At 42.2% G+C, this 72089-nt stretch overlaps 1 protein-coding gene and 1 pseudogene across 4 annotated transcripts; one reads left to right on the top strand and one right to left on the bottom strand.

Annotated features, from left to right (window-relative positions):
* Window positions 1–14394: 14394 nt before the first annotated feature.
* On the top strand, window positions 14395–47695 carry IL33 (interleukin 33). Of its 3 annotated transcripts, none has more exons than XM_080912889.1 (8): window positions 14395–14435; window positions 36823–36930; window positions 39449–39574; window positions 40143–40226; window positions 41548–41673; window positions 42204–42254; window positions 43565–43662; window positions 45108–47695. In XM_080912889.1, exons 2-8 carry the CDS (start codon window positions 36834–36836, stop codon window positions 45297–45299), a joined length of 774 nt encoding a protein of 257 aa, XP_080769015.1. In that variant the 5' UTR covers window positions 14395–14435; window positions 36823–36833; the 3' UTR covers window positions 45300–47695. The 3 variants fall into 3 exon arrangements, with proteins under 3 accessions (XP_080769015.1, XP_080769014.1, XP_080769016.1); XM_080912888.1 differs by having other exon boundaries at window positions 40143–40256; XM_080912890.1 differs by lacking the exon at window positions 40143–40226.
* Window positions 47696–60184: 12489 nt separating this feature from the next.
* On the bottom strand, window positions 60185–62367 carry LOC308417510 (selenoprotein H-like; annotated as a pseudogene). The gene is made up of 2 exons: window positions 62360–62367; window positions 60185–60677 (listed from the first exon to the last, which is right to left on the bottom strand). The product of its transcript is annotated as a selenoprotein H-like (transcript).
* Window positions 62368–72089: the final 9722 nt, after the last annotated feature.

Here is a 72089-nt window from a genome sequence, read left to right as displayed (position 1 = left end):
CTCTTAATTAAATCTGACTATAAACTTAGGGACTGTGAAGAGCCAAAAGACATTTTTGCATGTCTGCCATGTACAGTAATTTGACCCCAGCGCGAGAAGCGATGAGACAGCTCAGCCTGACAGGAGTTCGAATGCTTTTCAGGAGAAATACTTTGGGATGCAAAACATAAGCTTTGTCCCAACTAATCAAAATATATAAGAAGAACTCTCTGTTCCAGGAATGTAACATTTGTCAGAGAAATGAACAGTGCTGCTTTTATTTAGACACAGGATCCTCCTCAAGTCTTTGAAGAAAATTGACTTGTCAGAGGACTTTATAAACAGATTTTTTTTACTTTGTACATGTGTTTGTGTGCATGCATATACACCTGTACAGAAGTGCATGCATGTGTGTGTACCTGAAAGTGCAGGCTGAGGTTGGTGTCTAGAGTCTTCCTTAATTGTTCTGCCTGAATCTTTCAGAAAGTCTCTCAGTCCAACCCAGAGATTAATATGGCTAGTCTTGCTAGTCACCCTGTCCCAAGAATATGCTTTCTGAGGCTGGAATCACAAGGTAGCCCTCACCTCCAACTGCCACTTATGTATGCCTAGGGATCTCAACTGTAGACATCTTTGCCTGCCTGTCAATTTACCCAGTAAGCCTGGCACAAAGAAAACCAAAATGCACAAAGGAAAAGAATAAAAAGAAAAAGGAGGAAGGAAGAGGAAGATGAAGAAGAAGAAGAAGAAGAAGGCAGGAAAAAGTACAGTCAGTCATCTGAATTAACAATGCTCAAACTAACTTTCTACTGCAAGTATCAAATACTAATAATATGATATACCTGAAAAAATTTTAAGTTAAAGCACCCAGAAAGGTGGCTTCCCTTCTCCTCCTTTTACATCACCACATCCCTGTTGTCTAAAGTGCTCTTCTGAAACAAAAATCTTTCAGGAACTATGAATAGATCTCGCAACCTTTCTTCCATTTCCTCTGTGTACAGCAGGCAGCAGCATCCCACACAAAGGCATGAGATTTGGAGTCAGGGTGACTCCGACTCAAATATGAATGTTAGCATCAGCTAGAAGTATCACTTTGGGCTGACTATTTAACTTTGCTGACCCTTGACTGTGGTATCTTTGCATTAAGAATTCTCCTGGGATTTTGGTGCAAGCTAAATGATATAATATGTATAAAACCCCGAATGAATAGATGCATGATAAATGGTGTTTATGAAGGTATTTAATGTGGAGATAAGATCAGTCCATCAAAATGCAGCAAAAAGCATTCCCTCAGAGAGAGAGAAAATAGGTGTGGACAGAACAAGAAAATGCCAGCACTTTTAATTCCCTAATAAGGGAAGCTGTGGGAGTTCAGAAGGCCACTTGGGATGCTGAAGTTTGCAGAGTGTAACGCACTATATCCATCAATGGATGCACTGTTTGAGCTTATTTCGAGACTTGCTCTGGAGACGAGCTTGGCCCCCACTTCAGACTTAAGCATGTTTGTCTTAGAGTGTCTTCCAAAAGCCCTTCTCCAGGGAGGGGCTGGTCACACAGCACTGTTTAAAGGAAAAAAGAAAACAAGCCCAAGAGTAAAAATACTATGGCCTAAGAACAAGAAGAGACATAATCTTTTGAGTTACTGCACTGTGTACTTAAATGGGCAAACCATTCCAAGGCACCTTCTCCAATCAAAAGCTCGACTAGAGTTAATGCCATGAAAGAAAACTACCTGTGCTGCTCATGGGTAATTGAAAGTCTCACGCAGAAAAAGGCTTCCTGCCCAGGACACTCCGTGTCCATCAGAAGCAAAGTCTGCCTGCATCATTACCCAGGCAGTTCAAATCTGCCGCTAACTCCTTTATTCTTTAACATAAATATATATGCTTGCTGTATACTTAATAAACTCATCAATTACAAACACCACCAAAAGCATGACTATAATAGATCATTCTCCATGGGGAACACAGAACATGGCTAGAAATCACCTGTTTCAAGAGTTCAAAGTTCATCAAAACTCTGTTCCCATTCAAATGAAACTTGAACTCCTTTTCAGGGATCCTCTCCAAAATTCCAAGTTTTATCAACTCTCTGGCTCAATGTATAAACAAAAACCTGTTTGTTTGGGTTTTGTTTGTTTGTTTGTTTGTTTTGTGTTTTTTTGGTTTTTTTTGTTTATTTTTTGTTTTTTTGCTTGGGTTTTTTTTTTTTTTTTTTTTTTTGGTTTTTTTGTCTTTTTGTTTTTTTAAGCTGCCATGACAAATTACCTGACAAGGGCACCTTGGAGAAGTATCGGTTTATTTAGGCATACAGTAGCAGAAATTTAGTCCACTATCACTGTGTCTATGGCCCTGGTGGATAGGTGAGGATTCTTGTATAGGCAGAGGAGCAGCTGAAAATGAAACCTGGAGCAGGGCAGGGATATGAGCCTCAAGGCCAACTTGGTCACACCTGCCACTGTCCATCCCTGAGTCCCAGAGTCCTACCGCTTCCATAAACAATGCCACCAGTTAGTTAGCAAGCATTCAGACACATGAGCCAGTGGTTGGCAGTTCACATTCAAACTGAAATGACTGGTCTGGGGCTTAGAAGAGCTGTTCAAAGGAAAGGAGGTTCCCAGATGTTATATCTAAGATGACTCAACCATGCTCCGGGCAACCAGCTGTTGGGGAAGACGGGCCTACACCATGAAATTATTATCCTAGACGAGCTGCTTCTGGACCTGTGTGGGCCATGGCCCTCACAGGAGCTGCATATCAGATAGTTACTTTGCAACTTATAAAAGTAGCAAAATCACGGTTATGAAGTAACCATGACTGGAGTCACTTTGAATCTTTCAGAATCCGCAGATGGAAACAACCTCCCTGGAGCAGGGACACTTGGCAGTCTCAGTGCCATTACCCTCAGGTTCCTGGAGCCCGCTGTTTCTCAAACTGGTCTCTATAGGTTCTCAGTATTAACATGAGTCACCCAATGCCATTCCAATAAATATCCCTTTTCTTCTGAAGTCAGGAGAGTGCTCCAAGCCACTCATTGCTGGAACACTGAATTGCTACACAGTTTACACAAAAAGAGGATTATAAAGCCAAGTGGGTCAATGATGCTACTTCCTGGGGTGGGGGGGGGGTCCTGAAGGCTCTGCCAACTACTTTCCTAGACTCCTGTGTAGTTGCAGCTCAACTTTCGTCAAGGACTGGTGTTGGGGAAAAGACAAGGAGAATAGAAGAAGAGAGAGGCTGTGGGTAGAGCTGGAGGTGGAGAGGACCATGGACTTCAAAGTTTTCACAGCCTCAGGAAGTGCACAGACTTTCAGCATCCTGGAAGACAGTGGGCACACTGTTTACTGGCAGCAGCAGTCACAAAAGGTGACCGGACAGTCTTGTGTTGAAACTCAGCTCCAATATCTACTTATGTATTGGACAAGAAAAATAAGTCTCGGTTTCCTTCATAGGGACATTAAGTAGATGAGATGACATAAAGCTGTGTGAGTAATGACATATGAAAAGTGCGTTCAGTAGGCATTCTGGGCATTTTAGCTTTCTGCAGCACCCTCACTTGGCAAGTGCCAGAGTATGGTTTGGATTTATGAACAAAGATGCCTGAGATTTTTGTCTCAGTCAATCTTGTCCTAAGATACAATAAAAATATGAACAGACAACAACAGCGGGGTCACAGCAGAAATAAAGTCTAGAAATCCTAATTTTCAGAAGAGAAATGTGATCCAAAACTAACCTCTCACTTTGGGATAACCTGAGTCAAATGTGAGTAAGGAGTCCTACTCAGAAAAGCCACGGCCCCGTGCAAGAGGGCAATACACGCAGTTTTAGAAGAAAGCTCTTACTGCAGATATTTTCACATCTGGGTTATTTTTTTATCTATTTGTTATAAAATGTCATATTTCCCAAGATTTTATATGAGTCATAGCAGATGTTTGGAGAGAAAACATATCACAGCATCTCCTGTGCCCTTTCGGAGCACAGACACTAAAGAGAAGCATTTGGAGTCAAAAAGAAATAACTGGAGATGGCTGAGAGGCCTGTATAAAGCCTTTGCACAAAAGGATGCTGATTTTGGACTGCTGCATCCTATATCACCAGTTAAGGAAAACACCTTCAAGGAGCCTCACCTCTGGCCATCTAAGTTTTAATGAGAAAGCACAGGATCTCTTCCTAAGTTACCCATGATTCTGTAAGGTCTCCTGTACTTTAGAGAAAGCTCTCTCCTCGTAAGGTATGGTCTCTTATATTCTGAGCTGGTGTGATCTTGCTTCTTGCCCCTAAGAAAAGTCTCAGGAAAAAGTCTGATTGGTGTGAGCCAGTGCATCTGGCTAGTGAGAAAGACATCCAAGGAGAATACGTGAACCTTTGATTACAGCCCCTTATTTTCAATGTAGCTATTGATATAAAAGTACTTGTTTTCACATTTTTCCTTCAGCACATTTCATCATAACTTGAGTAGCCATAACTGCAAATTACCAGAAAGGCCCCACTTTTGACAAGTGAGCACAAAACTAAGAATGTTTGCTGTCCTATCTGACCTAGCAAAAGATAGAGCTTAGCATAGAAAGCTCTCCTCTCCTCTCCTCTCCTCATTTCTTCTTTCTCCACCCCTTTCTCTGCTCCTATCAGCTCCCCTTTCGTGGATTTAAAGAACAAACTGAGTGTCTCTACCTCCAGGTGAGGCAATACATTGTGGCTGGGCAGAAATTGCCTATTTCTCTTACATATCTGTATTGTTCTTGAGAGAACACAATTTACAGGTTGGGACAGCGCAGGTCTGCCAATACAGAATGGGCTAGTTCTTGGTAATTCCTGTTTACAGAGGTCTTTCAGATGGCCAGAAGGCTGAAGACTGCTCTCTCACGTGTTGTTAATGGAGGCTGCGCAGGTAGACAGTTGTCTCTACAACCTGTCTCAGTTCTGAAAGCCACGTTGGGCTTCTTATATTTCCAGATAATATTGGTCATTCTCAGATTTCTGACAGGGTTGAAGACTAATTATAGTCTCAGGCTGTTTAACTTTGAGAGGACATATTTAATTAGATGGTTCTCAGATGGTATACAAACTAACCAGGACATAACATAGATTTTAAGCCCTTCTTAAACTGGAATATATATAGCACGTTCTATTTAATTGACAAAAATGTTGGACTGGCTATTAGGTTCTTGTGTTCTTTATAATTACAAAATGGTAATAGCTCAGCTTATATTTGAGAGAAAAGTTCCTTTTTTTTAGTTAGACAGAAAGGGTGAAGTGTAGGCAGGCAGCTGTCTTTATGCTGGTAAAGGCAGGCACAAGATAAAATGAGACCTGTCATTAGATGAGAAAAAAGGGTAGGTAGGAACAGAGTTTTAGAAAGGAGGAGAGAGAGAGAGAGAGAGAGAGAGAGAAAGAGAGAGAGAGAGAGAGAAGAAGAAGAAGAAGAAGAAGAAGGAGGAGGAGGAGGAGGAGGAGGAGGAGGAGGAGGAGGGAGGGAGGGAGGGAGAGAGAGAGAGAGAGAGAGAGAGAGAGAGAGAGAGAGGGAGAGAGGGAGGGAGGGAGAGAGGGAGAGAGGGAGGGAGAGAGGGAGGGAGAGAGGGAGGGAGAGAGGGAGGGAGAGAGGGAGGGAGAGAGGGAGGGAGGGAGAGGGAGAGAGGGAGGAAGGCAAGATGGAGGACGAAGATGAACCATCTCCCCATGGCTCTGCATAACTACAGGTTGTTATGAATATTCTATAAGGGTATATAAATATTTGTATAGGATGATTTGTCTTGTCTAGGATGTATAGGATTTCTCTTGTATAGGGTGATTATATCATATCATTTGGCTCTGAGTTTATGGTATGGATGTTTTGTGTTGTGTAAAATTTACTAAGAAAATCTGAGATTAAAACTGTTGCTAAATTACAAGTTTCTAGAATTTTGAACTTGTCGGGCTGGCTGGCGTGTGGGTAGAGTTCTTTGTTGTCCATCTGCCAGGAGAGCGTGTCCACGGCTTATGGATGGCAAAGGGGGCTGTTGCTGGGACCAGAGAGCCGGGTCTCTGAGACCAGAGAGTCAGGGACTTCCTGCACAAGAGTCTAGTAGCACAGGAAATCAGACCAGTAATCAACAGATGAGATCTCCCCAAACCAAGGTGAGACTGAAGTTGGAGGAATGAAAGGGATAAGAGAAAGGATATGATTATATGATATATATATATATATATATATATATATATATATATATATATATATATATATATAAAATTCTCAACACCCCTAGTCATTGGGGAATTATAAGTTAAAACTACTTTAAAATTCTTTCTCACCCCAGTAGGAATGGCCATCTCAGGATTATAAATGCCACCAATCCTGAAGGAAATCTATAAACTCTTGGTGGGAATGTAAACTAGTCTAGCAACTTTGGGAATCAGTCTGAAGGTTTCTCAAAAAACAAAACAAAAACTAAACAGACCTGCCATGTGATCTAGTATGGTGGTTTGAATAAATATGGCCCCCATAGGCCCATAGGGAGTGGCACTACTAGGAGGTATGGTCTTGTTGGAGTGTGACCTTGTTAGAGAAAGTGTGTTACTGAAGGGAGGGTTTTGAGGTTTCAGAAGCTCAAACCAGGCTTACTGTCTCTTCCTGCTATTTGTGAATCCAAATGTAGAACTCTCAGCTCCTTCAGCACCATGTCTACCTGTGAGCTGCCATATCTCCCACCATGTAGACCAAACCTCTGTAAGCCAGCCCCAATTAAATATTTTCCTTTATAGGAATTACCATGGTCATGGTGCCTCTGCACAGCAATAAAACCCTAATTTAGGTGCCCAACTATACCACTACTGGGCATACTCCCAGCATCCCACTGTAGAGAGATGTGCACATTCATCTTTCCTGCTGCTGTGTTCAGAATAGCTAGGAAATGGAGTTAAATTCTAAGTCTATCAACATATGAATGAGTAAGACATCAGGGGCACATACACTCAATGGCATTTCCCTGGGCTGTAAAGAAAAATGAAACCATGAAATTTGTAGATACATAGCTAGATCTGGAAAGAAAATATGTGAGGTGAGGCAAGGCAGGCCCAGAGAGACAAAATCTGCATCCTCTCATATAAAGATCCTAGGTTCAAATCTCTGGTTTCGTGTGTTTAAGTAGGTGGAAGCCAGGTAACCAGAAAGCGGTCTTTTGGTGGGGGGCATACATGTTGGGGAGATAAATAGTCGGTCATAGGTAAAGCAAAAGTAGAGATGTGAAATGCTATAGGCAGAAAAGTGTAAGTGGGAAGGGGTGTGTGGATGTGGGGAAAACAGGAGGTGGAGGGGAGGGTTTCCCCACAGGAACAGCTGTGTGAAAACCCATAAAAAACTGGCCAATCAATAGGGAAAGAGGGTGGTCCGATTGTTCATCTGAGACAAATCTATTGCAGAGCGGAAGAATGCTCTTCTGTGTTCGGGGCAGGGATGACACAGACCTTGTATCAGCCACTTTTCGAGATTAGGAACAGTGTGCAATTCCAGGAGAGGGAGATTTAGCTCACTGAATCAGTTCTGCTAAACAGCGACAAGATGACTCAGAATTCTGTGTCCACGGCATCTTCAGCATCTTACTCACACACTCGACACCTGGCATGTGATATCTGTTTCTTTCAGTCCCCGTCCCTTAAGCTGCAATGTGAACACTGAACTTGGGCTATCATAGACGAGCACTGTGGGGCAGAGATGTACTGGCTTTGGCTATGAACCAATAAATGGATATCCTCTTTGGAAACTCAATTTGATTCACTCTAGACCAAACATGCCAAGCAGATGCAGATGATCAACTAACAAACATAAGAAACATACAGTTACATTTCTTACTTATGACCCGTCTCTAAGGTAACAGCAACCCAACCTCGGCTGTCCTGAGCATCACAGATCAGGTTTCCTTTTTGCAATGTAAAGGTTTTCCAAACAGAGATTTTACTGATAGAACATCTGGAAACTAGACTGCACTATATTTTCAAGTTGTGTTCAGAAGTTTTTTGGAAAGTTTTTTTTTTTTTTTTTGTTTTGTTTTTTTGCTGTATACAACCTAGTAAACTACTGTGCTTGAAAGGATTTTTAAATGATTGGAAGGATGTTGTCCCGGAGAGGAAAGGGGGCTAAAGGGAGGTAACCGCTGTTTAAGGGATAGTCCCGTACTGCCAATGCCACACTCCATGGGAGAAAAGATTTCTGATGGACGAACGCTACTACAAAGTCTAAGAGTCTAAATGTCTTCTTGATACTACTTTAGCATTACTTAAAGTGGCATATTAAAAACACCACATTTTCTCACCATTACCCACAATTCTGGTTTCAGGTGTCAGCTAAATACTAAATGTTACATGTCTGTAAGTTGTTTTGCACACTCTCAAACACAGTAGCATCAGAACTTTGTTTGTTCATTTTGGACCACAGAATCCTCATATTTCAATGTTCTCCCCCAAGTGCAATGCAGATATCAGAATAGACACAAACAGGAAACCCATAATCTAAACTGTTTGTGTTATTGTAAAGGATAATGTATGACATATGTTTAGGCAGTGATATAAATAACCTTATTTCCTGTTGGAAAAGAAAAAACTCCATATGGTCCAACAACCCTGCTACTGGACACACAGCATAGGAGCTGATCATTGTAACACAAAACTTAACAGATGGAAGGAACTTAAGTGCCCATTAATGGAAATGGATAAAAAACGTGGCGTATTAGTCTGGAGAGATAGTTCAGTGGGTAAGAACACTTGATACTCTTACAGAGGACCCAGGTTCAAGTCCCAGAATCTATATGGTGGATTATAACTATCTGTAGTTCCAGTTCCAGAGAATCAGATGGTCTCTTCTGGCCTCCACAGGTATCGGGCACAAATGTGGTGTACATACATACATACATACATACATACATACATGCTAAATATTCATATGCATGAAATAAATCATTAATTTTTGGTTTTTTGTTTTTTGAGACAATTTCTCTGTATAGGTAGCCATGGCTGTTCTGGAAACAAGGCTATCCTTGAGTGTGCCACCATTGCCTGGCTGATTTTTTTTAATATCATTTCTTCTTCTTCCTTTTATTTAATGGCTCCTTGTTGTCAGTTTGTGGATAGCAACTTATGTCTTGGCAACAGCCTGGGCTGTTTGGGGATTTCCATGGGACCCCTTAGTCCAGCAACTCAATTGAACTGGATGTTAGCCACTATAGTTACTGGAATTGGCTTATAGTTGGAAATTTGGTAGCAAGCCATAACCAGTTAGAACTATTTCTCCCTCCCTCATTATTTGGAGACGTCATTAGGATTGCCTTCATGTATCTTAGTAAGTTTCCACTGCACTAGGTTCCCACATTACCCTTCAAACGTTCCTCAATTCTAGCTGCCTCGCCCCATAGTATCTCTCTCAGTCCTCCTCTCCTTCCCCCCTCCCCTCCTCAAACGAAGGAAACATGACTATACATATTCATGTAGAAAAAGCATCTGAAGGGAGAAGAACATCCCTGAATAGCTTAAGGTTATAGTTCAAGGAAAGATCTCCATGCTGCTGGGTTCCTAGTGCGGTAATAGACACCATGACCAAAAATCAACTTGGGGAGGAATGAGTTTATGTCAGCTTACAATTGAGGTCAACTGTAAGGAATTCGGAGCGGGAACTCAAGGCAGGAACCTGGAAGCAGGAACTGAAGCAGACCTTAGAAAAGTGCTGCTTACCAGCTCGTGCTTTATGACTAGCTTAACTTGTTTTTTTGTTACTGTTGATTATTTGTTTTGTTTGGCTGTTTTCTTTTTAAATTCATTTCAGAACCACCCGCCCAGGGGTGGTACCACCCACAGTGGACTGGACACTCCAATAAAAATCATTAATCAAGAAATTGCCTCTCAGTTCAGTCTTCTAGGGGCATTTTCTCAATTGAAGTTCCAAGATGAACCTTGTTTATGTCACGGTGACAAAAACTAACTAGCAGGACATGGAGTCCATGTTGCAAGGATTAAAATGACAGACAGGGACAGCTTTGGGCATGCTCACACTTTGGTTTTGATGAATCTTTGGCTTTTGGACCTTCTTTGCTCTGGTATAATGAATCTGAGTCTAAGCAAATAGGAGATATAGATCTGCAAAAGAACAAGAGTTTCCCTGCACCATCTCAAGATGAATTAAAAAGAGGAGACTCTAGGAATATACTCTACCAGAGAGAAACTTTGTACACAAATTTAAATTACCCAGATTCAAAAGACTTATCTTGCAGTCACTGAGAATCAGAAGGCTGTCAGTGTGGTAGTGCGGCATGCCTTTAATTCCAGCACTCAGGAGGCAGAGTTTAAGGGCAATATGGTCTACAAATTGAGTTCCAGGACACCTAGACCTGCTACACAGAGAAACCCTGTCTCAACTGGATTTCATGCCCTCAGAGAGACATTACTAATAAGTCAGATATCCTTAGGAAGTACTTGGGCTGTGGGCTGGATGGCTTTTGTGGGCTTCTTCATGCTCTGAGTTTTCAGCTCTGCTCTGGGTCCACACAGCCTGATTTCATAGGCTGCCCTTGTGGAAAGCCTCTTTCAGGAAAAGTTTCGTAAGCGTTCACTGAGTGATGAGCTTCAGTAAGTAGTTCTGCCTCTTGTACAGGGAGTGAGGGAAAGTGACACATCTGCGGTTCTCCGGCTCAGCTATGAGTGTGGAATGCAAGGTCCGTAAACGCATCTTATCCAAGGACTCCAGCCGAAGGGTCAGTCACTCTTGGAGCAGATCCAATGAGAGACAAGTTAATGTGTTTCTTTGCTGACTTCTCTCTTTACCTGGCCTCCATGGAAAAATGGTATCTTCCAGTTTTAGGTGTAGCTAATTGTGCTCCTTGGGAGGTATACCCTTGGGGCTATCAAATCAAAGAGAAATAACTATGGATCTCTAGAGTAATTTAGTACTTATTTTAAAATAGCACAATACTATGATAATACTATTCATTGCATTATTGAGAATGAGTAAACTGGAGCTGGAGGGATGGCTCAGCTCTTAGATTATCTGTTGCTCTTGCAAAGGACCCAGGTTTGGTTCTCAGCCCCCAAATGGCAGATCCCCGTCACCAGTAACTCTGTTCCAGAGGATCAGATTCACACTGGTGCACACACATGTACATAAAATATCTCTTTAATTAAGAAGAAAATGAGAAAATTTTGCACACTCTATAAACCATCATTTACACTGTGTTGGGGGTCAGGAAATAATGGGAATGTTATTATGAATTGAAGACATTGTCAGTGCCTCTGTACAAGTGGGTGGGGTGGGCAAGCAACCAACATTCTGGGTCCTGCTCCTCTCAGAACATTCCTTAGATGTGGGGCACAATGGGGCATCTTGATGGATTGGCAGTTGTTTGCATTTTTTTCTGTAGAACTCTGGTGTCTGGAAGCCTCCCAAGACGAGAAGATTTAAGCAATTGTGTGTCTCTAACATCTGGAGGTGGGCATACTGGGAGGTTGGCATACATGGTACTTTTGGTTAAAGTTTGATCTTAGGGTCTGGTATGGTGGCATACCTCTTCAATTCCAGCAGAGATGATCTCTGAGTCCCAGGCTAGACACTATCTCAACAACAACCAAAAAAAAAGTCCAAGAAAATGTTTGTGTTCTGGAAAAGTTCTGAGGTGTGCTAAGCCAAGCTAAACTTGTCAGATGCCTGAAATCTTTTCTCTGGGAAGTGCTGTCTCAGCTCTAACTGACAGAGATAGGGATGTGGCCTCAAGTATTTCCAAAAGCAGGACAGAGAGGGAAAAGTTAAGAAGTGACTGTTTTATTTGGTCTGGTTCATATTTCTCATTGGTAAATACAGAGTTTCAAACACAACTAAAAACTATGTTATGAAGACTACATAGATTTACTGAGATTCATCTCAGAAAAGAGTACTAAATAGCAGCAAACCATGTTCACTCAGAGCCAAAGTGCACATGCCCTTTGAGTTGAATATAATCTGTACCCATAGACTTGAACATATGCTTAATCAACCGTCTCATAATTCCATTTATAAATGCAAATTCCTCATGCAAAGAGAAATTAAGTTAACTGGCCCCCACCTTTTCAAGTCAACCTTATAACATTAAACTTTTGCTTAAATTTTAATCTTTGCTTCATCTCTGAACCTGGGTGGAAAAATAGACTCTTTAAGCCAGTGAGTGGTTCTCAACCTGTGGGTCTCAACTCCATAAGGGTCTAATGACCCTTTCACAGGGGCCTCCTAGGACCCCTGGAAAACACAGATATCTATATTACTATTCACAACAGTAGCAAAATTACTGTTATGAAGTAGCAACAAAGATTGGGATGGCCATGACACAAGCAGCTATATCTGGAGGACAGCACCTTGAGGAAGGTTGAGAACCACTGCTTTAAGCAACTTTAAAACTTTAAAAAATATGAAATCATCCACATGGGTGGATTGTTAAGTCACATCTGTCTTTCCAAATGTCCCTGCTTACATGCTTAATAAATCCAACTTTGCCTTATAATGATTTAACCTGAACTTCTTTTCTACAGTTTAAAGAAGATTCCAACCACAGACAGGGTGGGGTCCTCTAGATGGGGACCACCACAGGCTATAAATAGCAGCACCACACTAGTCTCCCGCTGCCACTAATACCTCCTATTTCAGAATCATTGTGGCTTATGCACTGTCTTTACGGTCACTAACGGGGAACTAAGGGAGACAGTGAGCCATGCTCGTGACTTCCACAGGCAAACCCTGGGCTCATCTGTGGCCTTGACCCCATTCATTTGGTAAACAGTGCTTTTCTTTTCTAGTTATGTTCTTTGTCACAGCACAAAGTGAATGAGCAAACGGGCTGGGAATGATATCAAGCATTCGTTTGCTTGGTGACTTCCTCAGATGGGGTAGCTGTCTGATGGTCAGGGGATTTTTTTTTCCACCCACTAACCCATGATTCAGTAGGCTGAAGCCTGTCTGGTGAATAATGGGTAATGAGGAAAATCCTCCCAGGAGTCTTCTCTGTTCTCTTTATCTACTTTCCACTCTTCATTAGTGAGCAAACCTGATTTCACTGTTTTCTTAAGGACTGTAGCAAGTGCAGTGACATCTTTTAAAACTGAGTCATGGGACATGTAACTTACTCTTCCTACCCTGTGGTAAGGGCACTGTGAATGTCCTCCATCTGTCTCTTAGTTTCTCCGTCCTCTGTTCTCTCAACCCAATCACATCTCCTCACAGAGCTGAAGGTAGTATGACCTGGCATTCCTGTTCCTCTCCTAAGATATACCACCCTCCACCCTCCACCACACAGCGCACATTCCTCCGGGTTCATCCAGTCTGGCAAGCTGTCACCTCAGGCTGTGGCTGCCTGTCACTAGGGATCCGTTCCTGGTGCTGCTTAGCTGCTGAGAGCGGGCAAGGAAGTTGGCTCTGCTTCAGCTCCTAATCCGTATCTTTGCAATGAAGTTTCTAAGCAAGAAAGCAAATACCACTTATCCCTAGAAACATAACTTTATTTATTTATTTTTTATTTAGGCTACCTTGTTTGGTCTATGTGGGAACCACAGATTTTTATTGTCTTTATGATGACTTTACATCATAAGAAGTAATCACCTTAGTCTAGTTATCCTGGGATTTTCGTTTCTTCTTTCCACATTCGGACTCTTCAAACCACTGGTGTTTGTTTTTCCTCCTCCTCCTCCTCCTCCTCATTATTTAGTAGGAGGCAGGTCAGCTGTGTTGAGGTGCATGAAGCTTTGGGAACTTTTATCTATAAATAAGCTGCCTATTTCTGATGTGGCATAGGGAATGGTTTTATTATAAAAGAATTTGAAAGAATAAAGAGACATCTTAATGAAGGCTACAAAATAAGACTTTGGCAAAAGTGAAATAGAAAGCCAGAAGTCTGTCAATAAAGAAGTGCTGAAGGTAAAACTTAGGGGGTTTAACTTACCATGAGCCAATCTGTGAAGGAGAGAGACAGAGAAGGAGTCAAGACATGAAGATGGGGGAGGGCTGAATGTGAGCTAATTCTGGTATGAGTCTGGAAGAAAGGGAAACAGAAAATCCATCACTTGGAAGTTAAATTTTATAATCAAGGCAGATGAGGAGAACAGGTGTGCTGACCTGGTAGCTCCAGTCCTGGAGGTCAAGGCAGGAAGGTCGTGGATTAAGGGGCCAGCCTAGGCTAGATAGCAAGACCTAATCCCTCACCACCACCTGCCCCCAACACACATAGAAAATCAGTTTGTAAAGGCAAGGCAGAGGTGAGGCAGAAATCAGGGAGTCTTAGATGTTTACAGAATGACCCCAGGAATGCTATTAGCTTATTGAAAAGAAGAGAGAAAGTTTGGCCCCAATTCTGCCTCCCACAGTTCTTTTCTGAGACCATTTGGTCCTCTGCCAAGTTCTGGGTAATAAAAAGAGCCTGAGGCGCTCTGCACAAAAGAGAAACTACAGCTGCAGAAGGGAGAAATCAGGACAGGATCACCAAGGTAAGACTGAGACCAAAACCGTGCAAAAGTTTTAGTAGGTTTTGCAAAGAAAAGTCTTGGGACCTACAGAGCGCGCCTTCCCTTCTTATTTCTGAGAACTTACTAGCCTGGTTTGTTATCATTGCTAATAGGAGTAAAGTAGAAAATAGTTGCTACTAACTCATACTGCCATTTGCTTTCCTTCAGGTGATCTTTAAAATTATTAATTATTAATTGTGTGACGTCGACAGTCTTAGCCTTTAAATCCTCACCACAATGAAACTTTCCAAAGCAAGATGGTAATTCAACTTCTTCTTTTAAGGCTTAGCAACTGTCTGCAAGTGGCTCTCAGAAAAAGGAAGGTCCCAGAAAAAAACTAAGAAGAGAACATTTGTGTGTTTGGGGGGTTGACCATCTAAACGGATAAACTTTTTAAACTCATCATTTGTGATACTATCCACTCAAGAGACTTTCTTCTGAAGGCTGCTGGTCCTTTATGCTTCTGGAAATTTTTCCTCCTTATACTTTCCCTCTGTATATCAGTGGTTCTCAATTTTCCTAATGCTGTAACTTTTTAATAGTCCTTCATGTTCTGGTGACCCTCGACCGTAAAATTATTTTGTTGTTATTTCATAACTGCAATTTTGCTACTGCTATGAATCATAAATACCTGATACGAAGGATATATCTGATATGCATCCCTGTGAAAGGGTGGTTTGACCCCCCCCAAAGGTGTCTTGACCCACTGATTGAGAACCACTTCTCTAACTGCATGCATGGCCTTCAGATATTTTAGTAAAGAGCACAGAATGAAATACCCTATGCTGTGGTCACGCAGGAGCCAGAGACTGCATGTGGCTGTCTTCCCAATCTGCACTTGCTTCCCACCTGTGATTGCTTCCTCAAGTCACCCTTGCTACTGTGGGTAGCATCCTGGAAAACTGTTTTTCACTTTTGTCTCTGAAATCCTTGATGTTCCTCTTCCCATTTCCTCCCAGATGACACACAACTCTGTGTTCCAAACATCCCAGCATCCTCTGATTTTGCAGAGTTAGGGGCCCCTGAACCTTGTCACACAGGAAGAGAGTTTTTTTTTTAAAAAGAATTAAACACACCATCTAGCTTGCACTATTGCCCTCCTGGCACAAGTTTCCCATGTTCTCTATTCTTCTCTGGGAGGTTCTGGGATCTCCGTGCAAGAGAAGTTCTTCTCTGGGAACTTCTGATTCCCTCTGGCTCCTGAATGCTATTTCTTTGACTCACTCTTAAAAGTGTATACATTACATTTACAGAGAAAATAAATCCATGGTAAGCTTTAACTTTCATGGACCAGTTGAGATAGGGTTGGAAGTAGATAAAAAGTTGACAGATTAGGACTGCAACCCCAGGCTCTGCCAAGGGTCACAGGAAAAGAGCTTTGTGGGCAGCTTCTGGGAAATGGGAGTATTGTTAGAGTTATGCTCCATCCAGAAATTAAATCACTGGACGGAAACACCACAACGAGGCAGTGCTGGGAGGGAAGAGATATGTGCCTGGGAATATTTATGCTAAAAAGTCTGTTTTTTGTTTTGTGTTTTACAAGAAGTCTGACTTTGCCAAAATCAATGCATCTTTTATGTAACAGTTGACACTTTTGCAAGAACTGCAAGTACAAGGTTGTGGGACGGAATTCCCACTTCGAGCATCAATTTGCAGGAGGGGCAGTTAGATATTGCAAGACCAAATATGAACTCCTCAAACAGTAGAAAAAGAAAACCATAATTCTGTGGAGCAATGTAAAATGATGGCCGGGTCAAAGGTTTCAGGGTCATGGTAGGATCTCCCATCTCACCATTTCCTTACCATTTCTCAGCTGGCAATATGTGGGTGCAAAAGGAACTTTTTTGTTTGTTATCTGGTGCTGTGACTCAAACCTAAGATGTTGGATACACTAGGCAAACATGCTACCACTGAGCTCTCTCCAGCCTATGACAGGCACTTCTAAGGGGAAAATCCTTACAGGACAGGCAGACCCCAGGATAAGAGACCGAAGGGTGTGGAAAATCTGGAGAACTCTTCCTTTGCTGACAATTCCTGGCAATATTGGTCTTGCTATTGGTAGGTTATACTCTTGAGGACTTTTCCCTTTCCTTTAGGAGAAACACGTGATTTAGTGCAATAGAAAAAAACAAAACACAAACAAACAACAACAAAAAACCCCAGGGGTTTTAGTGGCAGTTTCACATCCATTTATATAGTTATCATTTATCAGCTATGTGAACCTAGATCTTACCCAACACTCCTGAGCCTGATTTTTGCCACCTCTTGTGTAAAACATGACACAAACAAAACTACCAAATGAGTGAACCCTACTCAAGAGAAGGTCTGTGACTGGTTCCACAAGTTGGAAGTGACGGTTGTCAGCTTCTGTCAGATTCCATCTCTGACTGTCTGCTGAATGTGCGAGGTTTATGTTCTAATTATCCTGTTCTTGCAACCTCAGTGACACACATGTTCCCATCTCAACTTGTGACACCAAGAAAGTGAGATTCGGAAAGGTTGTATCACAATGGATTGTAAAGTTGATAAATTTCAGGTCAGGGATTAGAGTCCAAGGCTACAAGTTATTAAGAAACAACAACAAAAGACAAGGAAGAGGGCAAGCTTCTAAACCATTGTCACTGATGTCTTTAAGCCTCTCTGGGAAGAAGCACTTTTAATTCAAAATTCCCATCACTTTCAAATGTAAAATATTAGTGAGAAAACACTATAGTTATCCACCTCTGGCCAGGGCTGAACCCACTGTTACCTTAATGAGAGGTTCCTACCAGCTGCTGCCTCTTCCCTACCTATTTCTCTTATGATTGCTGTTGCTATGAACAAGGAGGATCCACCCACAAACTTGGCTAAGGCGCTTTATAGTTTACATCTAATTCCCTTCCACTTTGAACACCTCTTAAATCAAATGAGTTTTTAAAAAAAATCCTTAGCAGTTTTTGTCCATCTGAGAATGGAATAAGAAAAAAATGCCATCAGAAGAATGTTTTGCTCATTAGTTACCATGGAGTCGTAATATAGATCGATGTTTTGGGGAGCAGTTTAACTGAACTGTGTCCGGCTACTCTGTTGGTCTCAACCACTGTTGGCTTGCTGACTTGTGAATGACAGATATTTAAGAAATGGCATTTAGTCAAGTTATATTTTCTTTAGCTCACTTATTTGTGTGCGTGTGTTTATGTGCACCTGTGTGTGCCTGTGCCTGTGTGGGGGCATGTCACATACATAGCTCACAGGACAACTCTGTGGAGTCTTTTCTTTCCTTCCACATTTATGTGGGTTCTTGGGATTGAACTGGGCTCCTTTGATTTACTTAGTAAGTGACCAGCTGAGCTTTCTTGACAGCTCTCTACCCCTTTCCCCATTTAAAGAAAGTTTGGGGGGGTTGAGACTAGGCCTCATGCTGTAATCCAGGCTAGCCTGAAATCCCTCAAGCTAGCCTTGAACTCATGACAATCCTCCAACCCCAGCCTCTCAGATGCTAGTCTTACAGGCTTGAACTAACACACAAGGTTCTTTCCCCCATGCTCACCCCCTCCCATACGGGAAGATAAGCCTTTCACAACGTGTTCTCTCTTGGAGCTTATCACAATGAAACAGGAACTTTCTCAACCCCGAATGTGTTCGTTCGGGTTTTTTCCTCCCCAGATTGTATCTTCTGTTATCTTCTATGCATGTACTATATATGACCTGTCCAGATTCACACCAGTCACGTTCAAAAATATTTTGTAGCCAAGTATAGTGGAGCGTGGCTGTCACCGGGGCAGTGGAGAGGGAGAGGCGGGCAGATCTCTGTGCACTCTTTCCAAGTCTATCTATAAAGCAAGTTCCAGGCCAGCCAGGACTCCACAAGGAGCGTCCGTCTGCCTCAAAACAAAAGCAAATCCACACTCCGTCAGATTTCTATATGACTTCCTCACATTACAAACTGAAATGCCAGCATGCAGTACTGAGCTTCCCTCAACACTGATTCTTTCAAACAATTTTTGAAAGTTTCAGCCTCAGAAACTGGTACCAACATTCTGATTCTGACTTAGTGGCAAGCTTTAGCTTCCTGGTGTGACTTCCATAACAAAAATAAATACGTAATTCATGAATGGATATATAGATCATTTTTACCGATGAAGTCACATTTTTTTTCCTTCACTGACCTAAGAGTATGTTTTGTGAATACCAACACAACTGTCATTATGTAGTAGACATTTAATATAACTGGGTGCTTTAAAAATGAATTGTACCATTTTCTCATATTTTACATCCCAACCACAATTTCCCCTCCACTCCCACTCCTCATCCTCAGAGAACGGGCTTCCCATGGATATCAATCAAGCATCACATAAAAAGCTACAGTAAGACCAGGCACATACCATTACACCAAGACTGGACAAGGCAACCCACTAGGAGGAAAGGGGTCCCACAAATATTCGAAAGAGTCACGGACACTCACTGCTCCCACTGTTGGATTTCCACAGGAATGTGGCCAAGCCACTCAGCCATAGCATTCATGCAGAGGTCCGAGCCCTGCAGGTTCCCTGATCTCTGCGAGCTAAATTGGGTGTTCTTAACAGCAAGGAATATAAGCAGCTTAAGAGACATCAAGCTTGTGATCTGGTCCTATCTCTTCCGTTAGATCAAGCGGAAAGTGCCTCATTGGAATCAGACCCATGAGAGTAGGCTCAGACAGAAGCATTAAAGATATTGGTATTCTGTTAATGACAGCAGGGAATTTTTTTGGTGTGACCTTTGAGAAGAGGGTTGCTTAATAGTCCTTTTCATTCCGTGGGTTCGAGTCGAACCTAGTTCTCACAATTCCTAGGTCAGGAAGACTCGGCTTGCTATCGGTCCCACTTAAAGTGCTGAGGCAGGAATCTAGTGGATGGCTGCTGCCGCGTATTAAGCCTGTCCCAGAATGCTGGTGCATCTTCAGACCTCTAAAGAGTACTTCTGTTAATGTGCAATGCATAATCACCAGACCATGGAATGAAATATCCAAGGTATGGATTGATGCTTGTTTGCTGAGATCCATGGCTAGGAACTCTCACTATTTATGCCTGGAAAGTCCCAATACCCTTGACTTTCAAACGTCTCATCATCAGCTAATATTATTCAGTACACGATGCTGTTATTAGTCTAACCTCTGAGAAGACCAGTGTTCGACAGTCTTTGTAACTGAATGTTTTTACTTTAGCCCAATTTCTGATAACCCGAACTGAGACCATCAGGAATCCTATGCAAAAACAATAAGAACAGGAAGTGGGGGTGTTTGCTGGAGATCCCATGAAGTAGAATGAGCCTTACACAATTACTTCTCTGAAGCCTGGCAGCTGAATGCCAGCATTGGGAGGGCTTTTGGCTGTGCCAACTGGCTTGGGAAGGTGTCATTGTGAACCATGGTGCTTTTAACTTCCTGCTGTACAGCTTATGTCTGTCACCCTCCAATGTGGATGTCACAAACACATGAGATTCCCCATTAGAGCTGCACTAGAAGTGACTATAGATAGCCTTTGTACCAGGGAACGCTTTCCTGGGCCATCTGGACATATTTAAATTAACTTTCTAATAAAGGTGATATGAAATAAAATCTTAGTTGGAAAATATTTTGTACTTGTTTTGTCTTCTGAATGCCACTACGGACTTAGCATTTTATTACTGTTTTAGGAAGTCATTTTAGTCAACTATTCTTTTGAGTCAACTTGCAATGACAAGTTTGTCTGCTTAATTTTTAAAGTGATGATCTTGTATTATTGTTATTATTATTATTATTATTATTATTATTATCATTATTTTGCTTTTCAAGACAGGGGTCTTGTATAGCATTGGCTGACTTAGAACTAGCTCTGTAGATCAGATGAGCCTTCAACTTACAGAGATCTGCCTGCCTCTGCCTCCTGAATGCTGGAATTAAAGGTGTCTACCACCAACTCCTGGCTGTTTTGTTTTTTAAGATATATTTAGTTTAAGCTCTGAGTGTCTGTCTGTCTGCGTGCATGTATACTGTGTGTATGTCCTTATGTCTGTGGAGGCCTGAAGAGGGCACTGGTCCCTTGGAACTAGAGTCTAAGATGATTGTGACATGCCATGTAGTTGCTGGGAGTCAAACCTAGGTCCTCTTCAAGAGCAACCAGTGCTCTTAACCACTGAGCCACACCTCTTGCCCTTAATGTTGGTTTTATTTACTTGGGAGTTCATTAGCTCCTGGAGGAGATAGGGAATCTGTTTAATAGCTTTGTGTATGAACTAAATGTTCAACTGAAGCTTTTAAATTTGAAAGCATTTCATACCTTTAGATGAATATATATGTAAATGTAAATTCTGAAATTAAAAAAAAATCAGTTTGATGATTCTGATACTCAGCATAAAAAAGGATGCTTCTAGGACCTGTGACTCAGTGGGTAAAAGTTCCTGCCACACTGTCCTAACAACCTATCTCAACTGCTGGAACCCACATAAAGGGTTGGATGCGTTAGTTCCGATCTGTAATCCTAGCAGTCCTAGAACAAGATGGGAGGCAGAGACAGGAAAGCCAGCCGCAGGTTTGCTTATTCAACACAGTCATAGAAACAAGAAAGACCGTGCCTCAGAAACAAGGTGGGAAGAGAGAACGGACTCCCCAAACTCTCCTCTGACCTTCAAAAGCACACTATGGCAGAGATAATTATCATCTTCATCATCCTTAATAACATGTGTCTAATACTTTTTAAAATCTTCCTGTGCAGTTATTTAAACACGGCCTCCTTCCTTGAGGAAGTAAGTCTTGTGTTTGTTCTCCCTCTTTTGTTTTATGGTTATATAAAAGTTGATTTTCCAAGTCTTTTTTGGCTGAGAGGAAAGGCTGTTGCTATAAAACCTAGACTGGGCCCTGGCCTCACGATCTCCTGACTCAGTGCTGGGTGCCACCATTTCCAGCTCAAAGTCTTGAAAACTCATTTGTCATTGTGTGTACTGGCTGGTTTTGTGTGTCAACTTGACACAAGCTGGAGTTATCACAGAGCTTCCTCAGCTCATCGTCACTCTAAAGGGAAAGAGGAAGATGGCTTTCCTATCCCTTAACTGATAGTCCCCTTAATTTAAAATTTATTTTTAAATTACTTAATCCTTATCAACTAAATAACAATTCTTAAGAATTATCTTATTTTTTTATGATTACTGCTGACCAAGAAAACTGTGAGTCTAGAATCTATATATTTTAGAATCCACTGACTATGTTTTTGCCGCAGCAGCAGCAACAACAATAAAAGCTGACACTTTATTGCTTTGTAACAAATATACTGAATATGGCACAAAATGAAGAAACTGTATGGTTTAATAAACTGTCATGAACTACACATACATATTTAATTATATAAACAAATAAGACCACCGGACCCCAGAAATTTCAGAATCCACCCCTTTGTTATCTTTGAGTAACCCATCTCAAAGATAACATGATTCCTAATGTCACATAAGGTCCCCCGTGCATAACAATGCTTCAGGCAATAGCAGAGCAGAACAGGCGTCCCATAAGGTTATAGTGCCAACGTGATGTGGGGCCATCTTGCTTTGTGTAACCACACCCTGCAATGGCTGCACACTGATGAATTTCTTAGCATGTGTCCCCACCAGTAAGCAATGCCTGACCATGTAGTTTTGACCATACAGAATTTGATTCCTGCCTCCTGCAGTTTCCTCTGCATTATGTTTCTAACATGCAGCTTTGTTGTTCGTCCGGGTAGCAGAAGCTTTTTACTTCACATGGCTGATTAGAATCCCCATGGTTATCTGTAGCTCTATTCATCTATCACAGCTTGGATGGACATGTGTGGGTGAGTAGCTCTGAATGTTCCTTAGCTGCCTTCCAGTGAACGCTTTTGCAGTTTGGCACTGTCAGGCAAACTTGTGAGACAAAGATGTCATTTGTTGAGCTTTAGTGGGAAATGCCACATTGCTCTCCAGAGAGGTCAGAGCAATCTACACTTCCACCAGTCATGCATGAAAATTCCACATATACCCCAAACGTGTCAGTGCTTCTGGAATATTCTCTGTCTCCCATCTTAGACATCCTGATACTTTGCCTGGAAATTTGTACTGCCAGTCTGAGGAAATGTCATTCATTTGGGTTTTTTTTTTTTCCTCCCCACTCCAGACTTGCATTAAACATACTTTAGGAAAAATGTTTTCCCTACAATTAGCATTTGGGAACTGAGGCCCCCACTCCTCTGCCATGTCCTAGATGGAAAGCAATGCTAATGCAGGGAGAAAACATTAGTAAAACAAGCCAGTCCTCACAATGCACTGGAGACAGGCACCCTGGGCTACATAGTGAGATCCTGTCTTAATCCTTTGCTCAAAGGCTCTGCAGTATCGGTGTTTGTTTACTTGTTTGTTTGCTTGTTAAGTCTTTTTAAAGAAGACAGTTAATCCCACAGTGGTGGTGGAAGGGCACCAAGAACAATGAAGTTTTAGAGTTCTGAAGGCAGTTACATTAAGAAAATTTAGTTAGCCTTTTGTTGAGCCATTACCCATTAATTATAATCTACCCCACTAATTTTCTCAGTTCCCACACTGTTGAAGTAATAGGCAATTTATATAATAAATGATTTGCTTTGTTTAATGTATCACATTCCATAAACCACATCACACAGAAGTTCTACATGTGACACTTAAGCACCTCAGGCTGACGGACTGGTTCTAGAGTATGTACAGCTTGCTAACCCTCTGCTCCACACCCCACCAAGGACAATTCTTACCTCTAGATGGGGGTCAGAGGCCTGAGAATAGCAAGCGTGGACACTGGGTTGGAAGGATGCTTGGAGTTTAAGAGCACTGGGCTGAAACTGCATAGGACATGAGTTGGGTTCCCAGCACCCACATGACAGCTCACAGCGGTCTCTAAGCCCAAGGGATCTGACGCTCTCTCCTGGCTTCTACATGCGTGCATGTGATGGACAGAAACCACAGGCACTTTGCACATGAAGTGCACACAAAACACTCATACACATAAAATGGTAAATAAATATTCCTTAAAAGTTCAGGCAAAGCAAACTTTTGAGACTTTTTTTCAGTTGACTGGCAAGCACTTTACTAAACAGTAGTTGACTCCTCTCTCTGTGAAACAAACACACACATTTACAACAGAATTACATACAGATTTCTTTTATTGTGAGATAATGTCTCACTCTGTGACCCAAATGGGCAGAGAATTCACTATGTAGCCCAGGCTAGCCTTGAACTTGTGGCAGTCTTCTTGCCTCAGCCTCCTGAGTACTAAAGTTACAGGTGTGAACTAACCTGCCTGTCTGATGTGTATGTGTGTGTGTGTTTATGATTAAATGGAGTTGGTACATTTCCATGACTGTAATTTTGCTATTGTAACTATTGCTTTGAGCTTCCTTCTTTGGGTCTTAAATGTCTAGAACCTTCTTTCCTCATTTCTATAAACACATGCTTCACTCTTTCAGAAACTCCCTTTGTTAGTCTTTAAGTTTTTGTAAGGTTACCTTTAAATGCAGTCTACAGGTGCATGGGGTTTATTCCAGAAGCTTCTTGGAGCATCTTGTGCACCAAGAATGGAGTTGAGGATACTGGTTATAAATATAAACCTGTCATACCTGAGAAAAAACAAACTTCCTTTTAGTGTTTTGTGAATCTGGCTAACCTGTTTTTTATGGAGGGTGGACGGTAGTGATTTAAAGAGACAGTGTACTTTCCTTTGAGGATGAACCCACAAATCCAAAGCACTGCAGTTTGGAAAATCTCTTGCTTCCTTAAAAAAAATAAACAGCAAACCAGCTGATGAAATTCAGGGTTTTGCCAGAAAAGTTATTCTAGCTATGAATCTGGATTTGTGCACACTGCAGAAACTATCCGAAGCTTTGGATTCTCAGCATTGTTTCCATGCTCACGTTAGCCAGCAAGTTTTTATTCTCAATTAAGCAATTTCTTTTGCCTGACTCTCTGCCAGCCGCAGTCCTCAAACCTGGCAGACTATCCCTGTGGTGAATTAGGCAAGAACTAGAAATAATTTGGCATGCATGCATATATTTTATCTTCATGCAAGAGCACAGTGGTCCATTTTGAGGTCACCATTCCTGATTCTTGTAAATTGTCTTCCTTTGTGGGTCTTTGGCACAAACATTTTAGACAGCAAGCCACACCGGTTTTAAAGGGAGCTAAAGTAAAACAAATTGGATTTCCCCTACCCCAGTATGGCAAGCTGACTGGTTCAAAAGTCGGGCTATGGTTTGGCACTTTTTCCATTGTATATTCCTCATCAAAGCCTTGGTATACACTGAGCTTTTTTTCCCTCCTGTCCTTCCACACAATGTTGTGCCAAACGTTCTGTTCTGTGACTAAACCTAAAGCATGTGTCTACAACCTGCCCCTTTTACGCTCCTACCTCCTTTCAAACTATACGGAAACAAAGAAGACTCGGTTTTCTCCCATCATGCAACAGGGCGAGCAGCTGGGGGGGGGGGGGTCTTCCCAGAGAAAGGCTCGCTATTGTAGTCAGTTATTCCCTCCCACACACAAAACAAGAATGGCCAAAGCAAAACAAACCCCTCCCTGATAGAGCACGCTGTAAATTTCCCCGTATTTCGTTTCTTCTCTGCTGTTGTTTAACATGTTTAAAAAAAAAAAAAAAAAAAAGCTCGAACCGGAGCAGATTGTCCACCGCAGCTGCCTATGAGCTGATGAGTCCTGCTCCTGGGCCCAGCGGACTCCAGCTCACTGTCACATGTCCTACCAGAAAAACATGGTGGTTGGAGCCATCCTTGCAGTCGAAGGAGGGCTTCATAGACACCCGAGGTACTTTGACTATATCAGATATTAACTTTAAGATGCTGGGGCCAATGTAAGACATAACCATCTACCCAGAAGCCTACTGTAAACGTTCGTTTTGTTTGCCCACGGAACTGACATTATAATCTCCACCCCCCCCCCTTTTTTTTTACATGTTCAACAGTTTCACAAGTAATAAATTAAGATATAGAGTTCTTCCTTCCACCTTCGCTCCTGCTTGAGATCCTTTGGTATCTTTGGGTCTGAGAGCTGACATGTTTAAATTTTTCTGAAAGGTTCTGAACCGTCACGTAAATCTTCAGTATTGCTCCTCCAGATACAGGAGACTGTCTCATTCTACCCTCCCAATTCTCTACTCTCTCCTTCACGTTTCCATCTCTGTGTCTGTGGGCTGTATCTGGACGAAGGCTTTTACATGCTTCCCAGGTCATGGTCTATTCATTTGCCCAAATCCTCTCCCGAGGACTAGCTGACGGTTTTTAGCCTGGCTACCATCTCTAAGGTCTGTTTGCTGTTCCCATTGTTTTTAGGACACTGCTATATGAAAACCGCTTTACCTGTCATTATCTAGGTCAGAAGTTTGGAAGCACAGAGGCACTGTGATGCCAGCACACACTCTTGGCGGAGGACAAGTAACTCTCAAAGGGGCGTGGTTGGGACAGGCTTTCCAGCTGTTCCTTGTACGCTTCTGGTCTATCCATTTCAGTCCTTCCTGTGTTCTGACTGCAGCCCCTTTGGGAGCTTAATTTCCCGTTAGGATCTCCACCTTGGGCATGTCCTGGGCCTTATTCCCCAACCCTGGCACTTTGTGTAACTTTCCATCTTTTCTCTGGGACATAAAAAGACAACTTTAGAAGAAAACTGAGCTGGCCTACTTGTTCTGGACACTACAGCCCAGACTAGCCTCAAATCAGAAACCCTCTGGCTTTATCTTCCAAGTGCTGGGATTACTGGTGTGTACCACTGCATGCAGCCTTTGATTCTTTCTTTGAAAGGTTTTTATTTTGATTTCATGCATATGAATGTTTTGTTTGTATGGACACATATGTACCACATACATTCCTGGTGCCTCCGGATGCCAGAAGAATGTCGGGTTCCCAGAAACTGAAGTTACTGAAAGTTGTGGGCCAACATGTGGATGCTGGGAACTGGCCTAGGTCTTCTCCAAAGGCATCTGGATGGTTTCCATGGTAACTAATCCACTGTTATGCTAGAAGCAATTTTTGCCTGACTGAATTTAAATGACCAAACATGATTTTAAACTTAGAAACACCATGCATTTATTAATAAAGCAACCAATTTGCCTTTTGTTTATGCACTGGGGTTCTATGATATGTTACTTTTTTTTTTTCAGAAAAGAATTTTTTGACTTGAAATGTTTTGAGAGTTCCCTATTCTAACCACAGCACAGAGGTTTCTCTTTATGACACTGTAAAACCTGCTGTCTACAGAGATCACACCCCATGATGTTCAATTTGAGGATGACCCTTACTCACAGGGCCAAATGATCCAGATCACACTGATCTAATGCCACATTTGCAAACTTCCAGTTTTGTTTTCTTTGCAGAGCAAACCTTTTGTACCTAGGAAATTGTAATCTCAGAATGGCAAAGGAAGTTTGCTGGAGTGTGAGGATAGCAATAGATAGTGATAGAGATGTGAAATGTAACAGGATTAGATTTCTCCACCCATTTCCTTAAAGTGTTTGCTTGGGCTTTTAGCCATTGTAGCTTGGTAAATTACTTACATATCTGTCCTCTATTTCCTTCATCTGTGTACAAAAGAACACAGTCCCACCCTGGGAAGATTGCTGCAATGACCAAGTGTACTTGGTACACAATACTTATTCAAGGGTGAATTTTGCATATATATTATATATGTAACTATATAAGACACTTAGTCTAGTACATACTAGTCACATGGTGCTTATTCAAGTGTTAAATATATATTAAATATATATTTTACTATATTAATATATTTATATATTTATAATGTATTAGATGTATATAATTTTTTTAAAATGTGTTCCTGGTTGGGAATGAAAAAGGAGAAAATGAATGAAACAAACACTTTATTCCTATAGGATATTTCATATTAATTTTGAATTTTTATAAAACTCATTTATGTATTTACTTATTAAGTTTTACTTAAAACCTATTCTAAATGTAGGAGGAAAACTTGTTTTGCCCTTCAGAGTTGAACTAAAATGAAAGGTATATTAGTTAAGCATACCCTTCATGCCTTACACACCTGTTCTCTGGCCCTAACAGTCTTCTGAATACATAAAACCAAAACGAAACAAAGCAAAGCAAACTGTGGGCTCATGTGCTTCAGCCACTGTGCAGGAGCTAACAGTAGAGAAAGGGGACCATGATGGCATTCTAGGGGTGAGCAAGGGGCAGGTGCAGGTACCAAAGGGGACTCCGGGAGACAGCAAGCACTGCATACTCGAGTGCTGCTCTCTCTCTCTCGAGCGCACACACACACACACACACACACACTTGCCTCACTTTTAAGATGGGAAACCTGATAATCAGTGAAAGGCTCAAGAAGCGGGGTAAGGTGGGTCTTGGGGGTTCTGAGCCTACGCTCTCAGAATCAGGAAGCCAGTCTATCTTTTTCACAATCACTACAAACTTAGTGCACACACACCAGGGACATCTAAAACACATAAATGTATAGCGTGGGTTTCAAGAGGAAGCCAGGAAATTAAAGTATGCCCTGAACTGAATAATCTGAATGGTCAAACTAAAACTATAGAGCATGGAGCACCCAGAAGGTCAGCTACTTTACTTTAGGGACAATCGCCACCCAAGAACAAGAAGCCTGAGTCCCATTAGGCTAAGATACATAAAATTATTACTCTGTAGACCAAAAATAGTGGAGTGGTGCCAGTTTTGTATAGTTCAGCCCAGAGTTCCACCTACTCTGCTCTGCAGACCTTTAAGATAACAGTGGTGCCTCACATATGTTCAATGGGTGACACCTACCTTACCTAGTTCATGGAGATTTTGGAAGCACTGATCCAAGCTACAGAATATGTACTAAATACCTGCTATCAACAGGTTCTGGAAAGTGGCAGCCCTTACTCCCGATGAGTTAGCAGGTCAACCAAAGGGACGGAGAAACAGAGTTGGAAGTGATAAGCAATGGAGTCGACTTTGTTGTAGGCTATTAGGAAGCTAAACATTAAGATTATGTTCTCAGGGTCAAAACGACACATTGTCTGGCATCACCGACAAGGAACAGGTGAGCAAAGATCTGCAGGTGTGGGAGCAGGTGGACACTGATGTGACAGCTGTGACCTGTGACCTAAAAGGTGCAGCGTGTGGAGGGAAATGACAGAGGCCAGTGGGGAGCGGAGGACACTATATCCGGAGAAGTAACAGCAACGTGTAGCAGTGAATCACAGATAGTAAAAGCTGGGGCTGGAGAGAAGGCTCATTGTTTAAAATCTCATGGTACTCATCCAGAAGACCCAAGTTTGTTTCCCAAACTTGGTCTATGTAAGGGATCTCACATCTCATGCCCTCTTCTGGTCTCCTTGGACAAACGTGTGTGTGTGTGTGTGTGTGTGTGTGTGTGTGTGTGTGTGTGTGTGTGTGTGTGTAAATAATAATTAAAAAACAATACTAAGTGCCTTTTACTTTAAAGGCTTAGAAGAAATCTTTCCAGTAGTAACACCGACCTCTCTTCGCCTCACCCTCTTCTAAAGAGTGATCTGTCTGGGCTCACTGATTTGTCAGGTTTCCCCAGGGAGCACTTCCTTTCCCTCCCTGGGACAGGGAAATTTCACTGCAGTGGGATACGGACAGAGAAAGTAACTCAGCTCAGCTGGAGCAGAGGAGGTAGCTTTCACTGCAGCTTTCCCTTCCGGTGCATCCTTTATTCCGACTCCCACCAGAAAGGAAGTGAAACCACGGTGCCCAAGATGGCGGAGGGTTGGCGTAAGAGACCCCCCTGTGCATCAGCACTGTCCTGTGATGCCCCGTGATGAGGTCACACTGTGAAAAAGCTTAGCCACGGTCCCAGTTTCTCCCTCTTCCTATCAGCTAAGACCCTGTGATGGTTTCAACTTGATACAACCTACAAGCTGGAGAAAAGAGCCTGGGGGGGGGGGTGTATGTGCAGCGGGCCACAATGCATGAATGGCTTTGGGGGATTGTCTCGGGTGGGGAAATGGATGTGGAGGGATCTAGCCCACTGTAAGTGACACAGTTCCCTGGTGGGAAGGGGGCTTTCTTGAGCAGTATGGAGACATTGAGCTAAATATAAACAAGTGTACGAATTTGTTTTCTTTGGGCAGTGATGTGATGTGAATAGCTATTTAAAGTTCCTGCGTCGGCTTCCCCACAGAACTATATAACCTTTGGGAGCTTAAGGAAAACTCTCTTTCCCCAAGTTGTTTTTTGTTGGAGTATCGTATCACAGCTACAGAAATAAACCTAGGGCAGATCATTTGGGGGACGCTGCCTCTCTTTCTATGAACCAGCAATATGTCTTTGAGATCCCATCACAGACTCGCGAATCTTCCCATGTTAGACCATAAAGGCTTGACAAAATAGTACATTGGAACTTGAGGCCCTGGAATTCAACAGCTCCCCATTCTATCAGCGTCCCCCATGCCTTGGGGAAAAGAGCTTGTTATCAGATCTGGCTTTGCTTCCAATTGTCAGCGTAGAGTTGCCAGACTCTCCCTCTGGCAAGAAGTGAGCTACTGTTTACTCACCTCTAAAAGGAAGATAATCATATCCAAACAGCTAATGAAAAAGCCCCTGGCTCACATATGATGGATGGCCGACACAGTGCAGACGCAGTCACAGCCACTGTCCTAAGGGCTAGTGATGGCTCTGCAGTTAAGAGTGTGTACTGTTCTTGGACCTGGGTTTAGCTGCCAGAACCCACATATGGCAACTCACAACCACTGGTAAACCCAGTTCCAGGGATCTGAGACCTTCTTCTAGCCTGCATGGGCACATATCCGCACATGCATGGTGTGCATAAACGCACACAGGTATATACAGTACACATGCATTTTTAAAAAACAATAAATATATTTTTTTAAAGAGTCTGACCTATCGTAATCTTCGTGCTCACCCTTCTTGGCCTTCAGCTGTTTCTTGTGCTGCAGCCATAGATTTTGTTTTTTGTTTTGTTTTGTTTGTCTCTTTTTTAAAAAGGCCAGAACACAAAGCCCAGTTGGTAGAGTATTTGCTTAGCACGAGCAAAGTCCCGGGTTCAATCCCCAGCGTCCCATAAAGTAGGCGTGATAGAAGTCTGTACTTCTAGCACTTGTGAGATAGAGTTGAGGGTCAAAAGACCCAGACTGAGTCATTAAGGCGGAACAGTGAGTAAAGGTGCTTCCTGCTAACTCTGATAACGTAGGTTAAATGCTTGGGACCCACTTCTATAGTGAAAGGGAACAGCTGCCCTTGCAAGTTGTCCTATTATTATTCATGACACATGAATAAATAAATGTAATTTTAAAAAGTCCTCTACTAGGTAACTTGCATCAAAGTCTGGGATACATGAATTTCTGTCTAGTAGAGGAGGGAGAGGGAAGGAAAAACAGAAGAGAGGGAAGAAAGGGATGAAGGGAGGGAGAGAAGGAGGGAGGAGGGATGAAAGGAAGAGAAATGAAAGAAAAAAGCCAAATCACATTTATATTGCTTAAAACTTTTCTTTGGCTCCTTCTGTCTTTTAAGTTGGGGCCAAGCCACTTCCTTTGGCTTCTTGAGTCCAACCAAACATGCCTTGTGCTCTCTCGACCATCTCTAATCCCACCTACTAAGTTCCTGACAGTTTATGTGGTTCAGCCACCCCACCCCACCCCCCACTTCTTTAAGCAGATTATGCCTGTCTTGAATTGAATCTTTACCCAAAGTGTTCTTTGCCCAGAAGGCGTTTCTGCCTCACCCCCACATTCTTTGCACCTTGTAGATGGACCTTCGACATGAAATTGGGACTACACTTCCGCAGCACCTGCTCTGCTCTAGGTCTCTGACGTCAGTGAATATTGTATTTGCCTGAATATTACTCAACAGCTACCTCCTACTGTGGAGAAAACATTGGAAGGCAGAACTTTGACTGGTTCACCACAGCAACCCTAGCACCTAGCCTAACAACAAATTGTTTGACTAATTATTGGCATCATCATTTGACAGCCAGCCCCTCTGAACACAGACCCAAGCCTATCATTGTTAGGACCTCAAGAGACCTCAGGGAACTTAGCTTTTCTTATAACAATTTCCAAACCATTTAATGACTTTCTTTAGGGTCCAGAGGCTGCATTTCCTCTTTTTGATATTATCTAACTTTTCCAAATTGAGTATGCATGTTTAATAAAAATTTTCTAAAGAACCTTGCATTTTTAACAGTATTGGTTACAAGAAATCTATCTGCCTCACAACGTTTTCAAAGTAAGATTTTCACTAAGAAAAGAAAAGTCAGCAGCCAAACCAACATTCTGATGACATATCAACAGCTTTGATTAGTGAAGGAAATTGTCTGACACCTAAGAGAACAGGGGCATCTCCATAAAGGACTTGCTGGTTGACCAAATGTACATAATACACTAAACGGAAAAGAAAATCTTCACATGGTGTCCCCTGGGCTCATGCTGACATAGTACATAGTCCCTGAGCTAAAATGACAATGCAGTATTTGTTTAATGTAACTTCCTAAAGCCAAAGAAGCCACCATACATATTCATACTTTGGAAAAGATTACAGCTCGCACTTTTTTCATTTGAGACTTGGAATGATAGTTTCTCATGCTGACACTCAAGGGTTCATTCCAGCTCACAGGTCAGGCTGTGCAACCTATGCAGGGCAGCAGAGATACTGACCTAGCTGGACACATGGTAGCCTCACCCAGCACGCAGAAAGCTATGAAGGCGGGTGTTCAGCTCTCTTTCTCCTTTTTATTCAGTCCAAGACCCCAACACACAGAGTAGTGTTCACAAACTAAGTATGTTAAAGGTGACAACAACTACCACAGCCTCAGGCTGTGGGGTGGGGAATGGCAGGGGAGGAAACTCATTTAGACTGTTGACCAGCTACAAACCAACACACATTTTTGGAAGTCGCGTGGAAATAAGTATTAAATAATAAGGTGCATGCAGCTCTTGATCCAGTGGTAAATCCCACTGTTACGAAGTCAATGCTACCAATGAACTTCGACGTTTTCTAAGACTCGTGCACATGTAATACCCCACTGGAATACTAATGTGAAGGGAACAGAGAGAAAAAAAAGCCCAGAAAAGGCCAAGAGTTAAGCAAAAAGGGACTGGTTAAAAATAAACGTATAGGATTGAAAGCAGAAAACACTCAGGATACAGTGTTAATTTTTAAAGAATGAAAACGGTGGCTCGTGAAATATTTGCAGTATGACTCTACTTTCTACTGAGAAATAGATACACGTGTGACGGTTTTCCATCAAGGAAAGAAAAAAAAAATTAATAGCAGAGACACTCTCTGGATATTTACATATTTTCTAAGGGCACACATATATCTCTTTTACAATCAGAAAAATATTTACCTGGGGGGGGGGAAGAACCAACTTTCTACAGAAAAGACATCTGCTCTGTTTTCTTAGATAGTCTATATTCCAGAAAAGGCATCACTGAGCAACTGTTTAAAAGATTACATTTAAAAGACAGTAATTAAGTGTAACTCTGAAAGGACTGCTCTGTTAGGAATCGGTCTAGAGGGAAAAGCTACACACCCACACATTCCATTCAGATTGCTTCATTTGCATAACTTCATTCATCAGCTACTGTCACCAAGTCAGTGAATCTGAGCTCTTACAGTATAAATAGAACCAAGCCGGACTACAGTAGCTATCCGCAGGGGCTCTCTGCAGGAAAGTCCATCACTCAAGACCAGCTATTGAGGTGAGTGCCATTCCAATCTGCAAGAAAGTTTGCTCTCTGTTATTCAGGGGAAGCAACAGTGGCGCCCATAGGCTCTCAAATGATGCTGGCTGGCATTGAGAAAGAAAAGACTTGTTACTAGATAAAGTGGTTTGTTTTTCAGAATGGGATTTGAAAGAAGTTCTGCCTTATACTTTTAGTTTTGCAATTCTGATAAAGACGTTGGCATTCTGGGTCGATGAGTCTGTCCTTAATGTTCATTCCTTAGTTTCTTATCTTGTTCAACCATGCAAGTTAATGGTCCTTTAGAGCAGAGTTCTTCTATGTGTGTTTGCGCAAGCTGGTCCCTGGGAGGAAGGAAGGGAAGAGAAGGTTATGAGATCAAACAATTACTGAAAAATAGAAAAAAGCAAAGGCAGGCACTGCTCCTCAGTGAGGGGCTACTGTATCGGCGCTATGCTAACGTGTATGAACTCCAAGTCTCCAAGAAGATATCGACTTCAACACACGGATTTATTTAAAAGGCAATTTGAATGACTAGAAAAACATTGTTTCTAGAACGCATGCACCCTTGGGTGAATAAACAAAAGTCAGCACTGTTTTTTATGCAGCTCAGAAGCAGTGTCCACAGTGTGCAAGGGACCTCCTCCTGGGACAGGTGGGCTATTACATAATCTGTTGCCTGCCCAGCTAAAAACCTGACCTTTATATGGTTACCTAATGCCATTATCCCACACAGAAGGGTTAAAAATTAACTGCTCTGTAAAAGTTACAACTCTGCTTTGAAGGAAAGAATGTATTCTGAGCCAGCTATGGTGACTGGCTCAGACTGGATTCAAGTTACCCTAAACAATGCATTCCTAAGCAAAAGCCATTCCATGCAGGTCTGCAGGCAATAAAGAAGGGCAGTCCTACACCAGAAAGTTCAATAACTGCATTAGTCATAACACAGTCAACACACAGAAGGCACAGAAAAAGGAGGAAATCTCTCTTGTGGGTTTTGTATGCTTACAACTTCTTAGCTTTGTGCTAAGCATGATCAGCATATTCTGAGGGCATCAAATCAGATACCATTATTAAAAGAAATGGCTGTTTATACAAAACATCTATGACAGCCAGAGATGATTTGGCTCTTGATCATGACCTCTTCACAATGACAATATTTTAGTCAGTGAACAAGAAGAGTGCGTAGGATGTTTAACACAGATGCAGCTTCCTCAGGGGCCTCTACCTTATGTCAACATCTTCAGAAATGTTCTATTACTATCTCAAGAAGACTGGCCATTTGCTTTGAGTATGAGGAGGACTGAATGTTTAATACCAAGTTCCGATATACCCCTGGCCCTTTCTCTCAGCTGTTACCTGATGCAGTTGTTGGACATATTGGTGTAGGATTGATTGCCTTTGTCCTTTGCCCGAAACCCTTCATACAAGGTTTTCCCTTAGGGATGCATCATTTTGGGTAACCCGAATCCATGCTACTGAACCACCATTACTCACCATCGCTGGCCCAGAACAGTGGCTTTCTTTAAAGTGGAGTTGTAACTTTTATAGAGTAGTTAATTTTTAATCCTTTTGAACAAAGGAGAGAGAGATAGGATGGTAATAGAAGGGAAGAGATAACAGTGTGAGTTTCTCTCTTTTTTCTGGTATAGGATAAGAAATAAGTTTTTACTTTCATTCTTCTACACGTGAATATCCAGCTTCCCCGGTTAAAATAAAAATTAAGACTATATTTTTCCAATGTGTTTTTGATGCCAATATCAAGAATTAGATGATTCCATCGGCCTGAGTCACGATGTAATCATATTTTAATTTTTAGAAAATTTAAAAAGAGAAAAAAAGACAGTGTGTTAAAGTTGAAATGACGTGAGGAAGATAAAATATATAAAATTAGACAGAAGAGGGATAAAAATATAATAAAAATTCAAAATAATAAGTAATAGTTTTAAATTAAAGGAAAATAAAAAGAGAGAGCAAAGCACCTCTCCAGGTCGGTGAGGGGAGGACGATGGTTTAGAGCTTGCTGGCTAAGCAGGCCGGGGTAGTGAGACCAGGTGAGGTCAGACATTATCAGCATCAGGGCTGTATTTATTCTAGACTCTAAAAGTATAGATGCTTTCTTCCTTTGCATTTCTGGGCCGTGACATCCCATGATTTCTACATTCCTTAGGCTGGGCAGGTTCTCTTTCACTCCAGAGAGCCTCAGTCTGCAGTCTGCGAGTGTGGCAAAGTCCACTTAGTTCACCCCAGAGTGAAGGGGGCAGGTGGAAGAGCAATCAGCCTTGATTTATAAGTAACCTGCAGCTGCAGGCTTGGAGGCCACAGCCATCCTCAAACTGCGGAGCTGAATAGTAGTCCTCGCCACCAGAGGGCGGGACCTTTGATCACCGTCTTCCCTTCCAGGCTTGTCTCACAGCCTATCACTATGGCACCGTTCCCAGGTGTCCTGATTTGTCACCTGTCTGAATTTTCTGATCTCCAGAGTTGCTCAGTCTCAAACAATAACCCCGCTAGGAAGACAGCCTCTGGGCACGGCACTCTTAAGTTCCAGGAGAGCGATGGCGCGGCGTAGCTTCTTCACTGTAGGCAGCAGCGTACAGAAACTTGCCCTCAGAATTCCTGCCCTGGGTTTAAGGCTTGTGAGAACTCAGCTGTTAACCATGGGTTCCATCCGTTGCGAGCAGCGCAATTCTATTCTTCTAAACCCAAGATGATCATGTGATTGTTGCTTCCCAGCCCCTCTCCCCACCCTCCACCAATGGGAGAGTCAGGGCTGGAGCTCTGGACTGCTTACTTATTCACGTTATCTTTTTGTTTCTTTTTGAATTTTAGCTACCCTGTTGTTTTCGTTGTTGTTTTGGGTTTGTTTGTTTGTTCGTTTGTTTGTGGTTGTTTTTGTGTTTCTTTCCCTCTTCTTTCCCAGTGATTTTCCACCCGTGTCCTTGAGCTAAAGTTTCTCCTTTGTTATCCTGATCTTCAAACTCGTGAGTGAACAGAGAAAATTGGCGATCTTACTCCGTTTATTCCTGAGAAACTATGTTTATTCTTGACCACTGTCATTATTCAGTGGGTGTCAAACCTGACGCAAGGAAACCCTCCACGGTGCCTCCCTATGCCTTTGCCACAAACACATTAAGTTCTTAATAGCTGAATATTTTCTGGCATAACGTGGTTTATGGCCATTATTACTTTCCTATCCCCATATCGTATCTGGAGTCATGGTTCCTTTTGGTGGAGAAAATATTTAGGAAATAAAATGTGTACACACACTGCTTAGCATTTGTTTAATACTGACTCAAATTTAATATCATAGGACATTTGCCTTGGCTTCTGAGTTACATATTTATATTTATTTTCCCATCCAGTGAAAAATCATACAAGATCAGTATGGCTACTTTTATCTTTATTTATTTATTTTTGCTATGTACTGTAACAAAACGATACTGAGATTTCAGTATAAGCATGCCATTAACAAGAACACTACTCAGCGTCAGAATCCTCTGTGCTTTTGCTTATTTTATTTTTGGGTTCTATGGCTAGATTCAAGCCTAAGTCAGAATATCGTGCTCAAATTTATTCTTTTTTTTTTTTTTTTTTTTTTTTTTTTTTTTTTTTTTTGCCCTGTATGGCTATCTGTTTCATGGTGAGATAACCAAGGTTGTTTCTGATGATTTTAGGTACATACAGTTGGACTAATGTTATATTTTAATCCCACAGAAACCTGAAAAATGAGACCCAGAATGAAGTATTCGAACTCCAAGATTTCTTCTGCAAAATTCAGCAACACAACAGGCAAAGCCCTGGTCCCGCCTTGCAAAATGAGAAGTGAGAGCTTAACCATTCCCACTATAATCTCTTCTAAGATATTTGTTATTTTGACAGGAAGACCCGCTACCTTACCAAAAACTCCCAAGGATATAAGAGCTGAAAAGAAAACAGAGACGGTTTGTGGGATACACCATTGAAGCCTTGTTTTTGAAAGCAGACTTTCCATCTTCACTGTTGGGATTTGGTACAACACAGGATAGTGACCGCTTAGATTGTTAGGGACTGTGAGTGTGTGGGAACTTAGTGAGCAGGTGTCTTTCCTGTCAGCCCCTTCATAGTTCTCACAGCTCCTGCCATTAAATCTTCAAAACCTCACCCATGATTAACCAACTTCCTCTGAACAGATAGATCACTTTCACACTGCCTATCCGGCAAGGACCTTTGGAGTTTCAATTTAATGGTTATCTGTAATGGGGGGAAAAAAACGCAAGTAAAAATACCCAGGCCACAAATAAAGAAGAATGAGCCAAATGTAATTATTTTATTACAGAGAAGTGAGGTTAAGTAGTAGGTCCACACCTGCGGCGTACATCTCTGAAGAGATGCGGCTGTGGGATCTTAGACTCTGAAGATCAACACTAGAGAGAGGAAGTTAGAGGGTGATGAATGGCCTGAAAAGAAAGCAGTGTCCTCTCCTGCCCTTCCCGAGGCGCTGGACCATCCTCACAATGTTTTAGCAGTCAGGATTTAAAAAAAAATTCTTAGCAGTGGTTTCTGAATGGCCAGAAAAAATCACAGTTAAATTGATCCTTTCATATGTAGCTACGTCAAAATGCTCTGTGCAGAAATAATGATTCAGTACAAGTGACTTGGCTCTCCCAAGTGTCCTCACATTAAAGAATGCACTGTCTTTGTATAAAAAAAGAAAGGAAGGAAGGAAGGAAGGAAGGAAGGAAAAAAAGAAAGAAAAGAGGCCATTTATCAACACTGCCTTGCAGAGTAGGCATGCCGGAATGCCAGACATTAGTGCCAGAGCGTGCTTCGGATACTGAGATCTTACAGTTCACACGTTCTAGTCTTCATCTCCTTCTGATCCTAGAAGGCTATTTATGATGTCCAAGACATGACGAAATTTTCTGCATGAGACTTAAATTTTTCTTGGGTTAAGTAAAATGAGACTCACTGAACAACTGGTTAACCCTTTCAGTTCAGTTAACTGAACTTGCATTTGGCTAGTCCCTAAGATTGCAGTGCAGACTTCTTCCCCCAACAAATAAGACTTTTTAGCTCAGACTGACCTGGAAATTCATGATCCTCCTGCTTTAGCCTCTTAAGATCTGGGACTAGAGGCATGAGCACTTCTGGCCAGGGGTCCTTCTCTTGGGTGGAGGCAGAGTCTACTGAGGAGCTTTGATGTTAAACATACCGCATTATTGAACTTTACAACTCTATGGCTAAATACCCAGGAGAAGCAATATAAAGGCAGACAAAAGCATTTTGCTTTGCACCAACCAGGAGTGGGAGACTGACGGACCCAGGTTATAATCTTGACTGGCCCCTGTGGTCTATAGGTCAGCAAGGTCCCAAAGGTTTCACAATCTCCCAAACAGTGTCACTAGGTTGGGGCCAAATGCTCAAGCACAAGACTCTGTAGGAACATTTAACTGTAACACACTTCTTAGCACAACTCATGAACTATGTAACTTTGGGCAGTGTCATGACTCTGCCTCACACTATCATTGTAACACTAAGGTAATACTTTGCAAGATTATCGTGAATGGCTAGGCTAAAAGACACATAAAACTAATTAGCAGAGTGTGTTGCCTAGTGTTGATATGTGATTAATGTCAATTTTTTTAGTATTAATAACCTTTATGGTTTATAGCCATTCTCTACAAATTATGAAAAGTTTATTAGGGATGAGCAGAAAAATAGCCTATATCTCCTATGGATGTTGACATGCCCCTAAGCTAGGCAAAGGTTGATGCATACTGAAGGTAGAGGTCCCTCAAATAGCATTATGAAAAACAAAAACAAACAAAAAAAACCACATAATTTTCTAAAGACATAAAGTATTTCAACAACTCATCTGGCAGCAAAATACAACTCCTGCCTATTGTCTATTAAACCCCAAGGTCTGCAATGGTTAGTTTTAAATGTCAACTTGATTGAATTAAGGCATTAGTGAGGCATGTCTTTAGGTATGTGTCTATGACAACGTTCTCTGGAAAGGATTAGCTTAGACCCACCCTGAAAATGGGCAGCTTCAATATCCTGTGGGCTGAGGCCAGAACTAATTAAGAGGGATACAGATAAAGACACACCTTCCCTTCATAAGGACCTGAAACACAAGCAAAACTAATCCCTTTCTCCTTTAAGTTGCTTCTTGTCAAAGACTTGGTCGCAGTAAAGAGAAAAGACTTTATTTCATTTTGTACATCCTATCTATGGCTTGCTATAAAATTAATAAAGTTAATTTTTAATTAAGTAGTGCTACTCCAGTCTCTGTTGGAGGTGCTGTATATATTATCGAATATGGCCTACATAAATCTACGTTTTTTTCCCCTATTGTTAGGATCCCAACAGAAGACCAAAGAAATCTGCCATGTCTACTACATGAGGCTCCGTTCTGGCCTCACCATAAGAAAGGACACTGGTTGTTTTGGAAAAGAACCCACCAGAAGATATTCACTAAAATCAGGTCAGTACACTCTGGACAGACTGATGGACATCTATTTGTATATATATGTGTGTGTGTGTGTGTGTGTATGTATATGCGTGTATATATATATTTTATATATATATATATAAAGAGAGAGAGAGATAGAGAGAGAGAGAGAGAGAGAGAGAATAAGTGTTCTAAAAGTCTAATTTAGATTCATTTTAGAAATGGATACACTAGTGAACGAAAACAGGAGACACAAGATTTCATATAAATGTGTAATTCTGTGGGATGATATTTTGTAATATAGAGGAAGCAAACTAAATGCTTTGCAGTGGCTACTTTTGAGGGTAGTAACAAAGGTGAGTAGTTTTTGGTTTGTTTGTTTGTTTCTCCCTTTGGTGTGCTCTGCTGGAGTGTGAATAGTCTTCACTTTATTTTAAAAGTGAAAACCTAATCATTAAGGAAGAACTGATCCCATCAGATCATTGGGTGACCACTGCCCTGGGATCACTTACCACTGTCACCATAGTGACCATCGAAAAGGGTGGCGTCTTTGCAGAATGAAGGTTAATGGCTCACCCCAAGCCCCGCTGCTCTCTTGCAGGTAGCAAACATGAAAAGAGCTTCTCTGCCTATCCACAGGATTTTAGGAAGAGATCCCTGTGCGTAAACAGTTTCCGCGCATATGGTGCGTCAGTTGACACACTGAGTATCCAAGGTGTGACTGGTTGAGGGGATGCGTGGGGGTGAGGTGGGAGACAGGATCCTGCATGTGTGCCAGTTCAGTGGCATCCAAACTGGGTGTGGAGCTGTGCCTATTCAGTCTAAGGTTAGCATTCCACTGGTGTTTTGAAATACTTGCTGTGGGCTGGAATCATGTCTGCATCAGTCCCAATAAATGTCTTACCCTTTGAGAGAGAGGGAAAAAAAATGCACTAGTCCCCGAGTTTCAAGATGTTCTCTTTCAAAATGAAAGGAAATTAAAGAACTATTTTTTCAAATACAATTTTTTACATGACGTGGCTTGAAGACTAGTTTTAAGTTTTTACCATGTTTTGCTGAGTTCTAAGTAAAATGGTGATTATTAAGAAGTGAAGGGAACCCAGGGAGTATAGTTCAGTGGTAGAACATTTGCATCATGCTCCAGACATTGCATATAGTCTCTATCAATGTGGGAAAAATTAAAAGTGCGAGCTGGGCATATTGGCACATGATGTCAATTCCAGCATCGGGGAGGTAGGTGAACTCCTTGGATTCAGGTCTTTCTGGTCTACACAGTGAGTCCCAGATTAGTCAGAGCTGTAAAGTGAGAAACTGTCTCAAAGACAAACAAGACAAAAGGTCAAATTAAGTAATTAATTAACAAATTAACAATCCCACCATCAAGGAAGCTTGATTAAAAATCACATATTGCCACTTTAATATATTATTTTATATGCAATATTATATAAAACAACTTAGAATGTATTTTATGTATGGTATATATTTAGTATATATACTTAGTAATGGTTTAATATAAATATACTAACCTCCTGGTCAATATTCAAGTTTCTCACAAACTGTATTTAGATAACTTCGGTTTAGATGTTCACATGCAAATATCTGATATATAGGATATCTCATATGCAACCCCTGTGAAAGGATCATGGAACCCACAAAGGGTTTGGACTCACTGCCCTAGAGTGTTGGAAATCTCTAAGTGATCATGTTTTATAAAGGGGCATACATTAACCTGTCTTCCAAAACCTGACCATTTTTTTCACTGTCCCCTAGGCCATAGGAAGGTAAAAAAGGGAGCTTTCCTCCTCATCCCCAACCCCACTGTGCAGGAAGCTAACACCTTTAATTCCACCCTGGCATCAGCTATGGGACTTAGCTTTTGCCTATGTTACAATGACAAAGTATGGCTCTCACTAAAAATCAAAACTCTTCAGAGGAAATAATTCATATAAATAGCCAAGAGAATGATTCATAGAATTGTTTATTTTTTCTTTTATTCTTAATGACAGGAACTCCACCTTTAACACAATCTTGTGCCTCCCTGAGCACGTACAATGACCAGTCTGTTAGTTTTGTTTTGGAGAATGGATGTTATGTGATCAATGTTGAAGATTGTGGCAAAGACCAAGAAAAAGGTAGGGTATTTCCTCACGTCTATACTTAGTAATAATGAGTGGAAAGGTTTAAAAAAAAAAAAAGTCTACCAAACTATCAACAATGGATTAACTGAGATTTTCAGCGGCAGTGAGTTTCACCATCTCTGGTAATTCCAGTCCTTCCTGTGTCAAGAAGGCCTCAGTCTGGTCACACTCTTCAGGGAATAACACAGACACTGAGAAATCCCTATGAAGACATGAGGAAAGAGGGATCGTATGTATCTATTAATGCCAAATCATAAGATCTCGGCCACCCCTTCACTGTCACCAAAGCATAGTCTTCTGTGTAAGAATACCCCTCTGTCATAAACAATATCACCTGTATATTGGAGAGTTCATCAGAGCACAGTATTCTTTGAGATCTTCCTAAGAACCACCAGAGTTCTGCTTTTTTTGGTATTTGACAAAAGGGGAGGGTGTTTAGGTTCCTGGCACGTGGGACGGGATGGAACTGAGAACCTTTTGATACATTCATCCCTCACCCAGTGATACCCAATTCTGTCTTTCAGACCAGGTGCTGCTCCGTTACTATGAGTCTCCTGTCTCTGCAAGTAAATCAGGTAACGTGGAGGCAGGGAGAGGAGGTTGCTGTTTGGATTCTCACTGAAAACAAAGATGAACCTGAAGTAGCCCGTGATTATCATTAAAAAAAGGTTCAGAAGGTTATCTTCAGCCCCACAGTCATTGTAAAATCCGACCTTCTTAGAGCATTTGTTCCATTTCTTCTGCTTTTGGATTAGTAGGACAAAGGCTTAGCTGCACTTCCAACAGTGCAGCCATTTTAGCCACAGCTCGAAAGATTCTGCTCAAGGGTTTGTCCAGAAGCAGTTCCTTCTACATCATCATTCTGTCCGTCCATCTGTCCATGTGGCGTGGCTCACCAGTATGCCCACTCATCAAGAGAAAAGAAGGAGGGCATGACTAGAAGTTGTGTATCATGTCTCTGCCTATCTTCAGTCAGAACTTAGTCTGCAAGCATGAGCCCTGAGAAGGCAGGAGGGTAAATGCTCTGTTATCTTCTATTAGAGGACAGCTCTCAGCTTCACAGGAACAGAGGGAAGCTGTTGACCAAAGCTGTATCCACTGGCATCAGTTGAATTACAAAAGGTCAGAACAACAGAAAGTAAAAACCTAAACCTCTCAGAAAGATTTAGAAGACTCTCCGGCTGGGCTTGGTGGTTCACACCTTTAATCTCAGCACTAGGGAGGCAGAAGCAGGCAGATCTCTGAGTTCAAAGCCACCCTGATCTACAGAGTGAGTTTTGGGACAGAAAGTGCTGCACATATAAATCTTATCTTGGGGGGCAGAAAGAAATAAAAGAAAAGAAGAAAAAAAAAGAAAGGAAGGAAGGACTATATTTGATATTTGGGTACAAATACTTTTAAACAGATCAATGAACTATTATTGTTTGCAACTTGGAGTCTTTGGGTTAAGCTAAATTAAGATGAGGCTTATGGTTTTTTTATTTATAATTTCTTGTTTTTACTTATAATTGATGGGTAAAATAATGTATCGATCGTGTACCACAAATATTTTTTGGGGGGGGAGCAACAAATTTTTTTTAAAAGATTTTATTTTTATTTTATGGGTCTGAATGTTTTACTTGGTTGTCTGTAAGCGCTTGGGACACACATAGTGCTGGAGAAAGCTAGAAGACAGCACTGAATGTCCTGTCACTTTAGTCACAGGTGGCTGTGAACCACTCTATGGGTTCTGGGAACTGAATGCAGGTCCTTTTGCAAGGGCTCATGACGAAGAAAGCATCTCTCTAGTCCCCAAACAGGAGTTCTGACATTTCTATTGTCTCTGTTTAATAGAGAGGTCAAATGTGGCCACCGAGTCACCTTACCGTATAATTTTCATTTTAAGGTGACGGTGTGGATGGGAAGAAGCTGATGGTGAACATGAGTCCTATCAAAGACACACACATCTGGCTGCATGCCAATGACAAGGACTACTCTGTGGAGGTAACATAAACATGACTACATAACAGCCACATCTGACTCTACCTGTGTGCATGCATCTAGATGTTAGAACAAATTTGAAGGCAGAAGTACATACTGTGTCAATAAAATACAGTCCGTCATGTCTGACAACTTGCTTGGAAGTAGGGAGGGGAGAGAACTGGGAGTTGTGTGGCCTTGCTACTAGGCAGCAACATAGATTCACTGGAGAACTTGGAAGAAAGCGGGACTTCAGGCTCCCCTACAACTGAATCAGATCTAACATCTGAGCAGTCCTTCGGGAGCTACGTCCCTTCACCACAGTTTGAGAGGCACTTCCACAGAGTGGGCTGACATCCTTTCTATTTGACTGTGTTCTTCCTGAATTCTTTCAAGGAATTATTTACTTTATGCATATGAGTACACTGCCACTGTCTTCAGACACACCAGAAGAGGGCATCTGGTCCCATTACACATGGTTGTGAGCCATCATGTGGTTGCTGGGAATTGAACTCAGGACCTCTGGAAGAGCAGCCAATGCTCATAACTGCTGAGCCATCTCTCCAGTCCCAGAATTTTCTTTTATATATAAAATATTTTCTGGCTCCAATTCTGTCAAGTGGAAGGCAGCAAATGTGCCCATAGGTCAATAGTTTGGGGCAGCATTACTTTCTACATCTGATCCATTCCTACTCAGCAAATAGTAGGTGTACATCAGCCATGACAAAAAAAGTATGATCACGTAAAAAACAAACAGGCCAGAGCAAGAAGAAAGGAAGGAAGGACATGGAAGAACATAATAAGGAAGATGATTTTTATAAATATACAAAATTTCAAAGTGATCCAGCCATGTAAGACATCAACACAAACAGTAGACAGTCAGCAGCATTCTTTTCAGAATACTCTCAAGTGTATAGGATGCAAACTCTAGGATAAATAAAGCCTCAAAAATAAAAGTGGATTGTCATTACATATCAAGCTTTTGCTTAATATTTCACAAGCCCTGTCTCTTCAATCCTCACAGCAAGTTTATATAGAATAATTGCCTTGGTCAGCTATTGTGCAACAAACTATCGCAAGACTCTTTGGATTAAAATAATAATGACATATAGGTCCAGAAGTCGAGAGCTCATTCTGACAACCCGAGTTGGCTCCCCAGTATTCATTGTCAGGTGACTCACAGCCACCTATAAGTGAGGTGGGAGAGGGAGGTTGGGAGAGGGTAATTATCCCATATAAACTTGCTCTGAGGGTTAAAGAGACAGAGCTTGTGGAGTCTTAAGGAAGTAGACCTAGTCAGTCTATGCCAAGCTGCTTATCCAAATCTGCCACACAGCCTCCGTGTTCCCTCCACTGCTCCTTTCTCCCTCCTCAATTCAATACAAACTTACTAGAAAGATCGGGATCCTGACCCAGGAAGGTAGTGTTAGCTCTGGACTCCCCATTCACACCTTGACTTCTCTCCTCAGCTCCAAAAGAGTGACGTCTCGCCGCCAGACCAGGCCTTCTTTGTTCTTCACAAAAAGTCCTCTGAATTTGTTTCATTTGAATGCAAGAATCTCCCTGGCACATACATAGGCGTGAAGGATAACCAGCTTGCTCTAGTAGAGGAGAACGGCCACAGTAGTAACAACATCATGTTTAAGCTCTCCAAAATGTAGTATAATAGAGAGCCTGTGGGATCTGGGCTGATGTTTCCGACTGAAGAAAGGCTAACAGAGAAAGAAAGCTATTCTTGGTTTAAGCTGATGTGGGATGTTATTATGTAGGAAAGTTCTTTCATTTCCTTTTGTACAGCTACATGTTCAATAAACACGTGAATATATACGACTTAGGGCATTGGTAAAGAAACTGAAAGAGATTCAGCCTTTCCCTTTTCTTTCTTTTTCTGCTTTGAGTCCTGTATAAAATCATACTCACAGACCTCTTCAGAAGAACACCCACCACAGCTCATGCTTTGCTTTAGAGAGGGTCCGTTTCAAAAACCATCAAAACAACAACAACAAACCACTTACACAATTTCCCCTGGTTCTAAACAATAGATCGTAATACTAGAGCAGTTAGTGGGAGGACCAGCTAGAGAGAGGACCAGCTAGGGGGAGGACCAGCTAGAGGGAAGATCAGTTAGGGGGAGGACCAGATAGGGGGAGGACCAGCTAAGGGGAGGACCAGATAGAAGGAGGACTATCTAGGGGGGAGGACAAGCTAGGAGGAGGACCAGCTAGGATGAGGACCAGCTAGAAGAAGGACTAGCTAGGGGGAGGACCAGCTAGGAGGAGAACCAACTGCTGCAGAGACTGTTTCTCAGAACAAAATGCCAAATACATCAGTAGATGCCCCAGGCGACCTTCAGATGATCTCTTTCTGTCAAGAGCACTAGCACTCCAGATGCCTACATGTCTAGACAAACAAGCCTGTGTTTGTGAAGTGATGTTACCTGTGCTTGTTTCCTTCTTAAAAATCCCATTATTTTTTCAGTACAGCAATTTAACTTTAAGTAAGCCAGCTTACATTAGGAAAGGAAACACATTCTAGTTCACACCGGCAATTCAAATCATTGACTATAACTAACAAACCTAAAGCCTTCTGTAAGAACTGACCAGAACATACACTAGGGTATGCCAATAGAATGGGATCTCATGGAGCAGAAGTCCTCTTACTAGAAAGACATGGCAGTAAATATTTTTAAAGCGGTGAATGCTCCATTCTCTATGCCACACTACCCCCTGCTTCTCCGGTGGTCTCTCTGCCTCCACAGCTAGCCTCATCCAGTGGCCGTCCTCTCCTGCTAGCTCTCTGCTGTGAACTCAGCTAACATTTCCAGCATCTGCCCCCTGAGGTTATTATCACAATTCCCAGTAACCTGGCAAAATCAAAACTATAGAAGCTTGCAATTTATCAGTCAGATTTATATCAATAAATTCCCATTCCACAAGACATCCACACAGTAAACTCAAGACCCAATTGATATTGATATAAACTGCCCACCTAGACAAGGCACATTGCCCTGTAATAATCCATCTCTTATAAGATATTCATAGCTACCTGTGGCTAATTAAAGCCACATGGGTCTGTGTCATCCTCCTCGTTCTCCATCTTCTCTTCTTCTCTTCCTGTCTCTCCCGCTTTTCCAAAACTCTGTGTCCTCCTTACTTTTCACTGTCCAATCACAAGCCTTGTCTTACCGGTGCCTGCCCTTGCCAGCATATAGATATCAACCACAGAAAGACACTAAATTAACCTCAAATGTTCAGTAGCTGGTTACCACTTATGTTTAACTGTGTCCTTCGATTTCCAAAGAGCAAAGGCTGTGGATGCGTGCTTTTACTTGGATGAAGAGTTCTGCTGCTTGGCTGCTTGCTTTCCTTATACACTCCACAGAAGCATTGCTCACGATGGGACAGATAAACTGAACTTCTGCCCCTCCTTTGGTTCTTTTGACCAACATATCTGTAACAGATCTCCTACTCCCGAAGCTTTGTTTCTCTTTTCTCTGACATCTATAGGCAAACTAACTTATTCCACCATGTTTAGTCTGCACTGCAGAATTTTACATATACCTACTGGTTACAAGGTTGTTCCCTAAACTTTTTACTGTTACTAAAGTAGCGAAATGTGTATTCAACCATGTAGTAATATTTTAAGCTACTAAAGAGTAGTTTTACTTATTTAGACAACAGTAATTTTTGCTGCATTTTTACAGGCTTAAAACTTACACGTTTTAAAACTTAAAATGATAAAGACAATAACAGAACATTGATGAAGTATAATATCATTTTTGAGAGGGTTAGCTCTGAACTTCCAATCGAGGAAGTTAAGCTATTGTATACAATAGCTGGTGGGATGTACAGTAAAAGAGGCCGGGAACCGCTGTTTAGGATTATAGCAGATATAATTGCTTCATCAATTTGTCACGATTTTACTGTAGAGAAAAGTAAAAGCATAATCTATGTTATCTCCATGGAAACCACAATGTTGACTCTATGAATCTGCATGATATCCTTAAAATAGTACTTAAGTAGCCAAATGTGTTCTTGATGTTGCTCATAACCTTGAATAAACCATTTTTTTTCAAAACCATGTGTGACCACAAAACACTCCAGAGTTGTGAGTTCTTAAATGAAAATGAGTATGTGCTAGTCCATGACTATTGACAAGTGAGGTGAGTAGCTGTTTAACAAGTTAGGGTCTTAAGCTAGACTTTCTGGAACATGGAAGAAATTGTCTGTTTTCCTTCATACTCCCAGCTCTTCCTCCTCTCCCTCAAATAGGAGGCTTTCACACTAAATCAAACATACACCCCCATGTTCCTGCAGCAAAGATTAACCTGAAATTCCTGATTCCTCATTTAGGTATCTTTCACCTTCTTTTCTGCTTTGTTCTCTTTTAAAACATATTTTATGAGCCATCAGAGTTCATAATAAATATTACTGGGAATAATCTGTTCATTTAATTATATCAGAAGTGATAATTTTATCTGATATCTAAAAGTTTTTGAAATTTTATATTTAAAATTTTATACAATGGTTTTTGATGGTATTCTTTTCCCTCCCCCAATTCCTTTTAGATTTTCCCCACCCCCCTACACATCTGGTTCTCTCTCTCTCTCTCTCTCTCTCTCTCTCTCTCTCTCTCTCTCTCTCTCTCTCTCTCGGAAAAAAACATGAAAATCAAAATAAAAAAGAGATGATAGCTAAGACAAAATCATCAAAACAAAACAAAAATCAACACAAAAACATGGTGTCCATTTTGTGTTTCTGGACTACTCCTGGGTTGAAGCTATGCAGTTCTTGTGTGTGTTATCACAGTCTCTGTGGGCTCATTTGTTTATCAGCACTGTTGTTCCTTGGAGTCTCGTACAATCTTTCTTCCTCCTATTCTGCATGGATTCCCCAGTCTTAATGGGAGAGGTTTTATGAAGACATCCATTTAGGGCCGTGTGTTCCAAACTCTCCCCATCTCTGCACCTCATCTTGTGGATCTCTTTGTTAATTCCCATCTACCATAAGAAGAGCCTTCTCTAATGACTGTTAAGTGACACACTCAGCTCTATGCATACAGCCATACTTCATCAGCAATCATTTTCTTGCTCTTTTCCTTTAACAGAAAAATTGATTTTTACCCCCTAAGCCTATATGACCTCTCTAGTCCTAGGTTCTTGGCCAAGTCAGCAGTGTCAGGTATGGGCTCCATCTCATGAATCCAATTTTTAAAAATGGTTAGTTATTTCATAACCGTTGTGCCACTATCTTCAAAGGACCTTTCAGAACTATGAGCAATTGTCAGTAGGGGTGAAACTTTCAGTTGAGCACTAGCTCGACTTCTTATGTTCAGTGATGTGAAGATGTGTCTTCAGTGGTGGCCTTACCATCAGGTTGCAGAGAAACTGCCTCAAGTGACAGTTTCTAATGTTGGGGAGGGGGTAGCCTAGGGGACCTCTTTGGTCAACAGCTCACCAAGATTTAACACATTGTAGGCACAGGAGCTTTTGTGAGGTGGCCGGAGATGTCTTGTTGGGGCACTGTCGCCTACATTATATGGTGATATTTAAATGCCTTTCATATGCGTGTATGTTTTAGAAAGCTTCTGTGTTATTAGGGTTGCATCTGGCTTTTTTGGAGTTCTTTGTTGTGAGTTGTTCATCTCTATATTGTCGTCTCCTTTCCCTTACCTCTCTGCCATTTTCCATGTGCTCTTCCTTCTCTAGTTTCCCTGTTAACTCGTTAGAACACTAAACTCTATAGTCTTCTCTTCCCTGCCTCTTGTTGTCATTCATTTTAAAACACACATATAAAAGACCCTGTCCTCCAAAATAGGTTAGGTGACCTCTTGTTGAGAGCCGTTTGTGCCGCACCCAAAGATGGCGCCGGCTTCCCGCCGATGACTCAGCAAACAGAGCTGTTGTCCAGCCCGAGGGACGTAGTGCGCATGTGCCACAGATGTCACAGCCTGCTCTCGGGGCATGCTAATGAGTTACTGGAGGGCGCACCAATCAGGTAGTGACACGAGTCTCCTGGGCATATTTAAGCAGTGCATTTTCCTTCCACATGGGTCCCCTGCTCAGAGTATTGTACAATAAAGGTTGTTCACAGAAGAATCCTGTTGTTGCACGCCTATTCCTGCCGGTGGGAAGTGGGGCACTCGACAACCTCTAAAATGCAATAGTTGAGGTTGACCTCTGAGCTCCTTGAGCAATGCACACACACGTACACCAGCACATGAACAAATAATGTATACACACCTTTCATTCATAAAAGACTCACTGTTGCCAAGCAGTGGTGATGTGTGCCCTTTAATCCCAGCACTTATGAGGCAAAGGCAAGCAGATCTCCCAATTCAAGGCCATCCTGATCTACAGGGTGAGTTCCAAGGCAGGACTACACAGAGAAACCCTATCTCAGAGGAAGTAGAAAAAAATCAAACTATTATTTTCTATGCTTACTAAAAATCAATGGATAAAAATAATCTGTGTCAAAAACAAAAATATGCTATTATTATTTTTAAAAACTTCCAAGACTAAGACATTTAGCTTTAATTGTAGATTGTTATTGCTAAACTACACTGTTTTTTTTCAACTGTTTATGATGTAAATGTGAAGATAATAAGCCAAGGTTGGCATTCACCCTTCACTTCCCCATTCATAAGACTGTCTAGCAGGCACTCCCTTTTCCTATGTGTGGCATTTGGAGGAAATTAATTTGGCAAGCTTTAAATATTTGTCAGTATACACTGGGCCCAACCCTTAATACAAAGTCAAATACTTAGCTTGCCTGTGACTCTGCAGAATTGATTTCTTGCCACCTAAGTCACTTCTTGGACTTCTGGAGAAGTTAGGCAAGAAATTCCTGCTAAGCCACAACCAGTGGAGGTCAACTTTAAGAATTGTATTTGTCACTGATCCTTTAAAAAATAATAATTAACAAATGTGTCGTCATGTCTTTAAGAATTACCAGACAGGCCAAGAGCCCTGGCCACCTTACCTCCTCTCTCCTTTCTAGCCCAGATTGTGTACCTCTCCAATCTCTCTCCAGGGCACTGCTCCCTCTTTCATTCTAGATGGTATTTCTCTACAGCACTGAAGCAACCACATTTACCATTTTCTCCTTAGAACTCAGCAAGATGTAAGACTTTGGCAGACAGTCCAAACTTACCTGCTTAATAAATAGTAATATATGAACAAAATAAATCTATCCTCAGTGTACTTAGCAGCAATTCTTGGAAACAATATTTTCTGTACATAAGAATCTAGTTTAAGCATCTGTTGCAAAACCAGAGTGGAGTTCTAATTTATAGTGTTCTCCTGAAGGTCAGCCGGATTGGACAGTACATAGCCAATTCTCTAATTCCCTAGATATTAAACTGTACTCTCTTAGGATCGTCATGATCCTCATTATCAGCTTCATTTTTATTATTAATTATCTTTCCCAAGGACACAAGAACAGCATTATCAGCTTGGTTACGTTCCTAGGAAAAAAACGGTCCAGCTCTGGAATAAAGTGTCCCAGAGCCCTGATTGACATTTGGGTCGTTATTGCTGTTTTCTGCTTACTTTTTTCTCAATTTACCATGTTCATTTTTTTGCGACAAGGTCACTTACTGAATCTGGAGCTCATTGACTGGGTAGGCTGGCTGGCCAATGAGCTGCAGGGTTTATTTGCCTCTTCACCCTGAACCTCGGGGTAACAGACTTACTATCACGCTGGCTTTCTATGCAGCTACTGAGGATCCGAACCCAGGTCCTCATGCTGTGACAGCGTGACTGGCAAAAGACTACTTACTGACAGAGACTCCTCAGCTCCCGTCTTCTCTCTTTATCTTTAAGGAGCCTCTAAACTCATGCCCCCTGACTAGGACTCACTGCCCTGTAACCAGACCTGGAAGATTCCTTTGAATCTTTCAGCCAGCTTCTCCTTGAAGAAGAATCCATTTGAGACGACTTTGAAGGCACATCCCACTCAGGCAGACAACAGAAATATCTACGTACGTCAGGCAGAGGGTGGCACCAATGGCCCCTTTGCTCACTCCATCTCTGACCTCAGCCCATCTCACCTCTGTAAGAGAATCTGTGTGTTTTCATACTCTTTTTTCAGATTTGATTTTTTTTTAATGTAGATAGGTGTTCTGCCAGCTTGTGTATCAATACCATGTGCATACCTAGTGCCTGTGAAGGCCAGGAAACGGTGTTGGGTTTCCTGGAACTGGAGTTACAGATGGTTGTGAGCCACTGTGTGGGTGCTGGAAACAAATCCCAGGCCTCTGCAAGAGCTGCTAGTGCTCTTGATGGCTCAGCCATCTCTCCAGCCCTTCTGTACATTTTCTTAATCACTGTACTGATCTTTCTTCTGAGTTATCAAGGCCCCATAGGCTATAAACATAGGGCTTGAATATCAGTATCTGTCTGTGTTTTCTATAGAGGAAAGAAAATGTTCCGTAACAAATTCAAGTGGTTCCTGGTTTTCAACACCTGACACTTTACTATCCAAGCTTCCTTTCTTCAGGATTTCCTATCAGTGTTGAGGGTCTTTACCTTATAGGAACACTGTCTCCTAGCTCTAGCAGAGGAGGTCCAAATGTGACCAGGGTTCTAGGTTCAGGTTCTATGTAAACCACAGAATTTCTCTCTGACCCGTGAGCACAACAGCATTTCAAACTGTTTCTACCCATGACACTTTTGTTGTGGCTGCTGATACTGTTTTCTTCAACCAGACCTTTCCTTAATGCTCCAAATAGCAAGTGTGCATTCTGCTGTTCAATTCTGACTCAAGAGCCCAGTTTTACAGAACCACCCCACCTCAGGTTCTAGATACCATGCCTAGCTGGTATTGGTACTCGGCCTCAACTCTCTTCACCTCATGCACTGGAGATGGAACCCAGGATCTTATGTGCACCAAGTGAGTGGTCCACCAGCAGCTGTGCATTCCTAAGCCCCACCCTCAGCTCTTCTGACTAATCTCAGTTCCTGAAATACACTGTGATAATTTGCTCTTGTGATCGACAGAACTCAAGGAAGCACTTCTGCCCTCTATTGTCATTTTTATTTATAGAGGACACAGCCCAGGTGCAGGAAGAAGGAAGAGATACCCAGGGCAAGGCTTGGACCGAACTATGGATGCTAGCATTCCTTCTAGGCTCCACCCCACAGTTACCTGGCAACAGCCAGGTATGCCTGACTCACTATAAAAGGGGATGTTTGGCCCCTCCCCACTCTCTTACTCTTTTACTCTCTCTGTCCCCTCTCACTCCACTTCCCTCCCCCTCTCTCTCCACATGTTCCAGGTTGGCCTCTACTCCCTCCCCCTCTCTCCCTCTTCTTTCTGTCTCTCTCTATCTGTGTCTCTGTGTCTCTCTGCCTTTATTGTTACTCTATCCTCCACTCCCCTTCCCATGTCCTAAATAAGCTTCATTCTACATTATACCCATCATATGGCTGGTACCTCACGGGGAAGAGATGCCTCAGTGTGGGCCCGCAGAGGCACTGCCTTCTTCCTCACCATACCACGCCTCCACACAACATATTCTGGTTCCTTCTTCTTCTTCTTCTTCTTCTTCTTCTTCTTCTTCTTCTTCTTCTTCTTCTTCTTCTTCTTCTTCTTCTTCTTCTTCTTCTTTTTCTTCTTCTTCTTCTTCTTCTTCTTCTTTTTTATAAAACACAATATTTTTAAATAAAACTTTTTATAAAACCTGCTCTCTGGGGATGCTGAATTTCACTCATTTACCCAACAGGAAGCTCTTTGAAGTCCCTGATTCAGAGGCTTTTGGGTCAATACTGACTGAGTGAACATTTGCTGGTGATCAGCCCCACTTCATCCCGATGGTCTCTCCTAGAGATAAGGCACACAGTGCAAAGTGGGAGTCTGACATGTTGGCTGATCTACTGTTCTCAATGAGTTCTTTGAGGTGCCGGCTATTTTGTTAGCATACAAGAGATGCCTTCATCAAGAGTTTACGGAGTTATGCAAAATAACTATAGTAGAAGCCCAGATTCTATTTATGTTTATGCTATAGCACCCAATCTCCTATTTCACAGTAACTCTTGGCCTCTGGTGTGTGTGTGTGTGTGTGTGTGTGTGTGTGTGTGTGTGTATGTATGTATGTGGAATAGGTATATATAAATATGCACGTGAAGGACTGAAGTTCGTCTTGGTTTATAGCAGTTGTTAAAGTGTTCAGTCAGGATTACATTAGGAAGAATCTCTTTCATTACACACACTGGCAACCTTTAATCCCACTTGTTTCTTCCTCTCATCTGTCTCACTTTTGTTTTTAAAGTAAGACTTGCTGAAAGATTTAAAGCACCCACGCCTTGGCCGTAAATGCCCTTCTGAAAAACCAGCGGGCTTTGGAGTGCCTAGAAGCAAATTGTTGAATTATTAAAGTGTTTAAATGTATGATTTCACCTCAGAATACATGAGCAGAGATGGGAGATTCAGTTGGCCTTTATCCACAGTTCTGGGGAATTATGTTCCAAATTCTTAGAAATTTCTAAGTGCTATCCCAGGTTAACAAGCAATGGACAGGAGGTTCCGAGACGCAGTGGGGCTCATTCCTGCTGCTCCTAGATCTAGCCACTGCCCTTACAGCTGAGACCCCAAGCCAGGAAAACCCATCATCAGCACCTTGTACCGAAAGGACCTTTCTCACGACTGAAAATCCAGCGTCAGAAAGGTATAGCTGACAGAACAGGAAATGCTGTATGAGATGCAGCTGCAGCTGGATGAAAAATCTGTCTGATAACTGCTTCTGGGAGGTGAGTTCCTAGAGGAGGGTCTAAAGTGCCCCACCAAGCACAGCAAACAACACAATGCTCTGTGTGTGTCTCTCCGTATTCCATGTGTGTGCTTTATAACCAGTGAGATGAGAAACAGTGGGTTTGCCCTGAATTAAGGTGCACTAAAGAGAAACAACGACATGTGGCTTGTTACAGGAGGATATTAGGACACAGGGGAAAGAGGGCCCACCTGGCTGAATTCTGAAAGTCATCACCAACCAGACAAAAACAAAATTTCTCATGAAACTGGATACACTTGGGAAGAAAAGAACAGAAAAGGAAAGGAAAGAAAAGGAGATGGGAGGGGAGGGAAGGGAGGAAAAAGGGGCAGGAAGGGGAGGGGAGAGGAGAGGAAAGGAGGCAGGAAGGGGAGGGGAGGGAAGGGAGAAAAAAGGGGCAGGGAGGGGAGGGGAGAGGAGAGGAAAGGGGGCAGGAAGGGGAGGGGAGGGAAGGGAGAAAAGAGGGGCAGGGAGGGGAGGGAAGAGGAGAGGAAAGGGGGCAGGAAGGGGAGGGGAGGGGAGAGGAAAGAGGGCAGAAAAGAAAGGAGGAGAGGGCGAAGGATATTAAAAAGAAAAGTTTGCAGAAAAGCATAATTAACTCAAAAACACAAAACTCATAAAAGCAAATTCTTCTCTGTTTCTCCACCTCTCTAAGACACCAGGAAGTAAAATCTCTGAAAATACAGAAAGGAAGAACGGTGGGGGTTGGGAGGAAATCCTTTAGGAAATAACAGTGACTCTGACAAGGGAAGTCTGAAAGAAAGAAACCTTTATGAAGAACTTTCTAGCACTAAGAAAAATTCTCTTCTCCCTCCACCCCCACCCCCCCATGTCTTTTCTTCTTCCTGGTACCCAGAGCTCAGTGCAAGGTCTTGAGTGTGCAAGGGAAATGGTCTACTACTACTGAAGTACATCTGCATTGCTCCTCGGTTTCCTAAAACCAAGATCCTTCTGGGAGGATTAATAGATGGAGCCATTCTTATGACTGTAAGTGTGAAAGCCATTAGCATAGCACATAGAAGAGAGAACCTGAAAAGAGAGAGGGGAGCCGGAACTTTATTATGATTCGGTAAGGAAGCCAAGGCCAAGGTCACAGGAATACTGAGCTAAAGAAGAGTCCCAGTGCAGAGGGGAATAGAAGAAATGAGCCCAAGCCATGGCACAGACATGTACAAGGGAGGAAACTTACAGAAACTCACAGAAGAGTGACTCATTAGGTGATACTCAAACAAAGCAAAAAGAAAGCCAAGACTCACCTGGTAATACAGTTATCTTCGTTACTGAATATCTTTAGTAAAGACTGCATTGTGTACCATTGACTTTCCAATATGAAAAAAACTATTTTTAAAAAAAGGATGATGCTAGGGAAGTTTCTGCTTGTGGGAGATGACAGTGAATATGAGACCCTCCCCTGGTCATCATGCAAAGACTAAACCCTGGAATGGTCAGCCCTGAATAGGACTTACACCCCACACCCTCCACCCAAACTCAAGGATCTTCAAGGAAGAGGGGTGGAAAGATTGTAACAACCAGAGGTAATGGATAACTTCCAGGAAATTATTTTCTGGACATAACAGGGCAGTTGTACATAAAAACACACAACTCTGAGAGCATACATAGATGATTTACTATAGAAGCCACACAAAATACCACCTTGGGAGGGGCTGAAATGCACATGGAATCCCACCACTAACAGAGGAACAATTGGCATTTGATGCTTGCTAGGATAATGAGAGTAGGTTTTCTTAAATGGTGTCATCCATAGTAGGTTGACCACATCCTAGGGCAGGCCCCACTCCCAAGAGTAGTAGTTACGCAATACAAACTGGTCTGGTGAGTGTCAAAGAAAAAGAAAACAAAACAAAACAAAAAAGCAGAAAACTTAAAATTGGGTGAACAGAGATGTCAGGAAGACATCTAGGAAGAATTGGGTCTAGGAAGAATTGGGGGATGGGCGTATAAGATCAAAATGAATTGTTAGAGATTCTCAAACAGTTAAGAAACACATCTTTAAAAGGGGCAAAGTGATGAAGTGACTTGGAGATGATTCTTAGATTTCTGGCTTGAGCAACTGGATGATCAAAAACATAGTTCTGAGAATGGGAAAGAACGAACTCATTGATGGAAGAGCTCCAGTTTGGATGAGATTCGTTAGAAAGGCCTGACATACCCACCCCTGGTGTCAGTCAAGTCCTCTATATAGGACGCTGGAGCTTGAAGGTGCCATGCACAGAGACCACTGCCTAACCCACTTCTAGTGACAGATTCATCTCATCACTGTTCCTTCCAGACAATCATCATGAGCTTGTGGCTCACATACAGAACAAGAACTTGGCAGTGTAATGTAATGGGTCCTTGAGAGACACTTCTAAAGCAACCTATGATAAATGAAGCAAGTCACTCAGCTCACAGCCCAGAAGTCCCTGCTAAGGTCATCGTGCTCCTTCCATGGAAGAGCCTAAAAGTGACATGGCCATTAAAATATTCTTGGAACTCTGCAAGGCAGCCCTACTATTTTGTCTAGTCCATAGATAAAGGAGCCAAGGCATAATAACACTTTAAACACTTCTCAAGACTACGTAGCATTAGAATTTGGCAACAGCAGCACTAGAAACCAGATGTGTCTGACCCTCTAACTTTTCACTATTTGCTTTGGGAGTATTGTTTTGCATAATAAGATAATCTAAGAAGTTAACAATGTTTTTTCCCCCTAGAATATGAACCCAGTCTCTTCTTTCCCAAGAGTTTCTTCTTTTCTTCCTCCTTCCATCCTTTCTGTTCCAGAGAGATGAAGAGAGATGGGGCTTGGTTCTTAACCTGAATATTGCTCTTCTTGAGAACACATTTGGTATTCTCATAACAGGGCTTCGCAGGGTAAACAGACTCCTTGGCACAGTCATCTTCTCTGGGAGAACCATTCTCATGCACTGGGAGGAAACAAGTCCTCCGGCAGCTGCTGTTTTCATCAGTGGCTGAGGCTGCCTCAACTATGAGGAAAGGGTAGCTCTCAGGCATTAGCTCAGTACTATTGCAAAAGGAACTGACCACACCCTCCCCGTGGCTCATCTACCTCATTTTATTAGGCTTTAAGCAGGTTTCAAAATGAAGACGAAGTCAGTGTGGAAGCAAGCCCAAGACTAACAAACGTGTTTTAAATTGGTCATGAAATTGTTTTTAAAGTGTTTTCTTGTACACCCTGCTCTAGACTTTCTGAAGTCAGAGTTTCAACTCAGCAAATGATCTCTCTCTTGCAGCCTACCTTCTCCCTACTGTAGGCTTTCTGTTTGTTTTGCTGTGTTTGCTGTTTGATTGTAGACCAGGTCTCACTATGTTACCTTCTTGATGTAAACCAGATTGTCCTGGAACTCACAGCCTTCGTCTGCCTCCCAAACTCAGGGTCACAGCCACCACACCTGTCTTAGAAATTATCTTGAAAGTGGACGCAGAAAGAAGGGACATGGTGAAGTACATTGCTTGGCTTTAAGAAATCATTTATTCTACATTTTCTGCTTGGACAGTATAGAAGGCATTGTTCAGTTCAGGGACTATATGCGTTGTAGGCATCCTTCCTCTTTTGCTCATCAACTGTGAGACTTACATCCGTCATTCGGTCTCCAATCAAGTCTCCATTTCTTTCTACATATACTGTATATATGTATTGTATACTGGAATTCCATTCCACAACCCACTGCTCTGGACACTCCCATGTTTTTTTTCTCATGTTTCCTACCACAGATGTGCAAACGTTTCTCTACGAGTGTGTTATGGGTTAGATGGAAATGTCCTCCATGACCCTGTGTATCTGAATACTGGGTCCCAATCTGCCGTTGTTTTTGGAAGGTTGTGGAACCTTCTGGAGGTCAGACTTGGCTGCTGATGTACAGGCATAAAGGTGGGGTTACATTCTTGCTCAACAGTCTGCTCCCACGTGACTAGCCACCTCATGCTTTGACTGCCCCAGCCCTGGGCCATATCTTCTTGTGGTGACAGACAAGTGTACAGTGAGTCAAAATAAAGTCTTTCTTCCTTTGCTCCTGTCAGGTGTTCGATCACAGGAGCTTAGAGAATGGGACTGTAGCGTCCTCAGGGAGAAGAGAACAATGCTCCATTGCTTTCTAAAGTAGCTACACCAATTCCCATGCGGAATGTACACATTCTTTTCTACTTCAGGCCTTACCAATCCTTTACTATTAAACTACAAACTTTTCGAGCATCTCATTGGTTGGGTATCACTCTGGTCTTCTTTTGATGAAGTGCATTTTTTGACTATTACTGAGGTAGTTTAACAGTTTGTTGAGCTGATTAGCTTTCCTGAGCTGTAGAGATTCCTGTCCACATTTTTATCTTTCTATTGAACTTTCTCAGGTGGGGAAGTAACGTCCCTGTGCAGATCATGAATACTGACCTTTTATCCAGTATAAGGGTTGTGAAAGTTGCCTCTGAGTTTATAGTTAATATTTGCTTTTCTTTTTCTTGTGGTGTGGTGGTGGCTTTTTTTTTTTTCTGATAGTGTTAAAGCTACTATGTGGGCCAAGTTGGCCACAAATGATGACCTCCCTGACTCTGTCTCATATGGGCCACTCTACCTGGATGTATTTTTTTTAATTTCTCTACTTTTATTCATGTGTATGTCTACTGTGTGTCACATGTGTTCGGATACTCACAGAAGCCAAAAGCCTGGAGCTGGAATCACAGGAAGCTGTGAGAATGTAAGTCTGAGAACGAAGGTCCTCTACACTTCTTACAGCAGATCCACCTCTCCAGCTCCGTGCCAGGTCATCCTTTATGCTGAGGATTAGTGGGTATATAAATATATAGTTAAAATAGAGCCAAATTTACTATCTTTTGCGATTTTTTTTTCTTTTTAAGAAATCTTCCCAGGGCTGGAGAGATGGCTCAGTGGTTAGGAGCACTGACTGCTCTTCCAGAGGTCCTGAGTTCAAATCCCAGCAACCACATGGTGGCTCACAACCATCTGTAATGGGATCTGATGCCCTCTTCTGATGTGTCTGAAAACAGCTACAGTGTACTTATAAATAAATAAATAAATCTTAAAAAAAGAAATCTTCCCATTTTATTTAAAATGAAAGGAATGTTAATGGACAAGCAATGGTGGGGCATGCTTTTAATCCCAGAACTTTGGAGGTAGAGGAAGGCAAATCTCTTAGTTCAAGGCCAGCCTGGTCTACAGGAAGAGTTCCAGGAGGGTCAAAGCTACACAGAGAAACCCTGTCTGGAAAAAACAAAACAAAACAAAACAAACAAAAACAAAAAGAAAAGCAAAGTTAATGGAGCTTTAAAAGAGAAAGAAGAGGTTTCCTTTCCCATGCTAGTGAGATACACTTCCATCTTGTTTCTTACCAGTTTAGAATTTTAAAAAGATAAATTTATTTTGCCTCTGTATATGCGTGTATGTGCACTATTGTGCATGCAGTGTCTGTGGAGGCCAGAAGAGGGTGTCAAATCCCCAGGAATTACAGAGTTATTCCCAGAGAGTTACAGATGACTATTAGCTGTTCTGTAGGTGCTAGGAATTGAACTCAGATCCTCTGCAAGAACAGTGTGTGTTCTTAAACTCTGGCTCGTCTCTTCATCTTACTGTTTTATAAATTTGCCTTTCACACGTAAGTTTTGCTGCACCCAGAATTTATTTCTGTGACATGAATGGGGCTGATCAATTCTCCCAGCAGCATTCATTCAAGCATCCACTCTCCTGTGTTGAGACAGTCCTGCATGGCTTTCTTTCTTGTCTTTGTTTTTTTTCTCAGATACTTGAACTTTTATTAAACCAATTGAAACACTTTTACAATGCCTCACAACTGAGCCATCACTTCTGGTAAGGAAGAAACTATGGCTTCAGGTACATAGCTTAAGTTTGGCCATGCACCATCATAAATGCTTCAACATCTCCAGGGACTGAAAGCTCTTTTATGAAAGGTACTTCTTCAATTCTTCAACCACCTCTTGAGACTCAGGAAATCTGAGCTTTCGTGGAGGGCCCTTCTTAATACCAGTCCAGAGTTCAACACGGCTGTTGTCCGGGCGAAGCAGCGTCACCTCGAAGCTGCCCCTCCGCGGCTTGGACGGGTTCACTTGCACAGGTACCTCTGGGGCCTCCAGTTGCAGAACCTGGCTCAGGGCAGCAGCATGGTGGCCGTAGACTCGTCAGCATGACCATGGCCGTGCCCTCCGCCGGTTTCTCGCGCTTCTCCGTGGTCTCGATAGGCGCGGCCCCAGCCTTATGCTTTCTTCCGAGGGGCCATGGCACGGATCTTGGGATGGAGCATTAGTGGAATAATGCCCTTTCTTGTCTTTGTATTTCCCCTCCATCTCTCCATCTTTGACTAAGCAGCAGTATAAACACTATAAACCTTCATATCCAATGCAGTGGGTCCCAAACTTTGAGCTTTTTCAGTAAGTGTCTTGTTTATTCCTAATGTTTTGCGTTTCCACACGAATTTTTAAATGCATCACTATGTTTAAATGCACAATGGACATTTTCATCAGAGCTTCATGGAATCTGACGGGTAATTGGAGAGTGTAAAATCTTTACAGGAATGTCTTTTAACCCATGAACACTGTGTGGTCCTTTATTAACTTGGGTTTTATTTCCTGTCTCTCAATAGTTCTAGAACTTCTAGGGCTTTTATTGTGTTAGGTTTCTTGCAACTTAGTATTTCTCAATACAATCAAATTTTATTACATTGTATTTTCTTTTGGTTTCTTACAGAAACACAATGAGCTATATTGATGCTGTGTCCAATAGCCTTGATAAACAGAACTTTGTTGCTAACTCTAATAATGTACTCGTTGTCTAGTTCTGGATCTTTATACATTTTGCTTCTTCTGCTTATCCTATACTGGTGGCTGAGGGCAGCACTGACTGTCTTCCTTCATTGTCAATACTATAATGTCTTCAGCATAGCAACCCTTGTGTCACGTCAACACCAGTAGTTAAAGCTGCTAAGAAGCAAATAAGTTGCTCAAGATGAAAAGATGTCTAAGTAATGGGGTCATGACTGGACCTTGATTTAATCTTATTCGTGTGTCAAAAATAGAGAACAAATTTTGATTTAAAATTCAGTTAGACCCATAGTGAACATGAAAGTCTTTGAGTTCTACAAAAACTTGAGAAAGTTCTGGGATTTGCTCCAAAGAACAAGGATCTAATCCTTCTGAGAACCACCTGTGCTCACAGATGCTGCTGGCTCCCTAGTGCTCACAGGATAAGTCCCAAAGCTCACCAGCCTGCACTCCCATATTAGCATCCAGCTGTTCTAATGCCAAATGCTTTCAATCCTGGGGAAACTCGCTGTTTCCCAAACTTGTCCTGACTGTTTTCCAGATCCTGTGACACTAAGTGTTCATCTTTTCTTCTGTTTGTAAGACTTCAAAACAGTTCATTAATTCAACCAAAAAAAGTATCAAGTTCTAATGATGTAGCACACATTGTGGCCAGCATTAGAGACACAGTGGTGCAGAGGACAGATGGGAAAGAGAACAGATGGGAACTCCTTTCTCCAGTCCTCAGAGAAAGGCAACTAGGATGGGGGAAGACAGTAGTGCTCACAAGTTATCTTTCCATTTGCTCTAAGTTTCTCTTTTGTATGCTAAACTGATGGTTTCAACTATCTCTTTTAATTATCTGTCTCTTTTAACTATTGTATTTACCAGGGTTCTCCAAAGAAAAAGAGCCAACCTTCTGGAGTCAAACTTCCTGGAGAAGGAGAGAGGAAGGAGCAAGTAAAAGGGAGGAAGAGAAAAAGAGAGAGAGAGAAATAGAGAGAGAGAGAAATAGAGAAAGAGAAAGATCACTTCCTAGTGGTACTGCTAAGAAAAAATATCATGCAAAGCAGAATATTTCAATTTTTTATTTTTTTAATTGAAAAAAATTTAGCTAATATATTCTGATCCCGCTTCCCCGCTCTCCCAGCTCCTCCCAGATCCCAGTTACCTCTCCATCCCCCCAACTCCATGTCTTCGTGTCTTTAAAGAAACAAAAGACAAAAATAACAAGAAACTCACATACATCTCACAAAATAAAATCCAAAAATATATAAGTAAAAGATCATTAAGCAAAAGAATGCCCAAATAAGCCAACGTGAGACAAAAAGACCTTGTTTTGTGTTGACCATCTAGGGCTGGGCATAGGGCCTATCCTGAAATACGGTTAATAGGCCCAGTGAGATTCCATTGGAGAAAATGAATTTTTCCTTTGGAAGTGAGAATCAATTGCAGGTATTTTCTCGGTTAGGGATGGAGGCCCATGCCCACTCCCCACTGTCAGTGCTAGGACTCCATAAGGTTTGAACCTGTGCAGACCCTGTGTCTGCTGCCCCTGTCTCTGTGAGACCATATGCTCATCAGTTCTGTGAAGCCAGAAGGATACTGTTGCCTTGTCATCCATCCTCTCTGGCTCTTAAAATCTTTTCACCTTCTCTGCAGAGTTCCCTGAGTATGAAGTAAAGATTCAACGAAAACATCCCATTTTTGGACTGAATACTCCAAAGTCTCTCACTGTCTGTGCATTAACCAGTCGTGGGTCTTCGTGTTAGGTCCCACCTACCGCAAGAAGCTTCTCTGATAATGGCTGAGTGAGGCATTGGTCTATGGGCATAACAGACTATCATTAGGAGTCATCTTGTTGCTGTGTTCCTTTAGCAGAACAATAGTATTTGTTTTCTCCTATTCAGTTTCAAGTTCTTGGCCACTCAAACAGTATCATGGATGAGTTCCACTTCATGGAGTGAGCCTCAAACCCACTCAGAGAGCAACTGGTTACTCCAATGGTACCACCAGTGTTATATCTTGGAAGCAGGTCATCACTGTAATCTCAGCATTTAAAGCTGGATTGATGGGTACCTCTCTCCTCTAACTGTGTACAGAGCACAGTACTGTGAACAAGCCAGTAGGGGCAAAGCCTCTAGCTAAGTACCAGCATGACATTCTCTCTCTTCAGTGAGATATGTAAGGGTTGGCTTCAGCAAAAGCATCATCATCAGCCTTGTCAATTGGCTGCAGTGTCTGAGGTTTCCCTGGTGCCCTTTTATCACATGATTCAACTAGATATAACTTATTCCCAGTGCTGGAGGGTTTCACTTTTGCATAAAATGTTTAGTGGAGCATTGTCTCAGCCACTGTTTTTTGACTCCATTTAGATTTCTCTCATGTATGTTTATATTTTAGGAAGTTTCTACAGTAGTAGGCTACCATATGGCCTTTAAATAATCCTCAGTCTTACTTGTTTCTCCCATATTTTCTCCTTTAGGCCTCCATCTTAGTTACTATTGCTGTGAGGAGACACCATAACCAAGGCAACTCTTATTTTTAAAAAGCATTTACCTGGAGGCGTGCTTACAGTTTTTGAGGGCTAGCTAGTCTAAGATCATCATAGCAGAAAACAGACAGGCATGGCTGATCTGCAGGCAAGAGAATGAGAAATAGAGACTGGGCCTGGCATGGGTTTTTGAAATTTCAAACTCCACTCCCCAGTAACATACCTTCTCCAACAAGGCCACATCTCCTTCAATAAGGCCACACCTCCTCCATCAAGGCCATACCTCCTAATCCTTCCCAAATAGTTCCACTAACTGAAGACCAAACATTCAACACTAAGAGCCTATGAAAGTCATTCTCATCTAAACCACCAAACCTCCTTTTACTTTCCCTTCCCCACTAATTCTCCCACCCCAGCCTCTACCCTGTCTTTTCATGACAATATGTTGTATTTTTCCTTCCTTGAAGTATCCTCTTCTCCCTCATTCAACCAGTTCCTTACTAAATATCTAACTCCTGTGGTAATATGAATCCTAGCATGCATATCAAAGGTTTAAGAGCCTATATCTACATATAGGAGAAAACCTGCAGTATTTTTTTTTTTTTAGACCTGGCTTCACTTCATTCAGGATTTATTTTTTTTCCTAACTCCATCTGGTCACCTGCAAATTTTACAATTTTTTTTTTTAACATCTGAGTAATATTCCATTTTGTAAATGTACCACATGTTACCCAACATCCATATGCCATCAGTTGATAGACATCTGGGTTGTTTCCAATTTCTAGCTATTATAATAAACTGGCAAAAAAGCCCCATAGATGGACAAGTGTGGACAAGTGTCTCTGAAGTAGAATGTAGAATCCTTTGGATATGTGCTCAAGTAGATCTATTCCCAGCGTCCCAAGGACCCACCACACTAATTTCCATAGGGGTTGTACAACTTTGTGCTCCCACCACCAATGAATAAGTGTTCCCCTTCATCAACCCTCTCCAGCATGAGCCATCGTCTGCGTTATTAATCTACGCCATTCTGACAAGTGCGAGATGGACTCAGAGTCCTTTCCATTTGCATTTCCCTAGCTAAGGATTTGAATATTTCTTTAAGTGTCTCTCTGCTATATGTGTTTCATCTTTTGAGAACTCTCTGATTAACTCTGTACCTCACTTTAGTTTACAGATTCATTCTGTATCTCACTTTTTAAAACTGGGTTATTTTACAAAGCAGACTATTTCTTTTGAAAATGATAAAGTGACTACAATTGTATTTGGCCATCTATTTAGACCTTCTCCACTAAAAGCAATTATCACATAATAGTTTATCCAGGGTGAGAATAATTCTCAGCTTTTCTACGAAGTAATAGCAATTTGGAAAGTTACAGCAGGTGTGAATCACAAATGTGCACTTTGCTAAACTCCAGTGACTCAGTGTCCAGAGAGTTTACACTGCCACCTAGTGGACTGTTCAGGGAAAGGACATTTGTGCCCTTCAATATATTTTAACTAAGCGAACAATCTAGTCAATGCAAATAGGTCCCTTTGTTCTGGGGAAAAACTGGTTAGGATCTAAAAAACACTTTGCTATATAGTGGGCCATAGAGGATATACCATCGGCTTAGAAGTCTAATGTACAAGTGTTAACTTTGAGGCCCACTTTTCCTAGCCACATGATTTTTAGATGGGTCCTGTTCCTGCTCTAAGCTTGTGAACATTTGTTAAGCAACACATCCACATTACATTAGTGTTTCTAAAGCAAAAGGTTTAGTGCACTAATCCCAGTGTCATGGGTTGTTTCCAGACTTTGAAACATTTGATTATAACTACAAAATCGGTGTATTACAAGTTCTGGTGAAACCTTTGTTTTCAAAATGTGCGTGAGCATGTGTGTGTGTGTGTGTGTGAATGAGAGTGTGTGCATGCACATGTGTGTGTATGTGTCTGTGTGCGTGCATGTGCATGTTTGTGTGTGCGCATGTGTGGGTGCTTGCGTGTGTGTGTGTGTGTGTGTGTGTGTGTGTGTGTGTGCGCGCGCGCGCGTGTGTGATTGAGTGTGTTTCCTGGAACACCAAGTAAATGTGCTTATTTCCATGGGATCTGTAGAAATGAGGGAGCGAACAAATGCTATCATGATCCAGCTCTACAATCCCAGGATTCTATGAATTTTGGGTGATGCCAATTTGCGTTTGCCAGATTTACAGAGAGACTGGCAGACCATCTGCTGATGGATGGGCGCTAGCTTTGATTTTTCTCTGCTAAAACTCCAAAGGCTGCAGTTGAACAGATGGCAATATTTGCCCGTTTTCTCTTACTTGTCCAGAGGTGATTGCCCATCTGGAAACGCAGTGTTTCTCAAAACAGTGTGCAGCTAGACGGGAAGATGCTGATACTAAAGTGTGGTTCGCTAATTGGGTCTTGATTTGGTCAATAAAGGAGACCAGGAGCCAATTGCTAGGCAAAAAGGACATGTGGGACTCATGGGTCACAGGAAGAAAAAGAGATGCAGGGAAAGAAAAGGGGCTTTTCAGCCAGGCTTTGGAAGAAGCACGACAGAATCATGTAAGAGCTCGGGGAAGTTAGAACCAGCGGCCTCCGAGGCGAAGGCTAGCTGGTAAGCTTAGGGTTGGAGATTTTGTGAACAGCAGTTGTGCTAGCTGACAAGTTCTAAAGTAATAAAGCTGTCTGAGTGTTTTTCATCCACGGAGCATAGGTGGGCAGAGAGAGAAGCAGGGTGAGAGAAGGCGGCTCGGTGAAGCTAAACTAAGCCAAGCACAAGAGGAAGCTGGGAGGGGCCAGAGCACAGGCAGCAGCTCCAGGCCCGGGTCCCAGGCAAAGGTGTAAAACAGAAGGAACAAAGAGAAGACGACGACGGTGAGCCAGTACTCAGAGTGGGGATGGCAGAAGCTCCGTTACCCATCTCAGAATTAAGCCGCCGAGAGATGCAAGAGCGTGGGCTGATGTCCTGGGCAAATTTGGGAGCGTGTCTTTATTATTACACGAAACACAGGGCCAACTCTATCAGATTCCCATGGAGTGCCCCTTAAAGTGCATTCTTTAACCTCCCCACTGCTAGTACTAAGAAATCAGAACGCAGCCTATGATCTGCAGAGTCCTTAAGCATCCTAGGTGGTTGTTACAGATCCTAAAGTTGAGAAGTATTTTTAATGTTCAGAATGTCGTAGCCCAGGTTGGCCTCAGACTCACTAGGTAGCCAAGGATGACCTTGAATCTGATCTTCCAGCCTCCACCTTCCGAGAGCCTGGGTTTGGAGACCGTATCTTGTACAGTACAGAGCAAAAGTGAAGTTGGTCCATGCCTACCGACATTCAACTGTCCTTTTCCTCTGGTTCCTAACGTCTCCCCTAGAGAGTCTTTGCTCATCCCTATCTCAGAAGCAAAGAGAATGAGGCATGTGAAAGTGCTGGTAATGTTCGGGTCGAAGACCTACAACACCCAGCACACTGTTTGAAACCAAATATGCTTTTAAAACAGTATGCCGTATCTGACAGCCATTGCTCTTTTATCCATAATTTATGCACATGCAACTTATACAGATACCTTATATCTAAAGTGGTTCTTATCAACAAAGCTCACATTCTTTCTCTTCTGTTTCCATATCAGTGCTTCTGAGTACTTGTGGTCTGTGTCATAGCTACTAAAGATACAGACCCCAGAACAGCAGCAGCAGCACTGCCTAGGGGGTTAGAAACAGATTTTTTGCCAGGCTTGGTAGCTGATACTTGCAATCCCAGCATTTGCGAACATGAGCAGTAGAGTCTAGAGGGTCAAATTTTGAGGCCATCTAGGGCACTGTAGCAAGTTCCTGGACAGCAGGATACCCAGCAAGGCACTCTCTCAGAAGACCAAGAACTAATGGTGCAGCTTTGAAAGGCCAGCCTAGTGTTTGTTCTGAGAAGTGTGGAAGACAGGAGGAGGTATTCTGAAGACCTAAAATGTAAACTATCTCCATTATCTGAATATCGCTCCCAAGCACATTACATGTATGTTAACATTTTAGGAGACATCGCTCTTCGATTGCTTGACAAATGTTAGCCATGAAATAACCGGCCAGTGGCTACAGCTAGGATTTCCTGTGGACCTTAGGGTGGGCAGAGACTTCTATGAGCTCCCCAGATGTCTAAGTTGAAAGCATAGTTTGCAATGTCACTGGAGGCAGAGCCTTAAGGGAATCAGTTTTATGGTTTCCACGAAGGTATTGTTGTCTCAGTATGAGATGTCTGCATATGGTCACCATGTGTTTGAGGCTGTCTCCAGCTCCAGGGCACTATTGTGGGAAGTGTTAGCAAGCCTAGGAGGTAGGCTAAGAGGAAGTGGGTTTCTGGGTACCATACCTTGAACTGTATAGCTTGACCTTGGTCCCTCCCTGGTCCTTTCCTTTCTGTAAGGTGTCAGCCTCCTCTACCACATGTTCCCACTTCCCTTGTCTCAGGTTCCCTCAGGTTTGCTCACTATGATGAAAAGTCTGACATACACGTAAGGCCATGGGGTGGGGAAAAGACACCAGAGGACTATGGTCACAAGAGGACATAAGAAGGTGACAAGCCAGGGGAGTGTTCTTCACCATGAAGCAAACCATCACTATCTTTATATTTCAACTTCTGCCTTCCAGAACCGTGAGCAGCGCCTGCTGTCTGAGTCACACACGCTGTGGCCCTTTGTTACAGAAGTTTGAGCACTAAGCCAATTGTAAGGAACTGTCCTTTTCAAACTATGCTGTTCTTTCTCTCAAAAGCATGGGGTGGGGGGGAGGGAGGGTGTTCTAATTCTCCTGATGTCTGGGCAGAAAAGCTGAGAGCAGCATACAGAAGAGAAAGTGAAATGGGGAAGAGAGAAATGATTTTTAGCCATCTATGTAGTTAACCATAGAGGTTCTCCCCTAAATGAGGTGACTGTGTGTGAAATTTGTGTGGGAAAATGGAGGAGTAGCTCAAACTAAGTATGAAGCTCTTGAGACAAAAAAACGTGCAAATCAAGTTGAGTAGAAACAGGCGCAGAGAACCTCAAAAGGTCCAACCTAAACACGAGAAGTGCACTAGGACATTGGTGGCATCTTCCTAATTGGTACCTGGAGAATCCGTCAGAGTCCCCAACACAGACATTGTCTGGCCGTGTCGTACATTACGAGATTACACCTCATCCTCAAAATGTCACCACTGTCAGTCTGCACAGTGTCACAGCTCAAGTCTACCTGGGGAGCTGTCTAAATACATAGGCTACAACTTAAGCCTTGAGGCCTGAAATATTGGCATATTTGATCTACATAAAAAATGACAATAAGATGAAAAATTATTAGGTATATGGAGAACTATAGGAGACCCAAATGCATATAATTACAGACATCTGATATTTGATTTTTTAAAGAAATGTCAGAAATGCACACCGCAGGAAAGATGGCATCTTCAATAAAATGGATTTTTTTGGGGGAGTGTGGGTTTTGTTTTTTTTTTTTTTTTTTTTTTTGGTTCTGTCAAGATAGGGTTTCTCTGTGTAACTCTGGCTGTCCTGGAACTCACTCTGTAAACCAGGCTGTCCTGGAATTCACTCTGTAGACCAGGCTGGCCTGGAACTCGCAGAGATTTACCTGTCGCTGCCTCCTGAATGTTGGAATTAAAGGTGTGCACCACGACTGCCTGGCTTAAATGTTTTACCAATGTATAAAAGAATGAAATTAGACCTGAATCTGTCATTTCAAAAAACTTAAGTCCAGATGGTTCAGAAACCTCAGTGTGAAACCCCAAGTGCTAAACTTTCTAGAAGAAAACACAGGTAGTACCCTACCACCAGATATATGTTCAGGAGAGGGCTTTTGAGTAACACTCAGCTTGCTGGGGACTTGAGGGCAACTGGGACTTCACAAAGCTAAAAGGCTTCGCTCTACAGGAAAGGAACAACCAATGGTGTGAGAGAAGGCACGGAGCAGCCCTGCATCTGCACGGCATTCCCACAGAAGGAGTAAAAAGGGACGAGAAATAGCTTTAAAAATGCTTTTAGGGGTGTTTACTATCCTATGCAATTGGAGTAACTCAAATTAAAAGAACTTAGGGGGGTTTTATCTTACCACAGTCAGAAGACCATGACAAGAAATGCTGGCAAGGGTGCTGAGAAGGGACCCTCACTCACTCTTGCTTTGGCTGCAAACTGATGTTGTAGCCACTACAGAAATGAGTGTGGAGAATTCTCAAAAAGCTTAAGAGTAGACCTTTCATTATGTCCCAACTATACCACCCCTTGGCATAGGCCTTAAGGAGTCAGTTTCCTAATACGAACATAAAAATGCAAGATCATAATTGTCTTTTGTAAGGGAATAGTGTGGATACATATATGAAGGTTTGCATATGTGTGAGATGCGCAGGTGGGAACCCATACACATATGTGTGCTTGTGGGAGCCCAGAGATCAACCTCAGATATCATTCCTGAAGAGCCATACACTTTTTTTTAACCCTTTTATTGTTCGCTTTTGCGATGCAGGCTGAGTGGCCAGGGAACACCAGGAATCGCCTGCCTCTGCCTCTTCAACATTGGAATTACAGGAATATCATTCATGCCTGGCTTTTTACGTGGGTGTTGAGGATTGAACCCGGGTCCTCATGCTTGCATGCTTACCAAGTGAACCGTCATCTCCTCGGGCCCACACTGTTCATCTTCTCCAAATTATTTTAAATTTCCCTTACTTTATTAACTGGGGGTGGGCACAAGTGGAGGTCAGAGGGCAGCTTCCAGGAGCCATATGGTTTCCTGCATATGGTTTCCAAGGATGACACTCAAGACATTAGACATGGTGACAAGACCCACTCAAGCAAATTTCCAACCTGCGAAATTATTTTTTAAAATTTTTAAAATTTTAGTCTAACTATCCAGGCCCCAATTATAAGACTCTATCTCTGAAGGAACAAGGATGTGGAGAAAGAGGGAACACCCCTGCATTGCTGGTGGGATTGCAAGCTGGTTCAACCACTCTGGAAGTCAGGCTGGTGGTTCCTCCAAACTACTAGTCCTGCCGCCAGCTCATTCCTTAAAGCCTACACTCTGTCCAGTCATTTACTTCAGGGAAATCATCTGTTTCCAACAATTCCATCTCCCGATCATGACGCCACCAGAGTCAGGTTTCTCTGGTATCCTGTAAACATCGCCATAAATAGTCAACACCCCAGTGAGGAAGATTTAAATTGTTTCTTAGTGAGGAGGTTGACCTCTGCCTAAAACCCTGTGTGTGATCTCTCGGGCCTGACCACAGGCAATTACAGAACGCATGGGAAAAAATCTGCCCTCCCACGCCAACCTTGGGGTGCAGCCAAGGAACTGAAATCTCAGACAGGAGTCCCGATGAAGGACGCATGTCAGGTGGCACTGGCCAGCATCTACCCTTTGCATTTACCTTCTTAACTCAGGCACTTCTTTGGGGAGTAGGGCAGCCCCACCCACAGGGGCCTTTCCTAGTTACCTCAGGAGGCATGCCTGGAGATCCCTTTCTCCACTCTGACCCAGCCACTCAGCTTTTCCTACCTGCATCTTCTTTATGGCCTCCTAAAAAACACCACTTCAGTTCAGGCTGGACCCGCTGAACCGCAACCCGGCACCATTTGGTGGTGAAATGGGATCCTAGGAAGACTGAGCTTTCTCTTGGTTCATAGCTTGCTTACGCCACAGGGAGAATTTTAAGACTGCTACCTTTACTGGGCAGCTCATCTCTCTTCAGTGACATTTAGTTTTCTAAATATTTAGAGGCTGGAGAGATGGCTCAGTGGCTAAGAGCACTGATTGCTCTTCCAAAGGCCCTCAGTTCAATTCCCAGCAACCACATGGCTGCTCGAAACCATCTATTATGGGATCCAATGCCCACTTCTGGTGTGTCTGAAGACAGCTACATATACGTAAAATAAACAAATAGGTCTTTTTAAAAAGTAAAATAAATATTTTGTTACAGGCACTAGTCGATACACATCTGTGTACAGAACAATTTCAAGTTATTGAAACATTCATGCCCAGAAACTTTTACTTCGGTTGGGAACAAAGACGTGTTGAGAAGGCAGGAGACTCTGGGGCAGATGCACACGTCAGCTTGTCAAAAGAGTAAATCATGTAGTAACTTTACCTCACCGTGCCAGGAGAATTGAGGTTATTTTTTTAAGCCTTTGATACAGCTCCTAGATTTTTCATAGTTGGTGTGTGTGTGTGTGTGTGTGTGTGTGTGTGTGTGTGTGTGTGTGTGTATGTGTGTAGTGTGTGCACATGTATGCACCCCAGGATTATGCATGTAGAAACTGGAGGAAGGAAGTTCTAGCTCTCTCCACCCCATTCCTTAGAGACAGGCTAGGCTCTCTCTCTCTGACTCTGAAGCTACGCTGACAGCAGCAAGCCTCAACAACCCTACCCCTGTCCCTGACAGTGCTA

This window comes from Micromys minutus (genome assembly GCF_963924665.1).
Source record: "Micromys minutus genome assembly, chromosome: 2".
Taxonomy (NCBI): domain Eukaryota; kingdom Metazoa; phylum Chordata; class Mammalia; order Rodentia; family Muridae; genus Micromys; species Micromys minutus.
The sequence above is the reverse complement of the archived record's forward strand: the minus strand, read 5'-3'. Positions and strand labels throughout refer to the sequence as shown.

Excerpts from the sequence above, each read along its gene's own strand:
- IL33 (XM_080912888.1), top strand. The coding sequence starts at position 36,834 with ATGAGACCCAGAATGAAGTATTCGAACTCCAAGATTTCTTCTGCAAAA. Across the intron at positions 36,931-39,448 it reads CCCGCCTTGCAAAATGAGAA|GATCCCAACAGAAGACCAAA; the intron begins GTGAGAGCTTAA and ends CCCTATTGTTAG. Across the intron at positions 41,674-42,203 it reads TGGCAAAGACCAAGAAAAAG|ACCAGGTGCTGCTCCGTTAC; the intron begins GTAGGGTATTTC and ends TCTGTCTTTCAG.